This window comes from Papaver somniferum, chromosome 1, assembly GCF_003573695.1.
Source record: "Papaver somniferum cultivar HN1 chromosome 1, ASM357369v1, whole genome shotgun sequence".
Classification (NCBI taxonomy): Eukaryota; Viridiplantae; Streptophyta; class Magnoliopsida; order Ranunculales; family Papaveraceae; genus Papaver; species Papaver somniferum.
Genome location: NC_039358.1, coordinates 2,056,164 through 2,128,252, shown reverse-complemented (window position 1 = coordinate 2,128,252; position 72,089 = coordinate 2,056,164). Strand labels below are relative to the sequence as shown.

Genomic DNA, 72,089 nt, shown 5'->3' with positions numbered 1-72,089 from the left:
GCACTGATTAATAATATGGGGGCTGCTAATCAGGTACCCCTAATCTTTGATTTTATTTCCCCTAAAAATTCAAACCCTAATTTTTATTTTCCCTTGAATTATTGTTATCCTCAAACCCTATTTAGGAATCTAAATTATTACTTAGACCAGTTAAGAATTACTTTTAATTGTTATCTCTTGTATTTCTATAATCTCACATCTGAGTTTAAGTTGTTAAACAAGTGATGTGCGTGATTATCTCTTTCACTGATTTATTTGTTGAAATTCTGGTCAGAACCACTTATTTGGGTAGTTGTGCTTTGAGTGATCCTAACCTTTTTAGTTGTTCTGCTGAATTGCATTTGTTTAATTTGTCTTTTGATTGCTCTGTTCATAAAAATTTGTTCTCTGGTTTGTTGTTACCTAAAAATTTGAGTTGTCCTGTTCAGACTCAACTAAGTGACTTGCTTGCTGGTGTGTGATGTGTTGTTTGTTTAGTTATCTACTATGCTATAAATATCATTGTTTACTGGTCTTGTGGGTGATTAGTTAAACTAAGTGACGTTCAGTCCAATTTTCTTTTTAACTTCAGAGTCTGTATCAATTTTTACATCTTCAGTTTTGGTCTTTTAAATACTCCCACCATGAGAATTTTGTCGTGGAATTGTCAGGGATTCGGCAACCCTACCACTAGAAACTCTCTATGGAACTTGATCAGAGGTCAAAACCCTGATATGATATTCCTATGTGAGACTAAAAATGAATCTTCTAAGATGAATCAATATCTTCGGAGGTTCAATTACCCTAACTCATGGGTTTTTCCCTCTATTGGTCGTGCTGGGGGTATTTCTCCTATTTGGAAAACTGGTTTTCAATGTCAAATAGTCCATAACACCGATGAAATTATCAATGTCATGATTTCTGATAATCCAAGTAAGCCTGAATTTCTAGCCACTTTTCTCTATGGTTCTGTATACCATGAATAGAAAATGGAACAATGGAAATACATTAGGGAAATTGGTGCTAGAGCCAATCTTCCATGGGTAATCATAGGTGATCTCATTATTACTATGCATGCCCATGAAAGATCTACTTTCTCTACTCCCACAACTTTAGAGTACCCTGAAATCCAATCTATTATAGATAATGTTGATCTTTCAGATTTAGGGTACATTGGGAATAAATTTACTTGGAACAATAGACAGGCCGGCAATGATTGTATTTATGCTAGACTTGATATGGCTCTTGGTAATGGTCACTGGTTATCTCATTATGGTTCCTCTGTGGTTCACCATATTGAAACTATAGGCAGTGGTCACATACCAATTATCTTGGAGACTAATCCCATGTCTAACCAAGGTAGTAATCCTTATCGTTATTTCAATTGTTGGAGCAGTGATCCATCTGTTAGGGAAGTAATCAATAATGCTTACTCTAAAGATGTTAGAGGTTATTCTCCATACAAGTTAGATAATAGACTTAGGTTTGTTAAACATGATCTTAAATTGTGGAATATCCAACATTTCGGAAATATTGATCATAAGGTTAGGACTCTAAATAATCAACTCAATGATCTGACTAATCTTCCTCATTCTTCTGAGAATGTGGAATTGATTAAACAAGTAGAGTTTGATCTAGAACACTGGCAAAAAGTTCAATAAGACTTTTATGCCCAGAAATCTAGACAAGAGTACTTTAAATCTTTTGATAGAAATACTGGATTCTACCATAGTTATTCCAATAGAAGAAAGCACTTCAACCATATTGGTGCTCTCAAAAATGGTAATGGGCAGTGGGTTAATGACAGAGTTGATCTTGAAACCCTCTTGGTGAATCATTTCAGTTCTATAGGGACTACTTCTAACCCCTATAGAAATACTGAAATTCTTAATTGCATAGACCCTTGTATCTCTGATATTGATAATTTGACACTGCTTAGACCTGTTACTAAGCAGGAAATTATTGATACCATAAATCAAATTACCCCCTGGACTTCCCCAGGGCCTGATGGTTTTCCACCTGGGTTCTACAAGGAAAATATATACCTCTAAATAGATGATGTTTGGCAGACAGTCAATAGTTTCTTTGATTCTAAACATATATTAAAGGAGATGAACCATACTTTCTTGTCCTTGATTCCAAAAATTGATAATCCTTCTAGTCCCTCTGATTTTAGACCCATTTCATTGTGTAATTCTAGTTAAAAATCATTTCTAAGATTATTATAAATAGAATGAAACCTTTACTGAGCAAAATGATAAGCCCTTACCAGGCTGCTTATGTCCCTAATAGGAATATTCAAGAAAATGTCATCGTTGCTCATGAACTGGTTCACACAATGAAAAGGAAGAGGAAAAAGGATAAATGGGGTACCATGGGCCTTAAACTTGACATGTCTAAGGCCTTTGACAGAGTCAAATGGTTTTTCCTAAGAGATATTCTTATTGATTTTGGTTTTTCTGAGCATTGGTGTGACTTAATACATCAGTGCAGTAGCACCACTAACATATCCATTATGTTAAATGTATCTCCATGCAAATCCTATAGACCGACTAGGGGTCTGAGACAAGGAGATCCCTTGTCTCCATACCTTTTCATAATTTGCATGGAATCTTTTTCCAGATATCTCATACATGCTGAGGAGAATAACCTTATTCATGCATAAAAGTTAGCAAAAACGCCCCTAGCATGAGCCATCTTCTCTTTGCTGACGATTTTCTTATTTTTGCTAAAGCCTCTCATGCTGAAGCTAATAATCTATTGGGATTATTTAAGGATTTTAGTATGGCTTCTGGTCAAGTGATTAACCTTAAAAAATCTGGATGTTTCTTTAGCAATGACGTTCATCCTGATCATGCTGTCTCTCTTATCAATGATTTAAAAGTCAAGAAAATTGCTTTGAATGAAAAATATCTAGGCCTTCCCCTTTTTATAACTAGGTCTAGAACTGATTCTTTCAATTATCTTAGTGATCATTTTGATAAAAGGGTTGCTAAGTGGAAAGTTAAGTATTTTAACCAGGATGGTAGATCTGTCATGGTCCAGAATGTGCTAAAATCTTCTCCAATATATCACATGAATACCTTCACAATTCCTGACAGTATTATAAATAGTATGGGGATTTATGGTGGGGTAAGTCTAGAACTAGTGGTATTTATTTTAGATCTTTGCCTAGAGTTTGTTCTCATAAATATCAAGGTGGGTTAGGCTTTAGAAATCTTAAGCATGTTAACTTATCACTTTTATCTAAAACTGCTTGGAAGTTGATTCACAATCCTAATACTCTGTGGGTGGTCATTCTTAAATGCAATTACTTTTAAAACTGTCACCCTCTTCACTACTCTAAGAAGGATGATTGTTCCTGGGCTTGGAGGAGTATTAGTCGTGGTATGGATTTCATTTTGAAACATTCTATTTGGGAAGTTAAGGATGGTAAGAGTATTTCTGCCTTTAGAGAAAATTGGATTCCTGATTCTTGTGAGCCTTTGTTTGTTACTAATCCCAATCCAAACCTTGTTATCTCTGATTTTATAGATAATGACACTAAATCTTGGAACCCTGAGCTTGTTATAACTTTTTTCACTCCTAATAATGTTAATAATATCCTTAATACTAGGATACCTCTTTCAGGGTGTGACAGACTTATTCGACCTCATTCTAAAAATGGTTTTTTCACTGTTAAGTCTGCTTATAAAGTCATTTCTGGTCAGATTGGTTACATGAATAATGTCCAAAGAAGTAATCCTTTCTATAAATCCCTATGGAAACTCTCAGTTCTCCCTAAAGTTCATATATTCATATGGAAATGCCATGAAAACATCCTCCTTGCCAACTCCGTGCTTTTTAGGTTTGTTGATAGGCATAACAATTCTTGCAGTATGTGTAACACTGATTCTCTTGAAACTCCTGAGCATATTCTCTTGCACTGTCAATTTTCCAAATTTTTTTGGTCTCTAACCCCATATGCTGACATTATTGAGAAAGATAGTATCTCTTTAATCAACATACAGGATTGGGTTTTCAAATGGATTTCTAACAACAGATTGAAAGATAAGGTTGCCGATGTTTTCACTATTGCTTGGAGTATTTGGAAAGACATATGTTCTTGTGTCTTCCAAGGATAAACTTTAAACCATCATGTTACAGCTAGACTACTTTTGTCTCTGCAAAAAAAAGTCTTGTAACCGTTTTCTCCTAAATCTTCAAACTATTTTCCTGTATCTCAAATCTACCACATTTGGTCTGATTTTTTCAGATCTTCTGGTTGGATTTGAATACATTTACTTGTAATTATATGTAAATTACTTCTAAATAAAACATTTATTAAACGATTTTAGGTTTTTAGTATGTATTTATTTTATCCTATAATGGTTTTTATATGCCATTTAGATTACTTCTTGTATACTTTCCAAGAAGAATTCCATAGCCGTCATGGCGATTCATTCCATTGCATCAATCGTTTCAGATATTTAATCCAGGGAAATCTATTTCAGCATGCCATGATTCTACATCTATGTGAAGAACAAGGTCTACCAAAATTGATTGTGGTAACAATATTTTGCGCAAATTACTCCCGATTGGGACACTTAAATCTTATTGAACAAGAAGACAATTCAAAATGTCAGATTAGTAAATCACAAGCCATTCCTCTGGCATCATCAGATTTATCTTTGAAATCCATGTATTTGATATTTTATCATTTTATTTTTCCATGTTTTTCATGGTTGATTTATTTGAAGATGATGCATGAATTCTTACTATTTTAATGAAATCAAGAAATAATCTTGTTCCTTCAAAAAAAAAGAAAAACGTTACAGCTAGACTAGCAATGAAACTGGTCATAGACACTGAGACCTTTTTGAATGATGTTATCTCACAAGAGTCTGTCCTTGCAGTCTCTACTGAAGAGAAAAATATTTCCTGGTCACTAATTCCTTGCCAGATGATTGTGTGCTTGTTTTCAGTGTGCTTCATATTATAAAAATACTAACTTGTCAGGTATTGGTTTGATCATGTTAAATACTGCAGGTTCCTTCATCGGATGCAAACTAAAAGCCGACTCAGTGAGGAATGCGGAAGAAGATGAAAGTCTAGCATTACTAGAGGCAGTGTCATGGGAAAAAGCTAAAAGACTTGAGAAAGTGTGTGTTATCAGTGATGCTAAAACAATAATAGATGCTTTTAATTCCTCTAGCAATCAAATATTTTGGTATAATAAATCAGTCTTAGAAGACCGTAAAACAATTAGTTATTGTTTTCATTTGGTTAAGTTTGAATTTCTTAAAAGAAACCATATAATTTTAGTTGATCAAGCAGCTAAGTTTAGTAGGAGGACTAGAACCTCAGGAGAATGGATGAGAAATGTCCCTGATTTTCTCAACTCTGAAATGTAATTCTCTTTCTTTTAATAAGATCATTCCTAACAAAAAAAAAAAAAGAAATTCAGCCTATTAACATTAAATAAAACACTTAATGGGTCATGAGATAAAGTCCAAGCCCATGAAGGGTTAGTAACCTAATATGCTAGTTGCTATACGAAAGATGGAGAGATTCATTTTATATTTTAGGAAAAGGGTGAATCAGCTTTCTGGTAAGAAATAATATTTATATTTATTCAAAACTGTAGGTTAGAGATGCCCATAAAAAAGATAAGTTAGTTTGCTAGTAATACCATGCATATATTCAAACCTGATGGTTAGAATTAGCAGACGAATTAGCAAACGACGACGACGTCTTGCTAGTAGGTCAAGTGGTCCCCAAAAAAGACTCTTTTCGGTACCTGGGATCAACCCTGCAGAGTAATGGAGAAATCGACCTCGATGTCCGGCAGCGCATCCAGATAGGATGGACTACATGGCGACAGGCAGCCGGTCTCCTTTGCGACAAAAAAATACCTCCCAAACTTAAAGGAAAGTTTCACAAAACGGTGGTCAGACCCGCCATGCTATATGGTACGGAGTGTTGGGTGATCAGAGAAGAACACTGTAGGAACCTGCACTCTGAGGAAATGCGCATGCTCCGGTGGACATGCGGTGTCACTCGCCACGATAGAATAAGGAACGAGGACATCCGTAATACCTCGGAGTCGCACAAATCACATAGGTGGTGTGCAAACGACGCCTGCGCTGGTTCGGACTTCTAGTACAGAACGGATGGCGTCCAATACACGAAGGTATTAAGAACATAAGAAACATACAACCATGCAGGGCAAAAGTCCGTCGGCCAAAGAAGATTTGGGAAGACTCTGTTCGCGAGGACCTAGGAAAGATACCACTGTCGCCAGACATCGCGTCTGATAGAAAAGCATGGAAAATCGCAATCCATGTGAAGGAACCCTGAGGCGCTCACTAAGGCCCCTTGTACCTCGGTTCCAGATGTTAGTGCACACGTTAACCCAAGTCCGATGCCCCCTTAGACTTCGGATCTCGGTCCTTAGTCAGTCCTTACTAGCCGCGGTAAGCGTCGACGGGGTAAACACTAGGCCCGGAAGGGGCCAAGGAATAAATTATTCTTGGCACCGACAACGCACTGGGTTCGTCTTCAACTTGCGCGTTCGCTAACTGTCCTCTAGGAGGGAATCGACAGACTGAGCCAACGGGCAGCGATCCCATGGAGTGAGCGTAGATAGAAGTCAAGCATTGTGAGACACGTCAGGTGGGATACATTTTGTTCCCCAGACATCAAGATCTCCGCTTCTCCGTACATCTACGACGATACAAGGACCTACATTGGCCAGCCCAACACAATCTTCAACTACAGAACCAAGCAAGTCATATCGGATACCGTTGATGGTCGGGACGGAACAACGTCTCAATGGATTAAGCCTGGGAGGCTGTCCCGAACTGGACATCATCGGTCGGGCGGGATATACTTGGCAGGGGTGTCATCGGGGAAGTGGATTAGTGCGGAGATTTGAAAACGAGAAGGAAAGCCGAACTATCGGCATCGAGAAGGGTCGAGCGAAGAGTGTTCCTCTTGGCAACAAGGACGCTTAGACGGTCTGACCACGCCGGCGGGACATCAAATGTCTGCAGCACTCACGGTCTAAACGGTGCGAGTAGTTCACGCCCAAAACCACCCAATCCAAACAAAGGAAACAAAAGGGTCATTTTCACTGGGTTAGATATCCATACTCTTTTTTTGATTACGAAAGAAAATTTTGCTTCAGCTCATGAAGGCGCTCCCAAAGAAAACATGTGTAAGATGATTTAGAGAGAAAAGCCCAAAATACCCGTGGTACCCGTAAACCTATATCCATCTTATAATGGACCCGTCCTGAATAATCCATCTTGTTCGACTGGTTCTTCATTTATGTCTGAAAGAAATCTTTGACGGGCTGACTCCATCTGATGAGCGTCCGGATATTATGGCTCCGTCTGTCAACCAAAATGACGTCCTAATGAAGGAGTACGAGTCAACTATATTTGACTCCGGTGTTGCTAGAGGTTTAAACGAGGGATGAGGGATGCCTATTATCAAGGGTTTGCGAGGCGTACTCTCACGTTACTGACCAACGCATAAATGCTGATTAAATTTATGATACTAAACAGAATACTTCCTACGTCCTAATTTACTTATTAAAATTGTATTTTATTTAACAAAAATATACAAAAAAATTACTATACTTCCCACTAAAATTATCTAATTATCAAGAAAGAAATAAAAACTAAAATACAAAAACTTATATATTATACGAGTGATTTGAAAGATTGATGGTGTATATGGAAGTAATTTGAATTTGTTTCAAGTTTTTTACAAAATCCTATTTTGACAAGTAAACTAGGACGGAGGGAGTATATATCTTTGGTATACATATTTTATTATCTCTTTCTTTTTTAAAAAGGACTCAAAATAGTTGGTTTCAAAAATAAAATGAAATGCTGGTTTGATATTTTCTTTTCCACTTTTTGATCTGTTTTGAGAAAATAGGAAGAGGTATCAAAAGACGAAAAATAGGAAAATGAAAGAAAAAACTAAAATAAAAAAAAATGATTATCAACGGCCTTCTTATCTGACAATGACAAATCTAGGGATGCACATATCCTACCCTTACCCGTCACCCTATACTACCCGCCAGAATTTTTATCCGTATCCTATCCTACCCGCCATTGACGGGTAGGGTGACGGGTAAACACTATTTTATCCGCCGTCAAATGGGTAGGGTGACGGATAAAACCCGAAATTATCCTATCCTACCCGCTTACCCCCTAACATATGTAAAAGACCAAATAATTCCTATCATTTCTTACCCGCCTAACATATGACTTAAACATAACATATGTGCACCCCTAGCTATGTTCACCGATTGTGAAAAACTATCTTCCTCTAACATCAGCACTTAATTTCACGGACACTCTTCTTAATCCTCCGACAGTTTGCACACACCTCCCAGCTTTCACCTCTCTTTACCCTATGATATGATGCTACTTGCATTCACCCTTAATTTTCTAAGGTGCTACCCCTCTATTTATAGACTGAAAACACAACTAATTATAGAAATTCTCAGGCAATAGTCAATTTCCGGTACCAATATAAATTCGATATATTAGATGTTTCCTAACTGTAGATGTCGTATACAAAATAGCAACTTCAAAAGTGACCTAAATATCGAGAGATATATCAGATCAGGCATGCATATACAGTACACAAACATCAGCTTCAGGAATGAAAGCCAGCAAAGGGATGTTGGCATGCATCTACCATAAAGTGTCAACGCCATGCAGGTCGCAAAACTTGTCTCTCGGCATAGATAAAGGTCCTTGGAACCAAGAAATAAAATAACTAATGCAAAAAACAAGGTGCTGAAGGAAGGTCACTAACATAAAGTAAAGCCTCTAGCTAATCTCCTCTACACCCAAAAAACAAAGCTGGCCAATGACCTTGTGGAAAACTAAAGGCATTCGAAATCCAATTTTCTATTGTAATAACCAGAATAACTGGTGGAATTTGAATTACCGATTACGATTTATGACTTTGCGACTAGTAAAAGTGCTTCTTCCCATCCCGAGAGCAACTTTAGCATAACCAGCGCTTTTTTTTCTATATGGCAAATATAATTTAACGACTGGTATTTTTGATCTTTATATGTCACATTAGAGTTTACGAATCACGAAGCCCTTTCTTCTTCTTCTCAAGCCTAGCCAGATGACCAAAATTTAATTGATAATGGAAATAGAGCCACCTTCTTTAAATCCGTGAGAAAACCGAACAAAGAGAATTTTCCTTTTCCTAGGCAAACTATGAATTCAAACTTGTTGCGGATTGGTATCCAAAGTTTTTTACTTGTGATATTGTGCACTTCAAGCAGATAAATAAGAGATAGAAACGCTAAAAATGAATCTTTCACTTCAAAACCTTAATCTCTTACGAGCTAAAGAAGAAAAAGCACGAAGCAGCAGCTATATATATATATATATATATATATATATATATATATATATATATGTCAGAGCTACTCCAGAAGATATTCACGCAGAGATGTTTCTAAAGTTACCAGTGAATTCCATCTTAACATGTAAGTGTCTATGCAAGCTTTGGCATGATCTATTTTGTAGCTCTGAATTTATTAAGAATCACCTTAACCTCGGTATCCAAACAAACAACCATAGACTCTTGGTTAATTATTACATCTCAGTGTTAAGGATCAAGCAAGAGAGAGGAGAGCATAAACGCGGAAGCTTAAAAGACTACATTGATAATAATCTTGGTGTGTCAACTTTCATGGCTCAACAGCCTATTTATATTGTTCACAAACTTGACGACCACTCAAGGCACTTTCCTAACTAAGATCAAACTCTAAACATAGACACTTTCCTAACATAAACTCTCACAACTTAATGTACATATCTCCTAAATATAGACTCTCATATATTATTTCCTAATACCCTCCCTCAAGATGGACCATGTAGATCACGAATGCCCATCTTGGACCAAAGAAATTTAACTTCGGTTTTTTTTCTTTTCTTTTTTTTTTTTCAACGCTTTTGCGAAAAAAAATAATCTTGAGATCATAGTTTAAGGACGTTTCGGTCCTCTTTGTAGTTTAAGGACATTTCGGTCCCCTTCGTAGTTTAAGGACATTACGGTCCCATCTTCGTAGTTTAAGGGAATTTCGGTCCTCTTCGTAGTTTAAGGACGTTTTGGTCCCCTTCGTAGTTTAAGGACATTACGGTCCCATCTTCGTAGTTTAAGGACATTTCGGTCCTCTTCGTAGTTTAAGGACATTTCGGTCCCAATGCAAATTTAAGGACATTGCGGTCCCATCTTCGTAGTTTTAGAACATTTCGGTTCCATCTTCGTAGTTTAAGGACGTTTCGGTCCTCTCTTCGTAGTTTAAGGACATTGCGGTCCCATCTTCGATAGAATACTTTTTGTACTCTCTCGACAACTCATAAGATCTCTACCTATTATTGTTGTTCTTTTTCTCATCACCTCTTGGTGATTGTTTTCTTCTCTTTTTTTTTTTTTTTTTTCTTCACAACATGAATGTTGTTTCTTCTTCTCTTGTTCCAGTCACGCTTCTTTATTTTCAATATGTTCTCACAATCTTTTCTTGTCTCGTTTCTTTTTCCTTCTTCAACACTGTTGTTGTTTCTCCTTCTCTTCACCATAAGCTGCTTTTAGTCACGCTTCTGTTTGCAAACCATTCAGGCATTTAAACAAACGCCTTATGTGCATATCACAAACTACAAGGAATGAGAGAGTTTAGTTTCCACTTTTCCGATCACAGCCTGCCATCTCCGGAAAACAGCGACATATTTGTCATCATCTGTTCTTCTTCTCTGTTCAGGTTTTAAGCATTGAACCATACCAACAACCACAACATTAGTCACCAATTCAATCACTGCCAATCGAGTCCCACAAGGAACCACCACAGATCACGATGATAAGTCCCTTCTTCTCACGTCATCTCCCAGCTCGAGTACCTTCTCAACCATCGCACAACAAAGACTGTCTCATCTTCTCAAGCTATCATCCCAGCAACAGCATCCAGCTATTTTTTTTTTTTCCGGCTTTCTCAAGTCCATCTCACTTCTCTGTTTTTTTTTTTCACATCTCGATACCATTGGCAGCAACTCTTTCTCCTGTTCTCTAAACAAAATCCTTCTCAATACCCTTCATCTTCAATATAATTGTAGCAACCCTGTTAACCTAGTCACACAATTATTGACCCGTTGTCCATACCGCAAAGAATCCTTATTGTCTTTAATTACACACCGAACAAATCTTTTCAACGGTAATCTTCGGAAACAATCAAACTCCATTCGTTCCATCCCCTGATCGTAAAGATTTTGAATGCGCTGCAGGTTTTGCTTCAACGCCATGCAGGTGGTAAAACTTGTAGCTAACCAACTTGTAATCTTCCGCAGCGTGCAAGCAGACTACTTGGCAATGTACCAAAAAAATAGTCAACTTGGCGCTGTGCGATGGATTGAATTAAAAGGAAGAAGAAGAAATCTGCTAATAAAAACGCGCAAAAGTGGAGTAATTTGAGCTCCTTTTCTTTTTTTCTGGGCGCGTAGGCCGCCTACGTGCTCCTAATCAACATAGCTATCAGGTTACATTAACCAAAAACAATCTTCTTGAGATTCCTGAATCCAATGTTTGAGAAATTTAAACGATTAGCCCCAAGAGTAAGTACCAGTCGCCTTATCAAGCGGAACAAATGCAACATAGCCGATAAAACTCTACTGAACGTACTCTGAAAGAATGAATTTGAATTGGATATGAATTTCTCATTGCAGCCACAAATCACTATATATAAAGAGGACTGCTCACCCGAAATTTGAAGAGCAATAACATCCATGAAAGACTATAAACAAAGGAAAGTAATCGATCCAAGTTTAACAAATCTGATGTATTTTCTACTGAGGAAGTCTTATAAAAGATCATACATCTATAACATTTGTAGATTAGTTTATTTAATGTCTTTGTTACACCAAGACCAACTTTTATAACCAAACATAAGTGTATGCCTAAACGGTTCAAGCACAATAAAACATAGATTATGAGTTACTTCGAGTGGCTAATCTTCAATGTGACCAACTGCAACAGGAAAACCTTAATTATCTGGTGACGGTGTGTAAGATAATGAAATCAGTTTATACCTATAACCATCAGCCCCATCACCGTCTTTCACGACAATCCCATTAGGTCTTGTGAAGTCTTCAGATGAAATTTCAGGTCTTGTGAAGTCTTCAGATGAAATTTTCGAGGCAAAATCGTTTTATCATATTCTTATATCATATGTTATGTTTAAAACGATTATACCCGCTGCCCTATCCTACCCGATCCGCCAAATAATGGATCGGGTAGGATCTTACCCGTTTAATGGCGGGTAGGGTGGCGGATAAAAAATTTCTTACCCGCCATTTAGCGGGTAGGGTGGCGAAATAGGCCATATCCTACCCACCCTACCCGTTGTGCAGCCCTAGATAAATCCTTATGGCCCACAGATATGCTGGTCGTCTACAACTGGGAGAAAGGTCACAATATGTGTTCCGATGTCACTAGTAATTCGCCTTTCATTGTTAGTCATACTTTCATACCCAGGTGTGCTACAGCTAACGCCTTTCATTTTGGATGTTCATTACCCTTGGAGAATTTGGTGAAGACAATTTCACCTTTTTGAAGAGATTAAATTTTTTTCATGCTAGTCACGACACCAACAATAGAGTAGGTTGTTTTATTTTCCATTGAAGAGGCATCGGAGCCCAGCCTGTTGTTAAACTATCCACAAACTATCGGTAAACGCTTACTTGTTATTAATAATATTACCATACTTATTATTGGGATAAATAAATAAATAATAAATAAAAATAGGTTTTCACGTTTCGATCACGAATAAAGATAATAATGTAATTCTAACTAGTGAAGATAACTTAGTACTATCGGCCATGTTAGACACCACATATTCCATTCTCTAAGTTAGGGAAAAAATATGATAGGCCTCAAATTCGCTAGATTATAAAACCTAATTCAGGATTGTGGTTAATCACTATCTATGTAATAGTCAAATTTTATCTTCCTATTTCTCTTTTCAGAGCAAGTCCAGTGGGACTTCGCTGAATAACCCATTTTGATGGTTAATATGGATGGGCAAACTCATTCTCCCGTAGTAGGATAAGAGTGTGGTTGACCTTAGTCGATTGTCCCAGATTGATTCGATGGTTGGTTCAATTTGGACCGTTCACCGGTCAAACTAGAGCTGATCATCCATGAGTTGGTCGACAAAGGATAAATTTTTAACAATTGTCCAATGGATATACCCCCTTCTACCTATATAAATCTCCTTTCCTCTACCGATGAAACAACACAAGATTTTCATTTATTTCCATTCCCACAAAAATTCATCCAAATATATTACTTGTTTTCAGTCGTTTTAATATTGCATTGTTTATTGATCTTAATTTGGAATCTTCTCTAACAACAAGTATTTATGCTAAAATTGGAACAAATGGATGAGGATTCAGACGATGAGAGAATGATGACCAACGCCAGAATACAATTTTACATGAAAATAAGATATACATGGAGATTTTGCGATGAAGGACATCGACAAATGACGTGTGATTATTTTAACAACAGATGTTTGCACTCTGACAAAGCTTCCATATGTCGTAATTGTCATTATACTTATTGGAGACCGTAGCCAACTATTTTCGTCCACGTTTTTAAGACAACCAATGTAAGATGATGCTGAAAGACTACTAGTTGAAAATACGAAGAGGGATTTTTCGAAATGCTATGTAGCTTTGATTGCATGCATTGGGTGTGGTAGGGATATCCTTATGCAGGCCAGTATAAGCACCACTACTCAAAACTAACCATTGTTTAATAAGTGGTGACTTCTTATGATTTTTTAGATGTCATGTTTTCTTCAGTTTCCTAGGTTCAAATTAAGTGCGCAGAATCCGGCGTGGTTCTAGAGATGTAAGGAATACGACTGTACATTAATCGGTGTGAGACTTGGTTATGGCTCAACTACATTCCAGTCCGAAGTTAACTTGTAGTAGGCTAGTGTCTGTAGCGGCTTAATACAACGTGGTGTTGAATCTGGATTAGGTGTCGGGGTTTTTTCTGCATTTGGGATTTCCTCGTTAACAAAATTTTCGGTGTCTGTGTTATTTCTTTTCCGCATTATATTTGTTTATATAATTGAAATTTCACAGGTTATGCGTAGTTCAATCAGTTGATAAATCCGACCTTGTTTGTTAGGTATAACTTGTTTGACACTTGGGCATTGGTCTTTGGTACCGTCCAAGTTATTTCTCATATCAATCAGGCTCACATATTCCTATCTGTTCGATTACATATTCTATTGAGAAATAGAGATAAAACTCTTTGATATATCTCTTGATTGATTTCACTTTTAAGTTGGTTCTCTCGGAATTATATTGGAGTTTGTCCATATAGATTGACGAACGAATTATTGGGTGTGGTTGTTATACCCCCGCCTTTTCAAGAATTACCATGTTGGGATCCGCTTTTGTTGGGTTAAGGGTTTGAGTTTGTTTCTGCTAAAGAATAAGGAAACCCCGGTTGTTAAGAAACATATGTAATTTTTTAAGATGATTCCTTTGGTACTTGATATCCATTAAACAGATTATAGTTATACCGGTTCAGCTTTCTGAGATTGTAGAAACATGCTTCGTGCTTCAACTCTTATTCATTGTTCACTGCAATTCCTCTCGAGTTTTTCATTGCTGCAGTTTGAATACTTATAATTTTTCGTCGCTGCAGTTTGAATACTTATAAATTATTTATGACATTTAAAAAATGAATGTTCTACAAATGAATTAAACAGTTTGAAATACAGTAACGACATCGACGTCAGTATCACCGCTCGCTTAGCAACAATTGATTTGCATCATCAAATATACTCAACTGTTCTGTTGATTGTATTAAAATGACCTCATAACCCAACATCATCATGCCTTTTTATATATGTTCCCAGTTTCCTGACAAAATTGTTTAAGAATATTCGCCCAAAACGTCTTATGATGTTGTTGAACACTATTGGTAGAATGTTAATGCTACATAACCTCTGCAAAAAAATCTTAATTTTTTCCAGACTATACTTAGTTTGGACCTCGAACTTTTGCTAATGAAGCATTTTTCGTTAAAGTATTTTGTGTTTGTGATGAACTAGCGATATTTTGGGGATTTTTTCTTATTCTAATTTAGAGATTAAGAGTTTGAAATTATGAGAAAATTTGGGTTTAGAAGATGTGATTTTAGAGTTAAACATAGTTGAATTTATAAGAGATGAAATTACAGCCATTATCGTCTCAATTTAAGATGATGGTCGTCTCAAGCAAAGCTGTAACTCGGCCAACTCTTAGCCGATCAACTAATTCAATGGACTCAACTTAAGACTGGATATACATACACTTAAATTTTGGATTTTCTTTTGGGCATTCTATTTGACAATTTTCCTGCTCCTAGGGGTGAGCATTTGGCCTGTAATCCGCGGACTTAAGCGGGACCAACCGTATTTTTGCGGATGGATGCTCGAATTCTTCATTAATAGGTTGGATGCGGATGAGATTTTTGGAATCCAACGGATTACAGATCCATAACCGTTAGATTAAAGGTATCTATATAGTTTTTAGAAAATATATTGATAGTTTAGGAAGATGAAATATCCGTTCACACTTTTATTCTCACATTATCTCACACGTTGGACGTCAATTTTACAAATAAAAACAAAACCATAATGGATTTGAAGCTGATATTTTTGGAAAATGTTTCTCTTACCATGTTCTACATGCTTACCAAACATGAGAACGTTCCGAATATAAAACTTCACCATCTACCAGTCTTAATTTTAACGGCCAAAAATCTGTTGATTTTCAACGGCTCATTTTCAAAGTAGTAGATGGTGGTGTTAAACGTTTCCGAAGACGCTCATTTTCAGTAGGAACGTAGATTTGTAAGGGTAACGTATCCCCAAAATATTAGATTCAATTCTGTTACAGTTTGGTTTTTATTCGCAAAAATGATGTCCAACGTGTGAGATAGTGTGATAATTAAAGTGTGAAAGGAACCATCCTCGTTTAGGAATTCTCAAAGTGTTTGTTTGGCATGTTGTCCATGACATTTTTATATTTATATACATATATAGATCGTGTAGGTTCTACAAGGAGTCATCTATATTGGCTTTATTTATTCATTAAAAATTCTAACTTAAACAAATTCATTGAATTATCTGTGTCCAATCTGTTCATCCGTACATCCATTGGATGTGAATCCCTTGGATGTTGGATTGGATGCGGATGGCAAATTTGAAATCCGTAATTAATTGGATCGGATGCAGATGGGGTGAAAACTGGCCCATACGGCCATGCTCACCCCTACCCGCTCCACCGTGGGGTGGAAATGGAAAATCTAGTTTTCCATCCAGTGGAGTTGCCGTGGGTCCATTAACTAGAAGAAGAAAAAAACCCTTGGTTTTTTGTTCCGTAGAAGAAATACAAACAAATTACGCTAAATTTTAAAATGAAGAAGAATATACCGGATGACGTTTGGTTTGAAATCTTTCTTCGTCTTTCTCTCATTGAAATCTTCAAACTCAGGTGTATTTCAAAGGTATGGTTTTTAATTCTCTCAAACCCTAATTTTATCCAATAATGGTATAAACTCACCCTTGTTCCCTCCTATGGGGATTAGTTCATTTTGATTGTTCCCAAGTTAATAAAATTTGAAAAGAAGGTTTTCAATTGCATATCCTGATTCACAGTCACAATTTGTATCTAGTAACATTGAGAAATCTCATGTCTACATTGCTTACGGTTTAATCAATTTGATTGATAAAAGAAAAGATAATTTTGGATTTACAGGACTGACTCATATATAGTCATCTCCTCTCGACACTCTCTCACGTGCGAAACACACACACACTTCACATGACTGATATGTCTGGCGCACATACAACCAACACATTAACCAGCACTCATACGTTATTACCCTTCCTCAATCTCAGGTCGGCTGAAATACAACCTGAGATTGTACACATACAGCCAACACATTAACCAACAAGATTAACCAGACTGCAATAAATCTAGGTGAAAGTGTAGGACACACAAGAAAAGTAAACTCGGTTGGGGGTAGCATGATGAGAAGGCAACGTTGCAATATATATTTCAGGACTAGTTGGCGTGGAAGAAAACATATGTGTATTGCGAATTGCAGCAACAGAACTTGATGCAAAAGGAAGCAGTAGTTGCAATTGCAGGTGAGAGATAGTACCATGCATTTCTTAAACAAGCTGACCTCCGTATATATTGTTGAACATGACAACATCATCAGTAGATACGGCAAAATATTAACCAAATAGAACAACTGACAACAATAGAGAAGCACAATCGGAAAAGAGAGTCCAAGTTTTACAGCAGCTGATGTTGGATGAGTAATTGTTGGAACACCCCAACAATGAGTAATCAACACCATGAGTTGTTGCAGGTGTAAAAGAAGTATTTGCAGTTGATATATGATGAGCACGCAAGACAGAAATTCTTTGACAGGCACTTGCGTCTCAAGCTTAGGAACCACACTCCAAAAGAATAGAGAATTCCATATTTCACATATCTCCATACAGAGTTAACACATAAAGCTCCTACCAGATTTGCACATATCTGTTAAAGTTGCTGAAAATATTGTTCTTACCACTAGCTGGACCTTGTCTTATTTAGTTCACACAATAGTTGAAGCAATATATTGAAGAATCTATGTTGTACTCCAACATGACTTGTTTCATACAAACCAAAACAATGTGTCCTACATAGTTGGAGTAGAAAACAAGCAGTGCCAACAACCACATTCTAACAGATTGTTGAAACCATTATATTTCTCAACCTATCCACAGTTCAGACTCCAACAAGACTTGTGTTCAGATTTATTATTAAACTTAGATTACTCTCCATAACGCCATAGAAGTTTGGATTATTCACTCACAATAGGAAACAGAAGTAAAAGAACCATTGAAGCTGAAACTTCAACTGAATTATTCTAAGAGCATGAAAAGTAGAAGAACCACAGGTTGCACATTAAACACATATGCAAGATGAAAACTAGGTTGCATACTGAGTGTATACAAACTCAACAAAAGAACTCCAATCTGTACTTATTGTAACTCAGCAACTCCAATTCGATGTTCAATCGCAGAAACACCATTAAAAAAAACGCAAGATTCTTCAACACATATGTGAGGACTGCCTTGAGGTAAGATATGAGACCAACAACTTCTCAATCTTCTGTTGAATCGAATCGGTGGAACGACTTTAAGTTTTCGCCCTAACTAGACCTTGGTGTAGTGGACTAGAACACGCTCAGTTTATCTCGGCATCAGGAATCAAGAACAACAGATCTTGATGAAGAAATTAGATGCAAAATACAAGCTAATTATGATGTATAAAGCAGTTGAAGATGAAACTGGATGTAGTTGAGCATGTGATGTAGAAATTGAACACATGAGATCAAATCTTAAGTAATTTAAACATGAAATTGGAGATTACCAACAGAGACTCAAATTCTAGTTGATGAGGTAAGAGATTTCAATCCAAACACCAAACAAGAAATTGAAATAACCAAGAGCTCAAACTCTAAAACTGAATTTTAGATCTAAAATACATGCTTAATCCTGTTTGTTGACGTAGAAGAGGTATCAACCAAATCAAAACCCTAATTCCAACAAGAAAACACCATTAATGGAGGTGGATGAAGAAATTTACCATGCAGATATAAACACATAGATGAGTCGAATTTGTTGCTCTGATACCATAGTAACATTGAGAAATCTCATGTCTACATTGCTTACGGTTTAATCAATTTGATTGATAAAAGAAAAGATAATTTTTGATTTATAGGACTGACTCATATATACTCATATCCTCTCGACACTCTCTCAATTCTCTCAGGTGCGACACACACACACTCTTCACATGACTCATGTCTGGCACACATACAACCAACATTAACCAGCACTCGTATGTTATTAGTATCTCATCATCAGCATGGATTCTCCTTTAGTTTTCTGTATCCAGATTTCCTTAATAGAAGTATAGATTTATAACTATTAGGTTCAAGTAAAGGTTTGGTTCTCTACACAACAAGCTTATTAGAGCATCAGTGTTATTATGTTTGTAACCCACTTACCCAAAAATGGGGTTCACTTCCTCCGCCACCAAGAATTTATAAATGGGTTCTGATTGGTTTCATATGTAATGAATGTTTTTCATCATCCCTCGTTTCGACGAGTTATAAAGTTATCCGTATACCCAAGATTGAAGCTGCAGCAAAAGAATTCAAAGTTGAAATATATTCATCTGATTTGGGTATATGGAATTTCTATGATGTTTCATGTCCTCCGGATGTTACCGTGAATTTCTCTTGTGATGACAATGTGGTTACCCATAATGGTGTTTTGTACTGGTTACAAAAGGGATGCAGAATTTTTTTAGCTGTCAGTGTTGATGGGAATACTAGCAACGAAACCTGTGGCAATGAATGTAGATCAATCAATTTTCCCGAGCCTGACCAAGCAATGTATAGTGTTTTCAATCTACGTCGACAATGTCTCGGGATGTCTGAAGGATTGATCTGTTACGCCATAATTAAGGAAATGGAGAGGAGTTTGAGTGTTTGGGTGCTCGAGGAAGATTGGTATTTGTTATACAAGGATAATGAATTTTATGTTATGATAGCGGAAATGAAATCTTTGTTGACTGATGAAATACTTACGTCTGAGTTGATTACACAAATTCAGGTTTTGGGTTTCAATCCAGTTGTAAAAGATGTGGTCGTTCTTGGTTTCGGCAAACACATTTGGGCATATAACACCAGAACCAAATACTATAGATCTTTTTTGTAAAAGATGTGGTCGTTTTTTTTAAATTCTCTTCAAAGGGTACTTCTACATTCCGTGTTCAAATTTCATACTAGAAGGTTGTTTGGTTTGAAACATGTCTATAAGGTATGATGTTCTGCATTAGCTTTGTTTTCTTTGGTTCTCTCTCTCTATTTTTTTCTTTTTTTTTTGGATGGTTCAATGTTAGTTTTCTTTTTTAGCCAGTAAGGCAGTACCCATTTTGTATTAAACTCGGTGTGATTTTGGGTATAAACTAGAGATTAAGGGTTTCCGATCCACTTTAGATTTCTGATGGGAGTTCAGAGAAAAGGTATCTAAACACCCACCATCAGAAGTCAAATTCAGTTCACTGACCACTGTTTTCAGTTTTATCACTCATTTTTTGCGGTATTTTGATCGATGCACTGTGCTGATCTGTTCAGGGAATGAACTGTGGTGTAACTAAAGAATTTGTTACAGTGGTCATTTATTAGTCCTAGACCATGTCTGGGTTGCAAAAAACGAAATTATGTTCTAGAACTTAGCACAATACCAACACTTTCATTATAAATATCTTTTAGTTACAATTTCTCCATTGATATATGACCTTACAAGCAGGTACTATGATGCAGGGGCTTATTCTATGTTTCTGTTTATAAATGTGTTAATAGGGAGGGCGTTTATGTCCTTAGTCTGAGGTTTCTTTTTGTAGGGGTTATTTTTCTAGTATAAATGGCTATTAGGTCTTTGTTGATACAAACTTTTTTATGATATTAGGTACGTTCGTAGAGACAAACTTCTAATAGCTCAAATCCTCATGTTCTATAAGCATGTTAAAAACTCCTAATTGATGTTCTTAGAGTTCAACCTAACGTTCTATGTTCTTAGAGTTTAACCTAGAGTCCTAGACTCGATTGATGATATTCTTTCTACAGTTCATCACTTGTCGCTAGAAAAAAAACACCCAATTGATGTTCCATATGCTGGTGTTTTGTTTCTAGCGCCAATTGATGAATTTTAGAAAGCTAACGATTGTGTAGAACATGAATTCGACAAGGAACTATATTACTTTTTTTTTTTTTTTTTTTTTTTTTTTTTTTTTTTTTTTGTTTTTTCAAGTTTTTGCTTCGAACAAGGAATATAGTCTTCAAAACCCATATTAAACACCTAACTTTCCAGGATAAGAACTGTATATCGTCGACTATTTGGCATGTCCAGTATATTAGAACCAGTAGTTACCCCGTGGTTGCTAAGTCTTTGTGAGGTAAGTTTAACTTATGGTGTGATTCTAGCTGACTGTATTTGATTCTCCAGTATCAATCATCGTGAGGGATATGGGATTATCAATAGATGGTTCAGAAACTGTGTTAAGAAGAGCTACTCTTGTTTTCTAGCTTTAGTTCATATACTAGGTTTTGGATATCATTACCTTGAGGTTTGTGAAGAAGGGAGGATATATACTCGTGGAATCCAGCTATGTTCCTATGTGTTAACCAGTGACCCCGATCTAATATCCCAGACATAGTTATTCTTCAGGTTATTAACGCCCCTGTTTTCTTTGATGTTTGGGTCCAGAGAGGATGCCGTCAGTTTGGGTAGCAGTTGCTCTTCAGTATTTGAAACCACAATGCCACAGGGTTTCTCAGCAGAAACCAAGCAGTTAGTTAGCTGAGCTAGGTTGTTAGTTTTTTTTTAAAGTAAAAAGGTTCAATTTTATTGAATCATTGAAAAGAAAAAGAATATGCAAGAAAAGAAGCGCCTTTCAAAAAGGTGTCGAATTGCTCTTATAATGCAGCTGAAAGGAGTCTTCGCAAGTGATAACAGGAATATTACGAATGGAGTGTTGCGTCTGTAACAATAAAACACTCAAGAAAGATGTTAGAAAGATGTAAGAATAAAAGGATTAATTTCAAGAAAGTAAATAGACACTCAATTGGACTGCAAACAGAGGACAGAGTCACGTGTTCAACACGCTGTTCTTAACACGATATTTGACCGGTACGCCTCAAGAATGAGTGATGCCTATACCCTGTGGTCAAGTTCGTATCCAGGATAAAACTTCCCGTTGCAAGCACTGTTAGCACTACAGTACTTGCCCACTCTTACGACCTCAACAACAATTGCGCACAAAATGAAAAATAAAGGACCACACAGGGAGAAAAGACGAAAAGAAGAGGATAGTAGCTCTTCTGGACACAAGTTGAAATGAAAAATGTGATCGATTTATATAGGGGAAAAGAGAGAGGTCGAATTGATTGTGCAATAAAGGCGAATTAAAGAGAGAATAAATTTTGAATTAAAAACAAAATAAATTCGAATTAAATTTAAGATTTTTTGTAACAGCAATAAAACGGTCATGCACATGATGTCGACATAAAACGGAAATAAACATGATGTCGACATTCGCGGGGTCAGACGCCCCCCCACAATTGAGAGAAAATTAATTTCTCTTAAAATCTTTTAGGTAAGAATTATTTAGAAGTTTTGCCAAAAAGATAAGTCTTGGTTGACCCACACCCACACCCGAACCGGCCCGGCCCGCCCGCACGGACGGACGACGGCGGCGTGCGTGAAATGTGTGATTGCACCAACTAGCCCATTGCCTAAGTCCTCTCCCTCGCACAAAAGTGCTAATGACCCAAGGGCCACTCTAATATCAAAATTTTCAATACTTATGGAGAGGTATCATCTTTAGTTTTCCCTATGTGGGACTAAAGGTTCATTCACAAATAGTGGAAATGAGCTAGTGTCCTTAGTGACCAATAGATCCTAAGTTCCAATCCCACCAAGACCAAAAACCAAACTATTTTATAAAATCATTTTCTCTAACAATCCCCCACATGAATGAAATACCGATAAAAAATCAGAAAACGGAAAGAGAGAAATACCACTTAGGCAAGAGGTATCCATGAGGTCTTGAACCTTTGCTCAGTGAGAAATTGCCGGAACTACTTGATGGACAGTGAACGCGATGTCTTGAACTACCATCGTTTGGTGTAATCCGCGATAATAACCACACGTGATATCTCTCTAGGTTCTGTCGAGTTCGTGCCGTTGTGTCCTTTTTGGCCCTGGACAAATCCCGTTTCTCAGAATGCTCTAGAGAATCAGCTCTTTTCTCATAGGAAACGACCCACTTCCACATTCAGATAGGTGAGTTCTATCAAGAGTGTTTACTGCTACACCCCACTTCAATCTAAAATTGAAACTATAAAACTCATTAAGACTTAATAGAAAGTCATCCTCACATGCAGTCACACTATCACGTCTACACCATAGGGAAGGGGCAGAGAATGAATTCTCTGATAGTGTTTACCTTGACCTGCCACAAATTAGTTTCTCATTCGAAACCTTGATCTTGGGATCTCCAGTCAGCAAGGTTGAGTATCCTTCATGACAAGTTTATTTAATGAGCCTAAGCCCCATCCCCTTAGATGCATTACTAACTATCTCCTTGGACAAACCTTTCGTCAAAGGGTCCGCGATATTCTCCTTGGACTTAACCCAATCAATGGAAATAACGCCTTTTGAAATTAGTTGTTTTAGGGTATCGTGTCTTCTTTTTATATGTATAGACTTCCCGTTATAGTAGATGTTTTTAGCTTTAGGTATGGCAGCTTGATTATCACAATGTATAGATATAGCCGGCACATGCCTATGCCAGAGAGGAATGTCTTCTAAAAAGCATCTTAGCCAAGCGGCTTCCTCTCCTGCTTTATCTAGCGCAATAAACTCAGATTCCATAGTGGATCGAGCTATGCAGGTCTGTTTGGAACTCTTCCAAGAAACAGCCCCACATGTTAGAGTGAAACATATCCACTCGTGGACTTAGACTCCTCTGAGTCTGATATCTAGTTTGCATCACAAAATCCCTCAAGGACGGAAGGATACCTTTCATAATTCAAAAAAAAGGTCAACGTGTATTTCAAATACCTCAACACTCTAAAAAGTGCATCCCAGTGTTCCTTCCCTGGATTACAAGTATACCTACTTAACCTACTCACAGCATAAGCAATGTTTGTCCTAGTACAGTTCATCAAATACATCAGACTTCCTATAACTCGTGAGTATTCAAGTTGTGATACTCCATTACCTCTGTTCTTTTTGAGTTTACAACAAGGATCATACGGAGTATAAGCAGGTTTACAATCAAAATGATTGAATTTTCTAAGCACAGATTCAACATAATGAGATTGACTAAGACTATATCCGTTAGAATTTCTCATAATTTTCATCCCTAAGATTACATCTGCAGGGCCTAAGTCTTTCATGTCAAAGTTCTCATTCAGCGTGTTCTTAGTGGAATTAATTACATCCATGTTTGTACCAAGTATAAGCATATCATCAACATACAAGCATACAATCACACAGGCATCATTTACAAGCTTAGTATATACACACTTGTCAGATTCATTGATTCTAAAACCACTAGAAAACATTACATGATCAAATTTTTCATGCCATTGCTTAGGTGCTTGTTTCAATCCATACAAAGATTTTTTCAGTTTACAAACTTTGTTTTCACAACCTTTCACTACAAAGCCCTCAGGTTGTTCCATGTAAATTTCTTCGTCTAATTCACCATGTAGGAAAGCTGTCTTTACATCCATTTGATGTATTTCTAGGTTATGAACCGCTGCTATAGCAATTAACATCCTAATGGAAATAATTCTCGTAACGGGTGAGTAAGTATCAAAGAAATTTACACCTTACTTTTGTTTGTAGCCTTTGACTACTAACATAGCCTTGGATTTTTGAATAGTTCCATCTATGTTACGTTTCCTACTGAAGATCCATTTACATCCTATGGCCTTACACCCTGGAGGTAAATCTACTATCTCCCATGTATTATTTTCTTTGATGGATTCCATTTCACTAATAGAAGAGTCTTTCCACCACGGAGCTTCAGAAGAAGTCATGGCTTCTCTATAAGTCTGAGGATCAGACTCTGCTAGTATTATGAAGTCAGGTCCAAAGGAGGTTTTGGTTCTATCCCTTTTACTCCTCCTAAGATCAAATTCTACTTCATCTTCCTCTAAAGGTAAAGTCTGACTGGTTGAAGGAATATCTAGGGGATCAACACCTCTCTTACGAGAGTCATTTTTTAAAGGAAAAACATTTTCAAAAAACACAGCATCCCTAGACTCCATAATAGTATTTACACCAATTTCAGAAACATCAGAATTCACAACCATAAATCTATATGCAGGTGTATGCTCAGGATACCCTATGAAGACACAATTAACAGTTTTGGATCCTATCTTGGTTGCTTTAGGTTTAGGGATCTGAACCTTAGCCAAATACCCCCACACTTTAAAGTATGCTAAAGAAGGTTTCTACCTTTCCACAATTCGTATGGAGTTTTATCTGATCCTTTAAAAGGTACTCTGTTCAGGATATAGCAGGCCGAGAGGACAGCTTCCCCCCACAAGTTCGAAGGTAATCCTGAACTAATTAACATGGCATTCATCATCTCCTTAAGGGTGCGGTTCTTACGTTCAGCTACTCCATTCGACTGAGGTGAATAAGGAGGGGTAACCTCGTGTATTATGCCATGTTCTACACAGAAATCTCCTATAGGAGTTATGTACTCACCACCACGGTCAGACCTAATGGTTTTAATGGTAGTATTCAATTGGTTTTCAACTTCTAGTTTATACATATTAAATGCTTCTAAGGCATCATCCTTACCTCTAAGCAGATATATATGACAGTACCTAGTACAGTCGTCTATAAAGGTAACAAACCATTTCTTACCGCCTCTAGTTTGAACTGATTTCATGTCAACTAGGTCTGAGTGAATTAATTCTAAGGGTTTAGAATTTCTATGAACATTTTTGCTAAAAGGTTTTCTAGCATACTTTGATTCTACGCATATTTCACATTTGTGTTCCTTTTACAAACTAAATTTAGGTATGCAGCCCACATTGGCTAGTTTAAGCATTGATTTATAATTTACATGTCCAAGTCTACCATGCCAAATGTTCAAAGACTCACAAACATAAGCAGAAGAATCATTATTGTTCATTACAGCAGAGTTTACATTAAGCTTATACGGACCCCCACTCTTATAACCCTGCCCCACATAATCCTTACCCTTAGTTACAACACATTTCCCAGATTCTTTTATATTTTTAAAACCCTTATCATCTAAAACAGCACAAGAAACAAGATTTTTGCAGATGTCCGGAACATGAAGAACTTCATTCAAAGTGAGAGTCTTGCCAGAAGTGAGCTTGAGCCCAACTTTGCCTTTTCCTACAACCGCAGCTGCAGATGAGTTACCCGTATAGAGTTTCTCTCCTTCCCCTACCTTACTGTAGGAGGTGGACATTTCTTTGTTCCCACAACAATGTTTGGTAGCCCCAGAGTCTACCCACCAGTCTCTCACATTTGTTACCAAATTTACTTCAGACACCGTGCCAGAAAATTCATCTTTGTTGTTTTCAACCAAATTAACATTATTTTTTTTAAGGTCCTTACGGTTTCTACAGTGAACCGCCATATGGCCAGGATTTCCGCAAGCATAGCAATCACCCTTAATTTTATTAATTCTAGATTTGGGTTTCTGAAACATACCTTTCTTGCCTGGAGGTTTCTTGGAGTTGTTTCGGTTCTTATTAGCATTGGAACCTTTGTGTTCAGTCACATGAGCTTTGTAAGACATGTCCCTTGAAGAAGATACATTTTTTTCCTTGGAGCACAACAATTCTTCAACTTGAATTTTCTTACCCAGTTCAACCATAGTAACTTCAGCAGTTTCATGTCTCAGTTTCTTCTTGTACTCGGACCAGGAAGTAGGCAATTTCTCGATAGCAGTAGACACTTGAAAAGTTTCATCAATCATCATACCTTCGGCTAGAATTTCATTCATAATTTGCTGGAGTTCAAGGAATTGATCAACCACAGATTTGTCATTCACCATTTAATACTCATAAAGCCTAGCTACCAAGAATTTCTTACTTCCGGCAGTTTCAGCTTGGTATTTCGCCTCCAAAGCAGCCCATAAATCAAAAGCAGAAAAGTTTTCTTTAGCATTGTAAAAATCATACAAAGCATCCTCCAAGCAATTCAGAATATGATTTTTAGACATGTAATTGTTCCTCTTCCATTCTTCTAAAGAAGACTCACGACCAGCATCATTCAGTGATTCATCAAAAGGTTTCAGAACATATGAATCCAACTCATGGTAACTTAGAAAGAATAACATTTTTGACTGCCACCTCTTAAAGTATTTTCCAGAAAACTTTGCAGGCCTTTCAACATCGTTCTTACCCATTGTTACAGACAGAAAACAGAAATATCGTGTTAAGATTGTTGCGTCTGTAACAATAAAACACTCAAGAAAGATGTTAGAAAGATGTAAGAATAAAAGGATTAATTTCTGGAAAGTAAATAGACACTCAATTGGACTGCAAACAGAGGACAGAGTCACGTGTTCAACACGCTGTCCTTAACACGATATTTGACCGGTACGCCTCAAGAATGAGTGATGCCTATACCCTGTGGTCAAGTTCGTATCCAGGATAAAACTGCCCGTTGCAAGTACTGTTAGCACTACAGTACTTTCCCACTCTTACGACCTCAACAACAATTGCGCACAGAATGAAAAATAAAGGACCACACAGGGGGAGAAGACGAAGAGAAGAGGATAGTAGCTCACACACTTCAAACATAAACGATTTTATTGCCTCCTCCATTTTTCCATTCTTTCACAACCCATCCAACAATGTACAGTATGTGAAAGTAACCGGAGATAGACCAAAAGCTTGCATCTCATCATACAAATTCTCTGCTAACTCTTCCATTTCGGTATAGTCCCCTTAACAGTAAACTGTAAGAACCTATTGTAGGTTTCCATCCATTTCGTTTCATTTCTGGAATAACTGCATAGCTTCATCCAACTTATGATTCTTGCAATACCCATACTTTAATATATTGCAATTGATAACACCCGGTTCAAGGCCCTTATCCACCATCGAGTTAAACAGTTTCACCGCTTCTTGCAGCTGACCAGCCAAGCACAAACCGTCTATCATTGAGTTATAAGTAAACTGATTGGGTTTTATGTTTATCTTGTCCATCAGTTCAAATAAACCCCAAGCCTCTTCTGCCATCCCATCTTTACAATGGGAATCTATTAATATACTAAAGGTTACTACAATAGGTAAAATCCCTCGATCCATCATTTCATCAAAATATCTTCTTGCTTCTTCCCATTGACCATGCAAGCAGTGACCATGAATCATACAAGTATAAGTCGTTACATCAGCAGATATTCCTCTATTAACCATCTCTTCAAGGAGTCTCTTTGCGTCACTTAACATGCCTGAATTGCAAAGTCCATTAATCAGAGAATTGGAAGGAACTACATTCGGGGTAACATTAGAATTGTTAAGCATTTCGGAGAAAAGAATCACAGCTTGATCAACTAAACCCCCTTTATAAATAGTATCTATGATTGCACAATATGAAACACAATCTGGTCTGCATTTCCATTTCGACATCTTGTTTTTAAGCTGAATAGCAAGAGCCACTTTACCAGTTGAACAAATCCCTTGTATAAGAACATTACAAGTGAAGGCATCAGGTTGAATACCTGAGTGAGTCATTTTAGCAAACACATTGAAGGCATGATCAGTCTCACGCTTGATACACAACCCTTTGATCAGTGTAGTGAAAGTGATGACATTAGGCTGACGACCTCTCTTGATAATCTCTCCAAGCAAACAAAATCCGTAATTCACTTGGACTAATTTACATCAATAGTTAATCAAAATGTTGAATATGTGAATATTGCGCTTCACTCCAAGCAAATTCTGTTGAATATAATGATCAAATATTCAATATAGATTAAATATACACAAGGTCATCAGTGAATAGACACGCAAGAGAAATATGCATTGGTTTGTATAACCGATTTTGGTTTGAACCAATAAGGGGGTTCAGTTACAAATGAACTGAAAGGTGACTGTTCAGTTTGGCTGTTCATGGTATAAAGATGTTAAGCATCTGTTCCTGATAAGGGTTAGCAAGAGACGCAATACAAGATGTCTCTTCAGAATTTATAAAAGGATGCAAGTGGACCAGACAGGAATTGAATTGGGATTCTCTTCTATTTTCTCTGATTGTGTTACATAGAACAAGTAGTAATATCGAAGAAGTTCAAGGGTGATTCACCGATTTTGTTGGTCCTTGGTCACACAAGGCTTGTTGTATCCTGAAGAGATTTGCTGTTAGCTTCTGCAACAACTCTAATCGAGTGAGAGCAAATAACGCTTTAAAGAAAGCGTATCTACGCGCCTCAAGCCATAATTGTTTCTATTCCATACCCTAAAGTTTCCAACAAATTCAACTTCTTATACAACATCACGACACCGGAATAACATTTAATCTTGGATAATGACCCCAATACATAATTAAATGTATCATTAGATGGTAATGGCCTTTCCAGAATCAACTGATCAAAATATTTCAAACCATCTTCAACCTTCTTAATCCTACCAGATTTACACTCATCCCGCACTAAACTCTCAACCTATAGTAATGTTCTAAGTTTATTAGATACAGTAGTTTGATATGAACTAGTCCGGTGATTAAGTCAACTTAAGTCAAAATCATTTGGAAGATGACCAGATGAGTTGAGGGTTTAGTTTTTTTTTTTTCTTTTTTTTTTGTCCTCTTGATGGTCACTCTCACAAAAAATGATGTAACCTGATCAAAGTAAATTCTTTAACTTCTATATATATATATATATCAAGTATAGATGGGGTACTGGGGAAGTCTATAATCTTAATGCGCCACATAAATTGGTCAGGCCAAGCAATATAATAGTAGGTGTTTTGGCTTGGCTACCAATCACTACGACCCTTCACTTAGCTAGAATGGGGCGAAAACATTTACCTTAACTATGGGGGAACATGAGGAATACATCTCTGTTCAGCGTTTTAGCTAAGGGATGTCATAGTTTACGCAAATAAAGTGAAAAAATAAATTGTTGCTTTTGCTTCCTCAATTGTGGGGTTTGGACCTAAATTTCTTTTCTAGGGTTTTGGAAGAAGTTATTTTGGATGCGTAAATTTTTGTAATTGTTTTCTTTCACATGTTTACTCCAACATTGCTTTTTTAATTTATCTAAAAGTTTTCCCTTCTTTACATGCTTCACAATGATTGTTTTGGGTTTTTAGCTACCGATCTTTTATAAGCGAAGAAAATTAGGCCTTAAAATAGTGATAAGAGTCATAAAAAGAGCTTGTGACGTTATATCTTCCAAATCATGAGATTGGGTTCGAATTGTTTTGAGTAAATTAGGAGTATTATGTCAAAATAAACAAACATTAGAAGTAGTGGAATCCAAAACCCTAGAATCATCTCTCCTTGGTAACAAAAATCCAAATTTAATTAGTTTGTCTTAGTATTTTCTTTTAAAAATCAAAAACCAAATCTTTAAAAAGAGTCCGAACAACAAATCCTTTCTTACCACAATTAAATCTACATCACATGACACTGATTCGATTTTATATTTGATGGGCTGCTTCTTTTTATTGAATAAACTTGTTAATTTTACTTCAAATAATTTCAAACGATATGCTATCTATTTAGATTCTCGTGATAATGTCCGACTTAATGTATACCATTAAATGATTTTAAATTGTTTATAGCACATGTGCTAGCACGACACAACACGTTTATTCGTGTGCTGTGTTTATGGACTGCGTTTTGCCTAGCTTTTAACTTGTAAAGTACAACACGACACATCACGTCTAAATCGTTGGCACAACACAGCACGTCACATGGCACGTGAAACATGCAATTTCGTGTGTCGGGCTGTGTCGGGCCGGTACGTTTTACAGCTCTAGATGGGGAAGTCTATAATCTTAACCGCAAGAAGTTGGTCAGGCCAAGCAATATAGTAGTAGGTGTTTTGGCTTGGGTACTAATCACTCGACGACCCTTCACTTAGCTAGAATGTGGCGAAAACGCTTACCTTAACTATAGGGTGAACAGGAGGAGAACATCCCTGTTCAGCGTTTTAGCTAAGGGATGTCATAGTTTACGTAAGTAAAGTGAAGAAAGATTGTTCCTTCGGCTTCCTTAATTGTGGACCTAAAAATCCAACGGATGACAATGGGTTTCTATATATATCAGCTAAGAAATAAACGGGACCCACAGTAGAACGTTTATTCTTGGCTTACCATAAGTAAAGTACTAAAATTCAGTTAGTTACCGGGAATTGTTATTAAGTCAAAAAAAAAAAAATGGTTATTGTTTAACTTGTATATCCATATACATGTTAAGGTTCATTAAAACAACAATTTCTTGCATTGGAAACAAGATTTGTTTGTTTTATTACATTGAAAACAGTAATTCTTTGCATTAGGAAACAAAAAATGTTGTTTTTAGTGCAAGAAAAAACCAATTTCTATTAGAATGAGACAAAAAGAAATCAAAATTTCTAAAATAAATAAAGTAATTCTTTATTAAACCTTAACATGTATACAACCCAAAACAATTACTGTATTAAGAAAAAATAAACAAAATTATAACAGTTAATTAATTTCATGAAAAAGAAAGGCCAAAGATTCCCAGCAAATTTTCAAGCTATTTAAAATAGGAAAACTTGGCATTGAACAGATTGAATAATATTGGGCCTGCACCAAAAATCATGAATAACGCCATCAAGAAACAGACAAGCTTTTTTATTAGCTAAAGAGTCCGCACAAAATTTATATTTCAAACTGCGTGATCGATGATGCTGTCATACTTGTGCACCACAGCTAAACCATCTCTGCTTAACCATCCACGGTAAACAAAAGCAACTACCCAACATTACATTCTATAACTCGGTTAGGCATAGGAGTTTTAAGAGTTCGCAGGTAAAGCTTACAGTCAACATGATTCAGTCAACTGAAGTCAACAGAGTTCTGTAAACGAGAAATTCTATTTCTACACGCCATTCAAAACCAGCGTCAGAGGTCCCCTTTAATGGTTTCCTTTTTCGACTATAAGCCATTGAAACTCAGAGGTCCCCTTTAATGGATTCGTTATTAGACTATAATCCATTGTCAGAGGTCCTCTTTGTGGTTTCCTTATTAGAAAAAGCTTCGTGGTTTCCCATTATCGCCATTAACCATAGTAGGTGGTGGTGCAGTAGTTTCTCCGGAAAAGAAGTTTTAATGAAAAAATTATAATATCATACTCCAAAGCAATTACGAATGTGGAACAGAAAGGCATTCGATAGTTAACTCTATGAGCTATGATTCATTATCTGTTAAGTTTGGTAATTCTGTGTGTTTCATTCATTCATCACGTTTCAATTTATACAAGACTCAACTTGGGTTACAAGGCACAAACCCTAAATCTACCGACTTGAGACCGATTACTTGGATCTCAAGTTTGCTACGTACGGAAACAGACCCTCTACATGGACTGTCCAAGTTGGTCCATCTAAATGGACTATCCAAGTTGGTCTCAGAAATCCAGACCGAATACGTAGGTCTCAAGACACAGTCTTGAGTCCAACACTACGTATCTCTTAATACCCCCCTCAAGACGGAGCATGTAGGTCACAAATGCCCATCCTGGACAAAAGACCTTGAAATTGAGCTTTCCCTGAGGATTTGGTGAAGATATCTACCAATTGCACCGCCGTAGGAGTGTAAGAAGGGGATATAATCTTCTGTACTATAGCATCTCGAACAACATGACAGTACGCCTCTATATGTTTGGTTCGTTCATGAAAGAGTGGATTCTGAGCAATGTATAATGCTGATTGACTATCACACAGGAGCTGCATTCCATGTGGATGACGAACCCCCAAATCACCAAGTAATTGTTTCAACCACTTCAACTCACATGTTGCGGCTGCCATGGATCGGTATTCTGCTTCAGCTGAGCTCCGAGAAACAGTTGGTTGCTTCTTTGTTTTCCAAGACACCGGTGAATGCCCAAGACGAACAAACCATCCTGTCAATGAACGTCTAGTCAAAGGAAAACTTTCCCAATCTGAGTCACACCACCCTTGCAAACTTAGGGTACTATCAGAGCGCAACAAAATTCCTTGCCCAGGATTCTTTTTCAAGTATCTAACCACTCGAAGTGCAGCCTCCCAATGTTCGATTCTCGGTTGTTACATAAACTGAGACAGTGTATGCACCGAGTATGTAAGATCAGGTCTAGTCACTGCCAAATAAATCAGTCTTCCAATTAGTCTTCTATATTTTTCAACATTAACAAACAAATCTCCCTGCGTCAAAGCTAGACGATTATTAGTCACCATTGGAAACTCAGCAGGTCTAGCTCCTAATAAACCCGTTTCCATGATAATATCCAATGCATATTTCCTCTGGCATACATAAATACCCTGTTTACTGCGAGCTATCTCCAAGACGAGAAAATATTTCAATTTTCCCAAATCTTTCATCTTGAAACATTGTCCCAAGTATGATTTAAATGTATGAATCTCCACTAGATTATTCCCTGCAATTATCAAATCATCTACATAGACCAAGACATTAAACTGTATGTCTCCCTTGGTCATAGTAAAAAGAGAGTAGTCCGAGTATGCTTGCCTAAAACCATATTTCTTCAAGGTTGTTGATAGTTTGGCAAACCAACAACGAGGAGCCTGTCTTAAACCATATAATGATTTCTTCATTTTACACACCATATTTGTCTGACCTTTGGCAAATCCAGGTGGTATCTTCATATACACCTCTTCCTCCAAGTCTCCATGAAGAAATGCATTATGTACATCCATCTGATGTACTTCTCAATGTTTAACTGCTACGACAGCTAAAAAAATACGTATCGTTGTCATTTTTGCAACTGGTGCAAATGTCTCTTTGTAATCCAATCCTTCAACCTGATGATTCCCAAAGATCACCAAGCGTGCTTTTAATCGTACCAACTTCCCATTTTCATCATACTTCTCCGTGTAAATCCATTTACTCCCTAGTGCTCTCTTGCCCGGCGGTAATTCTTGCAATTCCCAGGTACCTTGTTCTTCAAAAGCTCGGATTTCTACTTCCATGGCTTTCCTCCACCCTGGATGCTTCATGGCTTATTTAAAGTTGCGTGGTGCAGACCCAGCTGTTATAGCTGCAAGATATTGCTTATGCACAGCAGAAAATTTATCACAACTAACATAATATGTCAAAGGATAAGGCGTACCTGAGGATGATGATTGTGTAGAATGAGGATGAGGTAGACTGTTTTCTCGAATGGTGTGCGTCACAAATCCTTTAAGTCTGCTAGAAGGGATATTCCGACGCTTCCCTTTACCCATGTCACCCTCAACTACAAAATCATTGCGAGAAGCAACATTTTCTTCATGCTGTTTATTCTCGGACTCAGCTGAAACACCAGCACCTTCAGTCTCATTAGAAGGACCAGCATCCTCGGTCTCAGCTGAACCATCAGCGCTGCCTGTCTCAGTTGAAACTCCAGCGCTGTCCGTCTCAGTTGAATCTCCACCTTGAGGAGCTAATACAGCTCCTTCTCTGCTTTGATCTTCACTCCAGTACTCATCAGGACTGTACTGAAGCCTCTCAGCCAATACACCTTGCGTATCAGTCGCAGATGAAGCATTAAATCTCGACTGCATCATCTCAGTCGCCATCTAACGCGATACAACCTCAGTCTTAAATGGAAATTGATGTTCAAAAAACTTGACATCTTTTGACACCCTAAATTGTTCCGTGTCTAAATCATATACTTGCCATGCCTTTTTACCAAACGGATACCCAAGGAAGACACACCTTCTTCCTCTACTCGCAAACTTATCCCCTTTACTACTTTGATCATGCACATAGCACAGGCATTCAAATACCTTCAACTGATGATATGGAGGCTGTTTTCCAAACAAAATCTCATACGGAGTTTTATGATCTAAAATAGGTGTAGGCGTATGATTGATTAAATACGCAGCTGTCAATGCGCATTCCCCCCAAAACCTTATTGGAAAATTGGCTTGAAATCTCAAAGCCCTTGCCACATTCATTATATGTTGATGTTTTCTCTCAAGTCTTCCATTCTGTTGTGGTGTACCTACACAGGATGTCTCAAACACTATCCCATTAGTTCGAAAGTATCCACGCAATGCATTGAACTCAGTTCCATTATCACTTCTAACAATTTTGATTTCTTTATTAAACTGACGCTTCACAAGAGAAATGAAGTTAAGAAATGTCTGTTCAACTTCAGTTTTGTTTCGAAGCAAATAAATCCACACACCTCTTGAAAAATCATCTACTATTGTCAAAAAATAATGTGCTCCACATGATGACTGAGTCTTATACGGACCCATAAATCTATATGAACCAACTCAAAAATACAACTGGATTTACTGAAACTACTAGCAAAACTACTCCTATGATGTTTTGCTCGTGGACAGATATCACAAGCATCATTATTCTTCTTTATTAACCTACTCATTCCTTGTAACTTGTGCAACACTTTCTCTGAAGGATGTCCCATACGCCGATGCCATAGCTCATACGTATCTCCATTAACAGCCATAACTTCAACTTGAGGCACACCACAGAAAATATACAGTCCACCTTGTCTCTCAGCCACTCCAATCATCCTCCTCGTCAACCGGTCCTGTATAAGACATAAACTGTTAGTACATTGGATAATACATCTTTTCTCATCAATAAGTTGTGTAACCGAGATTAAGTTACAAGTTATCTGAGGCACATAAAGCACATTCTTAGACAATGCAGACTTCCCATCTGGAAGTCCAATATTGCATGCCTTTATATCTTTTATCTCTATCATGTCATCCTTTTTATATGTGACATGATTTGTTGCCCCCGTGTCTACAATCCACACAGTTTTATTCTTCTTACCTTGGAGCTGAGGCGTGGATTTCTTTGAGTTTAAAAACTAAAGCACCTGTTGAAGCTGTGTTGTCGTGACTCCAGTCAGACCTGACGCTTCTGATGAGGACGCTCCACCTGACTGCCTTGCATCTGATATGTTAAGGTTGTGTGCTTGAACCTGGTTGCCTGCACCTTGTCCTCGACCTCCTCTACCACCGATAAAGTTAGTGCCACCACGCCCTCTGCCATTGGTTCTGCCTCCTCGACCAGACCCTCTTCCACCTCTAGGTCTGTCTCCCCACCATTCTGGGTATCCAATACGTTGAAAACACCCATCCTCTGAATGTCCATCTCTGTTACAGTAACTGCAATGCTTGTTAGGATCATATGTATTGTTAAACTGACGTTGATCAGATTGCACTCTGAATGCCATCACATTGTCATGTACCTCCGTAGACATAGCTACTTCTCCTATACGAAGACTCTCCGAGTTGACCATTGTATGGTATGCTACATCTGTTGATGGCAACGGGTCTCTAGCCAACAGCTGTTCACGTACGGAACTATACACAGAGTATAATCCAATCAAAAAATAGTGCAGAAAGTCTTCTTCTCTCAACGTACTTACTTGTGATGCGATATTACAAGTGCAATTACCACACTTGCACTGAGGTACCTTCATGTATGTCACCATCTCATCCCATATCTTTTTGAGTCTCCCAAAGTACTCAGCTACACCTTCCGATTTCTTTTGTTTGCACTCACTTAACGAAGTTTTCAACTGATAGATCCTTGTTCCACTCACAACACAGTATCTTCTATTCAACTGTGTCCACAACAAGTTTGCATTATCATAGTCTCCCAAGCTCGATCTAATTGATGAATCTAACGTGTTTCTAATCCATGAAACAAGCATCGACTGGACAGCAATCCACTCTTCCAACTGGTCACTATCTTCAGGTTTCGTGATTGTTCCATCAACAAAACCAAACTTCCTTTTAGCTATCAATGATCTTCTTATGGCTCTATCCCATTCATCATAGTTAGTCCCCTTTAGAACAATCGGCGTGATGATGATACCTGGACCATCACTTGATCCTACATGGTAGACTGGATTCTTCTTCTGCATATCACACTCTATATTTTTCCCTTTGGATGAATCTGTTTCACCCTCCATTGTTTTCTGTTAGGGTTCTTAACCGGCTCTTGATGCCATGTTAAGTTTGTAATTCTATTTGTTTCATTTTATACAAGACTCAACTTGGGTTACAAGACACAAACCCTAAACCTACCGACTTGAGATTGATTACTTGGGTCTCAAGTTTGCTACGTACGGAAACAGACCCTCTACATGGACTGTCCAAGTTGGTCCATCTAAATGGACTATCCAAGTTGGTCTCAGAAATTCAGACTGAATACGTAGGTCTCAAGACACAGTCTTGAATCCAACACTACGTATCTCTTAATATTATCGTCATTGAATGGAAGCAAAAGTGAAATGGTTGATATGGTGGGTTACCCATTCTCTTTTACTCATAAGTGGAAATATATATATTAAAGAAAAAGACACGGGTTTATCACTAAGAGTGAGTGCCCATGAGAGAATAAAAACTAGAAGAACAAGAACGAGTCAGTTAAAACTAAGCAATGAAGGAAACAATGTTGGTTGTTGTCAGCAGTGATATTATTAAGTACAATAAGAATTATAATCATTTGATTACCGGTTTTGAAATTGATCACGACACCATTTCAGCCCTATCATTCGAAAAAGGTTTAACCGGGAGAAAGGAAAATTACTACCAATGATATATCTCTTTATTTAATGGATATCGGTAAACTTGCGGTTGCAACCATCTTTACAAGCATAAGGGAAAGGTTAGACTGGGAAAATGAGTTTGCAGATTTCGTATACTTTCTTTTAGAAGATGATAAACAACTTGATCTCTGTGAAATAATCATAAATCGAATGATTAAGATTTATGAAAGCATCTCTTCTGAAATTTCAAAGAGAAATCTTGGTTATCCCTGTTTCGTCACTAAATTGTGTGAATGTGGAAAGGGCGACAATTTTAGACAGCTGAATTGTTAAAAATGCCATTCTTGGAAATGAGTTTCCAAAAGTGTCACCTTAATGTCAAACCTACCAAAAATATCATTATATGATATTTATGCCCCTGATAGTAGAGGACCCTTAGTTGTTTAATATTATTTCCAACTTTCAAAACTTAAAATAAGTGTTTTTTTGTGTGGTTTTTCAGTAAAGAGTATGAAAGGATCAGGACTCTTTACCAAAGCTTAACATTTTAAAAAAAATCTTATTATTTAAATTAAAAATTCAGAAATCATTTTTTTAATGGTATTTAAGTGTTTAAGGTTCTCTAGAGAGGGTCTGGATTCCGAACATGACATTTTTGGACCCACTCTAGTTTTTTAATAGAAATAAAAATATTAAAATAAGATAATTTTTGTTAATATTTTATTGTCAAGGTCCAGCACCCATTAAAGTGTTGTGGGGGAGTGTGTTGAGAGTGAGAGTGTGTGAGAGTGTGAGATGCTAAGGGAACCATAAATCAAACTATTGGAGGGAAAAGCAAGGGACAGTTTATTTGCGAGTCTTCGCAGATCATTGATAATAAAAATGGGGATCTCATGACCTATAATAAGCGTCTTAGTAATCAACTAAACTGTATTAAGAGATAGTTAGCATTTACTCACCGAAAGGATCGATCCAAAACCCCTACAAGGTATCTTGGATATTGACATAAAGTATCGAAAAGGAGAAGGGCACCAAGGAATTTCAAATGTGGTTTAAAAATAAGGAGTAATCTACTTTTTATTTCTTGGGAATAGACTAATGGAAATTGTTGATTTATTTCAACGTTTTGTAAAGTTGTAAAGTCTATTAGTAAAACTATTATCCGACATCGACAGAATTCGTGACACTAATACCTCTTTCACTTCTTCCACATTCTCTTTTTTGGTACATAAAATTGGTTAAAAAGACCAAAATCAACAATTCTTGGATGAAAAGGATATTTAGATTTTGATACTGTTTAAATGGACAAAAATGTAAAAATAGCCAGGATGTGAACAGTTTCATTCTACCCATTTTCAAATACTTTTTTCTTATTTTTAATTTACATCAGGATGCATCCAGTTTCCTCCTTGCTATTTTTTAAGTTAAAGTCAGAATGAATCCAGTTTCATTCTTATTATTTTTTTGATGTCCATTTCACCCATATTAATTTTTACTCGTTCATTTGAACCATGTTTTAAAAATATTTGGACAAATGATCCATTTTCGGATAAGAGCAGGAAATGTATATATTTCAGTCGCCAACCGATCCAACCACTTCTCTCGGAAACCTTTACCACTTCATAATGTCGGGTTTCATAAGATTCCTAGCATTTGACTATAAAACGCACTTGAAATCCGTCTATACCTGGGACCCTATTCTCTTCAAAGTGGAAAATACCTCATCCTCAGTAATATCCCTTTCGAGCCACAATTTCTCATTCAGATCAATACACTGCATATCATCCAAATGCATATTGCACGCATCATCGTACGAGAATCAAAGGGAGACGTACTGATTTGGAAAACTCGTCATACCCCAATACTCTATTTCTAAAGGCCCTTTTAGTGTCCCAGCAGCATTTTTGTGTTCTTATTGATTTTTGTATCAACTTGTTGTTTAGCTATTGCACTCCACTCGAATTTATCTAGCAATGGTCACCGCATTATATCTATAAGTAGGCCACAACTGGGAGAGGATAATATACAGCATGCGGTATATTAATTAAACTTCTTTCCACCACCACCACACCCCTATAAATACATGTATCGCAAAACTTAAGAGAAGCACAAGTTCTTACTAATCAGTAACAATGCCTAAAATCGCTTCTTCTTCCTTCTCCTTTGTGATCGTCCTTTCTGTTATTCTCGTTGCAGCTAATAATGTGCCTATATCTCATGGGCAAGCAACCGTTGCTGATTTATCCGTTACTAGCTTCGTTACCCAAATACAGAAATTGGATATGGGCATTGATTCGGCATTAATCATTACCAGTGCCAGTGATATCGTTGGTCAATCTGTCACACTTGTGCAGATAACTACATCCAGTGTCCCAGCACTCACGAGTAATGTACTAATCCTACGGTCTGGTACCGCTACTCCAATCCTTAAGAGTGATATTACCACATTCAATACGGTAGGGATGATGTATGTAGACGGCTTAACATGTTTCCCGGCCCTATTTTAAGTGCTTTCCCGAAGCGATCTGAGTTGGGTACTGCGGCCGTAGTGGCAGGGTGCTTCCGATTCTAATAATCGGGTGTCTTTCTTAATTGCTAAAGATTAAAGAGCTCATCAAGTCAAGTTTTCTTATGTTATTGTGTTTGTATAACAATCACAAGGTGTGACGACGGGGGATGAGAAACTGCCTTAGCTACCTAGTAATGCGCACGGCTTTCTATTAGGGTTCAGAACCAAAGATGAAGTGAAGAATATGTGCACAAATATAGACAAGAAAATTAACAAAAAAATAATAAACTGTTTTAGGTTTTTGATCAATTTCTGAGTGATTACACAACTTGAGTATTTATAACTCACGTAACTTGATAAACAAACTCTCTATATTAAGAGAATCTAAGAATTCCACTAATTAAAGAAACTAAATACTAAGCTGGGAAAGTCCTAATAAGAGAAATAAGTGAGAAGTAAGGTCGGTGTCCTAACATCCCACCGCGCCTGAAAAATGGCTTGTCCCCAAAGCCTCAAAAATCTGGAAATCAAGCAATAATTGTATCAATATCCTCCCAAGTTGCTTCTTGAATAAGTCTTCATTTGCATCTGCCTCTGCATCTGCTAACCAAGGTGGCTTCCATAATCTTGGAAAGCCTGAACAGTACTCATCACACTTTGAAAGTACTAGCCAAGGTGGCTTCCAAAGTCGTGGTAAACTTGACCGACACAAAGGAATAATTATCCTGAATACACACAAGTGGCGCGTCAGGTCTCCGAATCCACATGTAACTTCCATTACAGCACCATGAGAATCCCCTTGAGTATCCCTTATCTTGTGCGCAAAATGCGTCCAAGGTAATTTATCGTTTTCTAGAGCATCCGCAGCTTTCCATACCTCCCCCAATTCAGTTCCTAGAAGTGGCTTCCATGTAAATCGTTGTAACCCACAATTGTTTTATACACTAAAAAGAAAACCATACTTTCTTGCAATTTTTTTGTGAGTGACCCCATTATTCATAGTTACTGGCAACAGTAATACAATTGCAAAATGAGCACTAGCAGTTGTGAGAAGAATTCGCACACCGGATAAACCAGTTGAGAACAATTTCCATTTTAGGAAAACCATCACTATCAACAGCTTTGGAATGTGAGCCATAGTTAATATAGACCGAGTACCCACTATTCCTGGAAGGAGTCTGCCAGAAAGGAATTTTTTTTTGATACACTTGTGAGTATTATCTTCAAACAGGTTTTGATTTTGAATAGGTTTCTCAACTTGAGAAAACCAAACGTGAAAATCTGTTTATATATATTTCCAGTTACATGACTTTCTGTACAGGAAATATAGTTGCCTTAGTTTGGCATACAAGACATAACAAAATAAGCTAAAACTATAAACAGAAAGACATGTATATCAACTGGAAATAAAGATAAATTTCCTATCATCTAACACCCTCCCTCGATCTAAGCGGTGATCAGAAACAGTAAGCTTAGAGCGTAGAAAAGAGAATCTATCTCGCGAAAGACGTTTAGTAAACACATCAGCAACTTGGTCTTTAGAACAAACAAAACGCACTTGTAACTGGCCACGTTGAACTCTTTCGCGAACAAAATGATAATCGATTTCAATATGTTTAGTACGACCATGGAAAATAGGATTCATAGTAAGATAGGTAGCACCTAGATTATCACACCACAAGACAGGAGGAGTGCAGACTGGAACCTTAAGTTCTTTGAGTAGAGATTCAATCCACATTAGCTCAGCAGTAGCAATGGAAAGACCACGATATTCAGCCTCCGTACTTGACTTAGAAACAGTTTTATGCTTTCTAGCACTACAAGAAATAAGATTCGAACCCAAGTAAACACAATACCCACTAGTAGACCGTCTATCGGTTTGATCACCAGCCCAATCAGCATCCATGTAGGCTTGAAAACTCATTTTAAATTAGAAGAAGGTCGAAGAGTAAGACCATAAGAGGAAGTACCTTGTAAATAACGAAGAATTCTCTTGACAAGAAGAAGATGCTTGTCAGTAGGATGTTGCATAAACTGACACACTTTATTGACTGAGAAAGCAAGCTCAGGCCGAGTGATTAACAAGTATTGAAGACCACCAACGAGACTCCAATATTCAGTAGGATTTTTCAAAGGAACGCCATCATGTGGATTTAGCTCAGTAGAAGTAGTAAAAGGAGTACTCACAGGCTTTGCTCCTTGCATATTAACACGCTGCAGTAAATCCTCTATGTAACGATGCTGGGAAAGAAACAAACCATCAGTTGTTCTTTTAACTTCAACACCAAGAAAAATAGACAACTCTCCAAGATCTTTTAAAGCAAATTCCTTGTGGAGAGTGTCAATAAGATGTTGCAAATAAGAAGAAGAGGAGCTTGTTAAGATAATATCATCGACATAGACAAGGAGATAAGTAACATCAGTAGTCGAACGACGAACAAATAATGAAGAATCTGCTAGAGAAACGGTAAAACCAAGCTGTTGTAATCATTGTCGTGGAAACTTTTAATTGTCGCAGGCGATAATTTTGACGACACCAAATTTAATGTCGCTATATATAGCTTTTAATGACTACCGTAAATTGTCTTCAAAGTTCAAAATTAACGTCGAAAAATTAGGCCATCAAAAATAATTATGGTGATAAAAGATTTTTCTCACTAAATACTTTCGTAATAATTTTGTTTTGTCTCCGTAATAAATTCCAGCAACAAAATACTTTGTCTTTAAATCATATTTTATCACAATGTTTTTGTCTCCAAAGAGATTTTGGATGAGCGTAATAAGCGTTTTTACAAAAATGTTTCTGAAACAAATATTTCCCGTGAAAGTGGTTTTTTATACCAAAGAAATTTGGTCTCCAAATATGTTTTATTGACTATGTATTTAGTATGCAAAGATTCACTTGCGACAAAATTGGTCTCGGAAAAAAACATTATGACATAATAATATGTGGCAATTGGTTTTCGGTCTGATATATTTGCGTTGTAAAAAATTTAAAACAATTCTTGCTTGTCTCGTAAAGTTTTCGATAATGAAATATATCGTGTTTAAAATTTCTTTGTGAGACGAATATATTTTTCGTTGAAAAGTTATTTCATCAACCACAATTTTGTCTCTAAATTAGTCATTTTAGAGACAACAATTTTATCCATGAAAACAAACTAAACAAACAAAATGCTTTGGCTGCGAATAAATTTGGTGACTAATTTACGTGCCTTGACGAAAAAGAAAGGAAACGATTTTTATTTATCTCCGAATAATTCTTTTGGTGAGGAAAAAATTTTGGTTTTAATTTTATTTGGATATAAGTAGATTCGCCGCGAAAACCTTTTCTTTTCGCAATCAACTATATTTGTTTCTAAAATATTCAGGAAAATGGTCTTTATAATTCATTAAATATGAAGATAATATGGAAATGAAAACCATTTACATTGATTAATATTCCATAATTAAGCAGTAATTGCACTCATGGCTTGAACTATTCTGAAGAACACTTCTAAAATACCGAAGAAAACTAATACTCATTTAACTTTAACTAAAAAAAAGGAGTAACATCAAAACTAAGCACTAAGCAGCTTTTGGATCTTAAATGGTTGGGGAATCAGCTGGATCAAGAACCAATATTTAACCGAGTGCGTTGTGCCTAAAACCTGTGTTGGCTTCATTAATTTTTCCATCTTCTGTATGTGTAGATTGATTTTTTCGTCCTGTGAAACTGGCAACGGATGCCCTTGAAGACTTTGTCGTCCCTTCAACCTGAAAATGTATGGCCTTACAGCCTCAAAATTCTAATGACAATCAGGACACTTCTGAAATTTAAGAAAAGTATTGAAGTTAGATCCTACAAGAGTATTAAATATATACATCACATCTTCCAAAGTACAGTAACCATTTAGTTCACCTTAATTCCCCAAAACAAGAGGTCACACAAACTAGACCAATTGCTGTGAGATGTTTCCAAAAGGATTACCCCGCGCTTCTTCAATACTTGCATACTTTCTAAAATGCATCATCATTTCACACTTAAAGTTGGTATAACCTTTTGACATACGATAATTCAGAAATCTCCTAACAGATGGACTTGTGGTGTTTAGTATGAAATTATCCTACAACATAATGACAAATAAGAGTTTTAAATCAAATATTTACTTCAAAAGTCAATAAAAAAAGACCATAGAGATAATTTTTCCTTCAAAAAATGTGAATACCTTTAGCTGTTCAATTAATGTGTCCCTATCTTGTGCAGGGATTGTTTCCCATGACTTGCATCCCAAAGGAGCGAAAGCATAAATAATCGTATGACATTCACCGGCCAAATCAGATCGATGTTCTCCTAGAAGTACACCAGATTGTTCATCAATGATAATAGGTAACCTTCCATTATGAGCCACTCTTTCCTCCAGTCATATTCTACGTAGTTGTCCCCGAACAATGGGATCTCTTAGTCTTTCTGTAAAATCAACAAAAAAAATGAATATCCGGTCGTGACAGTGATTTTTCTCAGAAAATTGACCACAAGTCTATAGAAATTAGAAATAATTTGCAATACCGTTGTTTGAAGCAGCCAAGTGATCCATATGGGTAGTAGGATATTCCTAACCAAGATATTAAGAAAATATCCAATATAAGAACCAAATAAAATAAATAAAATTAAGATGAGATTATTACAACCACACACATCACAATCAATATAGGAAAAAGCCTAAAAAACTAATGTTGAATCATATCCCACTTGAAGTAGACGCTTCTGTAACTGTATATGCCCATTCCCATTTTAATTTCATGTGAAGCAATAGTTATCAATATAACAGATCAAAAGATACCCAAGGCCGACTAATAATCCTTAAAAATTAAAAACATGAATGAAGCAGCACAACAACGTGTAGAATGTGTTCGAACAGGACGCCTATATCCTCCGACATTAACTTAACCATACTATAATAACTAACTAGGAATTCGAAACCTATAATTACAGCATTAATAACCACTATTTAAAGGTATAAAGTTTACACAACAAGTACCAATCTTCAAATAGGGACTCAGATTATGCAGCACATTCTTTAACCAAACTGCAAAGTAATACAGTTAATATAAAAAGTCTAATTGCTAATGTCAACAATCTGTGTAAGCCTACGGCGAAATTAAAGTAGTCTGATAATAAAGAGTCATCTCAGACCAGCCCAACAATAAGCCCAGATACATGACCAGTAGTTGTTTACTTAAAATAATCTACCATCTAACTTATTTATAACTTGAGAAATCAAGGACCTGCATAGATATCTTTTCAGAAAATAAATTGTGTTCTATGGAAGGAAAATGATGGCAAATCAATCATTCGCCAAGAGTAGAAGAGCTGACCTGATCAAGGTTAATGATTATGAAACCCAATAATTAAAAAGATAAAATTAACATCCGCACATCATAATAACATCCAATAATTTGACAAAATTAAATCTACACATAACAAATTGAAAACAATTGAAACTGATAAGAGCCTTAATTAGGTTTCTGTCTGAAATCTTTTGCTCATACATATCTTTTAGCATATAGACTAAGCAGCGCCAAAACTATAATGAAATCAGAGGTTTTTTGAAACGGAGAAGGTGATCGGAAGAAATCAATTAGACTTCAAGATTGTAGTTGATCCAACAACAAACGAAAAAAGAAACCAAGTTAGGGTTTTGAATCAATTGAGTTAATGAAAAATCTATGAAATCAATGACGCGATACCTTTGATTTGATATAAAATTTTGCAAGCACAATTGGATGATAATACGGTTCCCTCCCAGGACTGAGAAGTTACTCTAAACCAAAATTAGATAATAGATCCATTAAAATCACCCCCTCTCAAATGGTTATAACTGAATAGTTCGTCCGCATAAGGAAAAAAAAATAACTGGAATTCTCCTTTTGTGAATGCTCAAAAGTAAACGACACATGATGAGTTGCAACTTCCAAGACACATTAACTCCTTCCCGTTAAGTCGAGCACGCGTTGTGCCAAAAGCCTATGTAAAGTCATTATAATATGACGTGTCAAACATGGGCTTTCCACTTAAAAAATATGCGTAACTAATTACTTAAAAGCTTCCCATATGCATGCACTATGCCATGGCAACGACGTGTATTCCTTTAGCAAATGTTGATTAAGTCAACCGTGAGTTTACGCCTCGTGGGGGTGGGGGTCGGTTACGCCAAGTATGAAAAACTAAGAACGGCACGGACACGAAGAAAACACCAAGTTTGTGGTTCAAGCTAATTTGAACGTTCAGAAATCAGCCAAGAAATTGAGATGCTCCAGTTGAAACAGAGTGATAAACGGAGAAACTAAGTGGAGCATTAGAATTTATCACGTTTTTACTTCTTTTAGAAAAAAAAGGATTTCATTGCATACATATACACTGATGAGTGCCAAATATTGTATTTATTTATCCCTTTTTGTTGGCAATTTAACTCATCTTTTACGCATTAATTCTACATTTTATCCCATATTCTGTATTTTCAGCGTTTTCAAGAATAAATATTTTTCTTACTTAATTTTATATTTTTAGGTAATAAATAAAGTTCGGATGAGTAGCGGAGCGAAAAGAGCAGAAAAGTAGTGAAAAGCCGGGAGAAATTACGCAAGGAAGCCGCGAAGAATGGTGCGCACAACCTCATTTTCTACACACAAAAGCGCCTCCGTTCTCAGCCATCAGATCATTTCTCAGAAGCATCCGACGGTCGCTCCTTGCTGAGCATCAAAATCTGATGTCTCTGCCAAGCACCACAGCGCTGAAATTCCAAGCCTTCAGATTAGATGGTAGTTGAATCCAACGGTCGCTCCCTTGCTGCGCATCGAAGTTTGATATACCCGCCTAACACTACAGTACCTAACTCCATCAAGTACCACTCATTTTGTTGTATCATACAATCTAACGGTCGCTCCAAGCTTCACTCCACATCACCGTCCGATCTACCTACCAGCTTCGCATCCAATGACTCAGCATCACAGAACATCAAAACTAGATACACCCGCCTCATACCCTAGTGACCGAACCCATACCACCTACCCAAACAACCCCCTTCTCCCAAACAATCGAACCATCACCTACACCACCCCCTCTGCAGAGCCACCTCCTGCAAACTGCCGCACCACAATCATCACCACCACTCCCTGACGCCACCAAACACCACCAGCTCTCCACAACAACCCTAACCCCCATCATTATTTCCACTCTCATCAATTCTACGTCCTCCTAATCACTCAATTTCACGCCTCTCCCATGTCAGGAACCCTAGAGGTGAAATTGACAAATTAGGTGGAATAGAGTTGAAATTGAAGGCATGGAGGGCATGAGAAGAATCAGAGGAAGAATGGGTTGTCACACATGGGAGGAATTATGCCATAAAATTAGGTAATTGGCAAAACCTAATTTCACTGACTTTGAAAAATTTGGGGAAAAAGCTAATTTTGGGTAAGAAGTATAAATTGATGTTTTGGAGAGCATGAGAGGGATACTATTTACCTCTCTGGACTAGCCAGTAGAGATTTGAACAAAAATTTCATGAACTGAAAACTTTAGGACTTGTATGTTTACTGATGCAATTTTCTCATATGCTGTAGTCATTTGTATGATGCTATCTATGTTTAATTTATATCATTCAGTGTATGCTTGTTGTCACAACATGGTTAGCATGAGCTAATCATCTTCAGGCCAAGGCTCAGTGAAACCTTGTGCACTGTCAAGTGTGTTGGAGTTAGTTGGCTACTTCCTGTTGCTGTTTTGTGAATGTGCATTTGAGAGACACCAATGCTTATAGAGCCTGTGATTGGCTGTACTGTCAAAAGACAGCCAATGCTAGGGGTAGCCTAGCAAGCAAGTTGGTATTCTCTCATTTCTAGTTGTATGCTTAGGAAAGAACTCAACCTAGACCATGTTACTTGATTAGGATACAAGGTGGATCATATGCTTTGGCTTGCCCACCACTTATCTTTCAATCAATCTCATTTTCAATCTTGTATGCTTATTTCACATGTTACTTTCCCTGCTTTTCATGTTCTTGCATTTTATAACTATTTTGCACTGAGGTCAGTGCACTAAACACAATCCTTCCCCTTGCCCTTGGCTGCCAAGCCTTGGTTGTTTATTGCTTTTTCTTGAACTGCTCCTTTGTTGCCTTACCCTGCATTTTTGGTTCTTGCTTACCTTTCCTTGCTTTGGTCCTTAACCTGCTTCTCTTTTGCCCTAATTTATGTTCTTGTTTATCTGCCTGCAACCTTGCCTGCCCTTAGCTTATTACACATCTTAGTTAGGAAAACTTCTCATAAGCTCCTCTCCCTGTGGACAAACCCCTACTCATCACTATATTATAAATTTTGACCTTGTATACTTGCAAGCATATTGTGTGCATCTTAGAAATCACACCAAGTTTTTGGCGCCGCTGCCGGGGAGCTGGCTGCCTTATCTGTGAAGTTTTCAAGGTCTGCTGCTGGTGCTGTTGCAGTGCTGCTGGTGCTGGTGCTGGTGTGCAATTGCTGCTGCTGCTGGTGCTGTTGCAGTGCTGCTGCCAAGTCTGCTGCTGCCAACTTTCTGCTGCTGCTGGTGCTGCCAACTTGCAACTGCTGCTGCTGATCTGCTGGTGCTGTTGCACTTGCCAAGCTTGCTGCCAACTGCTTGCCAAGCCTGCTGCCAACTTCTGCTGCTGGGCTTGTGCAGTTTCTTCTGAACTGGGCTTGTGCCATCTGAGCTGGGCTCGGTAACTTCAACTTCTGCTGGGCTTGTGCAACTTCTGCTCTTGGGCTTGCAATTTCAGCTGGGCTGTGTTGTTGCTGCGGCTGGGCTCTGCTACACTTGTTGCTGCTGGGCTTGAACTAAGCTGCTAGGACGATCCTAAAGCCCAACTGGGCCTTGCAACTAAAAAGGGGATTAAAAGCCTATTTTTAGGCTTCCCTCCAAAAACAAGTAAGCCTAACCCATGAGTTAACCCACTTGGGTCTCATTTAAATTCAAATTTGGGCTTGTAATAATTTGTTTAATTATTCATTTGGGATTGTAATAATTTTTTATTTTCTTTTTCTTTTTCTTTTTTTTTATTATTTGGGATTGTAATAATTTTTTTATTTTCTTTTTGTTTTTCTTTATTTTTCTTTTATTTTCCTTTTTCTTTTATGGGTGTGTTTAAATTATTATTATTGTGTTTATGAGTTGTGATAATTTATGATAGGTTTAGTTCAAAAAAAATTTTCAAAAACCCAAAATTTTTAAACCAAAAACAAAACCCCTTCTTTAAACCAAAACCCATACAAAACCAAATCTTCATAACCCTTGGGCCGAATTGTTTCCGATTTCTCTGTCTGACCAACATGTTAGTTAAGGTACCTACTAGGACATGATTGTGACCTACAGAGACCAGACAAACAGACTTGTTAGAATTAACCCAGACGAACCTATCGAAATTCTAAGTTCTGAGGGAGACAGTCCAGATCAACCAGAAACAATGGGAGAACCACGTACCCTCAAGGATTACATGTACCCAACTAGAGCCAGTCAACCGTCCTGTATTTTGCTGCCCGAGGCTAATGGCCATTATGAGCTGAAATCTAGCACAATACAGATGCTTCCTATTTTTAGAGGTGTTGAGAATGAAAACCCTTACCACCACGTGAGAGAATTCGAGGAAATTTGTGGAACTCTGCGTTTCACTCAAATGACCGACGAAACCCTGAAGTTAAGGCTTTTTCCTTTTTCCCTGAAAGATAAGGCAAAGGCCTGGCTCTATGCTTTACAGCCTCAATCCATCATGACATGGGATGATCTCACAAAGGAGTTTTTCAAAAAGTTTTTCCCGAACCACAAGACTGCGACAATTCGTCAAAGTCTGAATAGCTTTGTGCAATTAGAAGGTGAGACCTTAGCTAGATACCTGGAGAGATTCAATGAATTATTGCTCCAATGTCCCCATCATGGTTTTGAAAAATGGAGACTTGTGCAAATTTTGTATGAAGGTCTAGATGTGTCCACCCGAACAACGGTTGAGTCGATGTGTAATGGTCTATTCGTAGATAAAACTGCTGACGCGTCTTGGGACTTCTTGATTGAAGTAGCTGAAAAGACGCAACAGTGGGAATCCATCCGTGAAACCAGAAAGACTACATCCGAAGCAAAGGCTTTTAGGATTGAAGCGGATTTTGAGGGTAGAGCAAACATGGCATCAATAGTTAGGAGATTAGAAGAGTTAGAACTACATAAAAATTCAAAACCTTCCACCACTACTCTCCGAGAACATGTCGCTTCCTATTTGTGCTGCTTGTAACGACCCCAACCATCAATTCCAAAATTGTCCAGATTTGCTTGCAGTCCAGGAGTCTAGGCTTGAACAGGCACATGCCATGTTTCAAAAACCAGAGCATAACCCTTATTCACAGACCTACAATCCAGGATGGAGAAACCACCCTAACTTTTCATGGTCAAAAGGACCCACTCAAGGAGGACCATCTCAACCCAATCAGAGCTATCAAAACAATCAGGGATATCAGAACAATCAAGGTTATCAACACCCGAGAAACCCTCAACAACAATCAAACTCTCAACAACAATCATATCCTCAACACAATACGACAAGAGATTATCCACCTAGAGGAAATGTTCCAGAGTTTGATGCAAAGTCAGAAAAATCTAGATCAAAGATGGATCAAATATGTGAGAGAGAAAAGGGTAAACTTCCGAGCCAACCCCAACAAAATCCAAAGAGGATATTTCAAACAGGCACAACATCCTGCACTGAAACCTCACCTGATCAAATCCATGCCATTACCACCCTCCGAAGTGGTAAAGTCATCGAGAACAACGGGCGAACCTAATGAGTCTGATACAAATTCCACGTTGTCTCCACAACCCCAGAAAACCAAAGAATCTGAGCAAGTTGGAAAATCTGACAATTCTACTGCTGTGAATGTCCCTTTGCCAACTCATCTTCCTGTTGCTCCATTTCCTCAAGATTGATCTATCAACAGAAAAGTACCCATTACAATGAGATGTTAGATCTGTTCAAGAGAGTCAACATCAACATTCCTTTTCTTGAAGCAATCAAGCAAATCCCTGCTTATGCCAAATTCCTCAAAGACTTGTGCACTCAAAAGCGCAAGCTCAATGTGCAAAAACGTGCTTTCTTAGCTGAGCAGGTGAGTTCCATCATTCTGAACAAACTCCACCCAAGTTTAGGGATCCAGGATGTCCAACAATTTCTTGCACTATAGGAGAACACACGGTCAATAAAGCGTTATTAGACCTAGGTGCAAGTGTTAACCTACTGCCATATTCTGTTTATGAGCAGTTAGGTCTTGGGGAGTTGAAACCAACATCTATCACTCTACAACTGGCAGACCGATCTGTCAAGATTCCTCGTGGAGTGGTCGAAGATGTTTTGATCAAGGTTGACAAATTCTATTTTCCCGTAGACTTCATTGTCTTAGACACTCAACCTGTACAAAACCCAGACTGTCACATTCCTGTCATCTTAGGACGTCCTTTCTTGGCTACGTCCAACGCGATCATCAACTGTCGGAATGGAGTGTTAAAACTGTCTTTTGGTAACATGACGGTAGAATTGAATGTGTTCGATATTAGTCAACAACCTGTGAATCTTGATGATGATGATGTGCATGAAGTTAATATGATTGAAGGATTAATGCAAGATTCGTTGACTAACATTCTATCCGTGACCCCTTTCAAGCATGTATGGAGAACTTTAACCCTGATTTCTATGATGATGCATACTGTAGTGACGTCCTATCTCTGCTCGAATCTGTACCTCAAATGGACGTCACTGAAAGGAAATATGAAGTGGAACAACCCCTATTCTCTGATTCCAAGCTATTCCATCCATTGTTGAGCCACCCAAGCTTGAATTGAAAACATTGCCTAGTACGTTGAAGTACGCATTCCTAGGTTCTTCTGATACTTTACCTGTCATTATTTCATCATGTTTAGACACGGAACAGGAAAGTAAGCTTTTAGAAGTACTTAAGGAACACAAAGAGGCCTTAGGATGGACCATCTCAGATCTCAAAGGAATTAGTCCCACCATTTGCATGCACCACATTAACCTTGAAGAGAATGCCAAACCATCGAGGGAAATGCAAAGGAGACTTAATCCTAACATGAGAGATGTAGTCAAAGGAGAGATCCTGAAACTACTTGATGCGGGTATCATATACCCAATTCCCGATAGCAAATGGGTTAGTCCCATTCAAGTTGTGCCTAAGAAGTCAGGCATTACTGTTGTTCAGAACGACAAGAATGAATTAGTCCCTACTCGTACAACCACAGGATGGCGAGTATGCATCGACTACAGGAAGTTGAACACAGTAACAAGGAAGGATCACTTCCCGCTCCCTTTCATTGACCAAATGCTAGAACGTGTGTCTGGACACAGTCACTACTGTTTTCTAGATGGCTTTTCCGGTTATAACCAAATTCACATTGCTCCGGAAGATCAGGAAAAAACTACATTCACGTGTCCATTTGGGACGTTTGCTTATAGACGTATGCCCTTCGGGTTGTGTAATGCACCTGCTACTTTTCAGCGTTGCATGATGAGCATTTTTTCTGACATGATAGATAGTTTTCTCGAGATCTTTATGGATGATTTCTCTGTTTTTGGTTCCTCGTTTGACGAATGTTTGAAGCATCTTGCCCTCGTGATATCCAGATGTAAAGAAAAGAACCTTGTTCTAAATTGGGAAAAATGCCATTTTATGGTGAATTCAGGAATAGTTCTAGGACACATCATCTCAGAAAGGAATTGAAGTGGATAAAGCTAAAGTTGACCTCATTCAACATCTACCACAACCTTGCTCTGTGAAGGAGATCAGATCATTTCTAGGTCATGCTGGTTTTTACCGGCGATTCATCAAAGATTTCAGCAAAATCTCCAGACCTCTGTGCAGTCTTCTCTCCAAAGATGTTGCCTTCAATTTCGATGCTGCTGTGTGAAGGCATGGGAGGAATTAAAAACCCTTCTCACCACCGCTCCTATAGTCCGACCACCCGATTGGAAGCTTCCGTTCGAATTATGTGAGTGCCTCTGATTATGCTGTTGGTGCTGTTTTAGGACAGCGAGTTGATAGACTACCATATGTGATATACTATGCTAGCAAAACCCTTAATGATGCCCAACTCAATTATTCAACTACCGAGAAGGAATTGCTTGCCGTCGTTTTCGCATTAGACAAGTTTAGATCTTATCTGATAGGGTCTAAGATCATCATATACACAGACCATGCGGCTTTGAAGTATCTTCTTTCCAAGAAGGATGCTAAAGCTCGCCTTATTCGATGGATACTCTTATTACAGGAATTCGATCTCGAAATCCGTGATAAGAAAGGTTGTGAGAATGTGGTTGCTGATCATTTGTCTAGATTAACTTTAGAGTCTATTGATGATTGTGAGCTGATTAGAGAATCATTCCCAGATGAACAGCTGATGTCTATCTCAGACCTTCCTTGGTTTGCTGATATTGTTAACTACCTCGCTACAGGTAGGATGCCCTCACGTTGGTCGAGACAAGACCGCTCTAAATTCCTGGCTGAAGTCAAACATTTCCTTTGGGATGACCCATATTTGTTTAAGTACTGTCCAGACCAAATCATTAGGAGATGTGTCCCCAACACTGAACAGAAAGATGTGATATCTTTCTGTCATGACCAAGCATGTGGAGGCCATTTCAGTGCCAAGAAAACTGCTGCAAAGATCTTGCAGTGTGGATTCTATTGGCCATCATTGTTCAAGGATTGCCATGATTATTGTGTTGCTTGTGAACGCTGTCAAAAGCTAGGAAGCATTTCGAGGAGAAACATGATGCCATTGAACCCCATTTTGATTGTGGAGATTTTTGATGTTTGGGGGATAGACTTCATGGGTCCATTTCCCATGTCTGACAGCAAGTTGTACATCCTAGTCGCAGTTGATTACGTTTCTAAGTGGGTAGAAGCCATAGCAACCAGAACAAATGACCACAAGGTGGTACTTTCATTTCTAAAGGAAAACATATTTGCACGTTTTGGTACCCCTAGAGCTATCATCAGTGACGGCGGTTCACATTTTCGTAACAAGTACTTTGAGTCTTTAGTACGCAAGTATGGCATAACTCACAAGGTTGCTACTCCGTACCACCCTCAGACTAGTGGACAAGTGGAAGTGTCTAATAGGGAAATCAAGCACATTCTGGAGAAGACGGTCAACCCGTCTAGGAAAGATTGGTCATTAAGGTTGAATGACGCTTTGTGGGCCTATAGAACAGCTTATAAGACACCAATTGGCATGTCCCCCTATCGTCTAGTGTATGGAAAGCCGTGCCATCTACCTGTGGAATTAGAACATCGTGCCTACTGGGCAATCAAAGAGCTGAACTTTTCTCTTGATGAAGCTGGAATTCAAAGGAAACTTCAACTCAACGAGTTGGAAGAATTGAGAAATGAGGCTTATGACAGTGCCAAGCTGTACAAGCAGAAGATGAAGATGTTTCATGATAAGCGTATTCTGCGCAAATCCTTCACTCCTGGTCAGAAAGTCTTGCTGTATGACTCCCGATTACATCTTTTTCCAGGAAAACTGCGTTCCAGATGGAAGGATCCGTACCTAGTACGCACAGTTTTTCCTCATGGAGCTGTAGAGTTGGAGGATGTCTCCAACAAGAACGTTTTCAAAGTCAACGGGCAGAGATTAAAGCCATTCCTTGAGCCATTCCCACCCGACATTGAAACAACCGACCTGGAGGACCCAGTCTATGTGGACTAAGCTGGTCCACTCTTTCCCTAAATAACCAAACAGTTTTTCAAATGTTTCCCTAAAAACCAAAAAAAAAAAAAAAAAAAATTTTCATGTCTCCCGACAAAACCAAAATTTTCCAAAAAGTCCAATCCCATTAACAACCAAATTTTCTTGTAGATAATGTGTTAGTTAAATTTCCTTTTGTATATATTTTGTGCTCATCCATTGTGACTCCTATTATGATGGATTTTTGCCTTGAATAACGGAGTTTTGATCGAGCTTCCGCCGTATAATCGGGTATTCTCTCTCCTTTTACTCTACTTAGCATGTTCCTCTTCATATATTGTTTTATAATTCTTTCCATGTTTTGAAACATTGAGGACAATATTTAGTTTAGGTTTGGGGGTATAGAGTAGATACCATGATAAATTGCCATAATAGAAAACGAACTCCATCTTTTTGAAAAAATTGAAAAATTCCAAAAAAAAAAAGATTTAATAAAAAAAAAAAAAATTAAATCTTTTTGAAAAAAATTGAAAAATTCCAAAAAAAAAAAAAAAAAAAATCAAAAATCATAAAAAATGGAGCTCATGTACCTTGAAATGTTGACTCTTGTGCAAATATGTATTTTTATTAGGAGTCTTAGTCTAGATATTTAGGCACCCTGATTCTAGCACAATTCACATAGTGATAAGAAATTTGCACGCGCACGATCTACCAATACATGTATGGCCTCGATCTTCAAGGTGTTGGATAGGAAGTCACGATTTCCAATCACTTTAGAATACTGAACGAAACTGGACTAGCTTGTTCTTTGGTTGGTTGGGATAGAAGATGGAGGTTACATTAAGAAAAACAACCATCGAATTTAACTGGGTGCATCAAAAAGGGCTACCTCTTGCGAAGTGTCATGTAATTTGTATTTCTTGTGGTTCATGTATCAAAAGTGTTTCATTCTGCAAAAAAAAAAAAAAAAAAAAAAAAAAAAAAAAAAAAAACGATGTATATATCAGAAAAAAAATACAAAAAAAAAAAAATCAAGTATTTATCAATTCCATCATCTCTTGTTCTAAAAATAAAAAGAGATTTGTCAATGTAAATAAGAGTCATGTAAATAGTCATCTTTTGTTGTTTCGTTGTAATAAGCAAGGAAGGGTGTATGCCATTGATGTACAACGCGAGAAATTGTGAAATACCTCCAACTCATTCACAATTCTCGTAAAGTCCGGACAGCTAGCTAGATTTCGACCTCAGTTCTTAGCCTGAGAAACTATCTCTTGGTGATTAGTAGTCATGACTTCAGATCTTTCTTTACACATGTGTAGATACACTTTACACTCTTATCACATGTCCTTATTTGTTATCAGTGCTAGGATTGTGCCTTGATAGCTAGATTGACATCTCCATTTTGCTGTGAGCTTAAACTGTTTTGCACATGTCACGTTTGATGGAATCTGAGCTTATATTTTGACCTAGAACTTTGTAGGTACGTTCTAAGCAAACCTTCACGAGACTTCAACTCGTCCACTAGGGACACTTAGTGGTTTAAAAGGCTTAGTGCATGCGCTAAATGCATTCGAGAGACCAGCGACAATGGTATAGTTAGGATTTCCTTAGTTTTGTTTTACTTGAGGACAAGTAAAATTCAGGTTTGGGGGTATTTGATGAGTGCCAAATATTGTATTTATTTATCCCTTTTTGTTGGCAATTTAACTCATCTTTTACGCATTAATTCTACATTTTATCCCATATTCTGTATTTTCAGCGTTTTCAAGAATAAATATTTTTCTTACTTAATTTTATATTTTTAGGTAATAAATAAAGTTCGGATGAGTAGCGGAGCGAAAAGAGCAGAAAAGTAGTGAAAAGCCGGGAGAAATTACGCAAGGAAGCCGCGAAGAATGGTGCGCACAACCTCATTTTCTACACACAAAAGCGCCTCCGTTCTCAGCCATCAGATCATTTCTCAGAAGCATCCGACGGTCGCTCCTTGCTGAGCATCAAAATCTGATGTCTCTGCCAAGCACCACAGCGCTGAAATTCCAAGCCTTCAGATTAGATGGTAGTTGAATCCAACGGTCGCTCCCTTGCTGCGCATCGAAGTTTGATATACCCGCCTAACACTACAGTACCTAACTCCATCAAGTACCACTCATTTTGTTGTATCATACAATCTAACGGTCGCTCCAAGCTTCACTCCACATCACCGTCCGATCTACCTACCAGCTTCGCATCCAATGACTCAGCATCACAGAACATCAAAACTAGATACACCCGCCTCATACCCTAGTGACCGAACCCATACCACCTACCCAAACAACCCCCTTCTCCCAAACAATCGAACCATCACCTACACACCCCTCTGCAAAGCCACCTCCTGCAAACTGCCGCACCACAATACATCACCACCACTCCTGACGCCACCAAACACCACCAGCTCTCCACAACAACCCTAACCCCCATCATTATTTCCACTCTCATCAATTCTACGTCCTCCTAATCATCAATTTCACGCCTCTCCCATGTCAGGAACCCTAGAGGTGAAATTGACAATTAGGTGGAATAGAGTTGAATTGAAGGCATGGAGGGCATGAAGAATCAGAGGAAGAATGGGTTGTCACACATGGGAGGAATATGCCATAAAATTAGGTAATTGCAAACCTAATTTCACTGACTTTGAAAATTTGGGGAAAAAGCTAATTTTGGGTAGAAGTAGTAAATGATGTTTTGGAGAGCATGAGAGGATACTATTTTACCTCTCTGGACTAGCCAGTAGATTTGAACAAAAATTCATGAACTGAACTTTAGGATTGTATGTTTACTGATGCAATTTGCTCATATGCTGTAGTCATTGTATGATGCTCTATGTTTAATTTATATCATTCAGTGTATGCTTGTTGTCACAACATGGTTAGCATGAGCTAATCATCTTCAGGCCAGGCTCAGTGAAACCTTGTGCACTGTCAAGTGTGTTGGAGTTAGTTGGCTACTTCCTGTTGCTGTTTTGTGAATGTGCATTTGAGAGACACCAATGCTTATAGAGCCTGTGATTGGCTGTACTGTCAAAAGACAGCCAATGCTAGGGGTAGCCTAGCAAGCAAGTTGGTATTCTCTCATTTCTAGTTGTATGCTTAGGAAAGAACTCAACCTAGACCATGTTACTTGATTAGGATACAAGGTGGATCATATGCTTTGGCTTGCCCACCACTTATCTTTCAATCAATCTCATTTTCAATCTTGTATGCTTATTTCACATGTTACTTTCCCTGCTTTTCATGTTCTTGCATTTTATAACTATTTTGCACTGAGGTCAGTGCACTAAACACAATCCTTCCCCTTTCCCTTGGCTGCCAAGCCTTGGTTGTTTATTGCTTTTTCTTGAACTGCTCCTTTGTTTCCTTACCCTGCATTTTTGGTTCTTGCTTACCTTTCCTTGCTTTGGTCCTTAACCTGCTTCTCTTTTGCCCTAATTTATGTTCTTGTTTATCTGCCTGCAACCTTGCCTGCCCTTAGCTTATTACACATCTTAGTTAGGAAAACTTCTCATAAGCTCCTCTCCCTGTGGACAAACCCCTACTCATCACTATATTATAAATTTTGACCTTGTATACTTGCAAGCATATTGTGTGCATCTTAGAAATCACACCATACACACACAGTTCAACTTTTTTTGGTTTCCTTTTTGTTGTTCCTATCATAAAGTTGTAATCAGCCGGTAATGGTTAAAGCCGTATATAGTTAGTCAGATTATTAAATTAGGGAGCCTACAATAAGCTTACAATTCCAACGGTGGCTCATTAAGAATGTCCAATGTTTTGTTGGTCAGGTCAAATTAGTCAAAGCTTATAATCCTCGTCGTGACCTCTCAAGCAGGCCCTAGTATTTTGTTAGTTGTGTCAAATTAGACGGGGCTTAGATTATGAAGAGCTCAGTGTGTATTCAATTGAAAACAATTTTAACATGCATGCAGCTGTATGCTTAGGACCATACACTTTCCAACATATCCAAATTCGTTTTGATGGAGGACTCTGCAATTTATTAGGGAATCATGGCCCAACTAAGATAAAGAAATTTTCATATCGGCGGTGAAGTTTAAAGAGATTTTTTTTTCTTTTGAAGTATCGAAGTTGGAAGAATAGAGTTTGTTTAAGGTTTTGGGGATGTTCCGAAGAAATATTACCTGTAAATGGATGGATGCATCATTCTTACCAAGTTTCTGGCTTATAATGATCCACTCAGGGCCAGGTTTCGACCTAGGAGCCAGGTTATGCGTAACAATATGACAATATGGTTTGTTTAAATTTTCGAAGAATATTCCGAAGTAATCTTACATGTAAATGGATGGATTCATCGTTCTTACCAAGTTTTCAACTTATGGTATCCCACTCCTGGCCAGGTTTCGACCTCGGATCTAGGGTATGCATACAATATGCCAGAATTGAGTTAGTTTAAGGTTTCGGGAAATATTCCGAAGGAATCTTACATGTAAATAGATGGATTCATCGCTAATAACAAGTTTCCGTCTTAGAATGGTCCACTCTGGGCCAGGTTTCAATATCGAATCCAGGTTATGCGTACAATATGCCAAATAGGATTTGTTAAATTTTGGGGAATATTCTGAAGGAATCTTACATGTAAAATGGATGGATTCATCGTTCTTACCAAGTTTTTTGCTTATAATGGTCCACTCATCAAGGTCAGGTTTCGACCTCGGAGTCAGGGTATGCATACAATATGCCAGAATAAAGTTTGTTTAAGGTTTCAGGGAATATTCTGAATAAATCTTACATGTATATGGACTGATTCATCGTTATTACCAAGTTTCCGGCTTATAACTGTCCACTCATGGCCATGTTTCAATTTTGGAGCCAGGTTATGCATACAATATGACAAAATAGGGTTTGTTTAATTTTTTGGGGATTCTTACATGTAAAATGGATGGATTCATCGTTTTGACCAAGTTTCTGACTTATAGTAGTCCAATCCGGTTAGGTTTCGACCTCGGAGCCAGTGTATGTATACAATATGCCAGAATATAGTTAGTTTAAAGTTTCTGTGAATATTCCGAAGGAATCTTACCTGTAAATGGATGATTCATCGTTATTACCAAGTTTTCGTCTTATAATGTTCTACCCAGGGCCAGGTTTCAATCTCGGAGCCAGTTATGTATACAATATGCCAAAATAGGGTTTATTTAAATTTTGAGGAATATTCTGAAGGAATCTTACATGACGGATGGATACATTGTTCTTACCAAGTTTCCCAATTATAATAATCCACTCCCGGACGGGTTTCTACCTTGGAGCCAGGGTATTCATACAATATGCCAGAATAGGGTTTCTTTAAATTCTTAGAAAATATTCAGAAGGAATCTTATTTGTAAATGGATGTATTCATCGTTCTTACAAAGTTTTCGACTTATAGTTGTCCACTCCCGGCCAGGTTTCAATTTCAGAGCCAAGTTATGCATACAATATGCAAAAATATGGTTTGTTTAAGGTTTCGGAGAATATTCCGAAGGAATCTTACCTGTAAATGGAAGAATTCATCGTTTTTACCAAGTTTCGACTTATATTGGTCCACTCATGGCCAGGTTTCGACCTCGGAGCCAGGGTATGCATACAATATGCTAGTTTGTTTGTCGTTATACCGAGTTTAAAGTTTGAATCGATATTGAGATTCATATTTATCAATTTGTATGATGTATCATGCAAATTTTGAAGTCAGAACCCTCACGGAGCTTCCTGATTCATAGTTTGTATGCCATTATGCCACATTTGAAGTTCGAATCGACAATAGCTCATATTTATCGATTCTGTGATGTATCATGCCAAGTTTGAAGTCAGAACCCTCCCGGAGCATCATGATTCATAGTTTGTTTGTCGTTATACCAAATTTGAAGTTCGAATCGAGTCTTAGCTTCATATTTATCGATATCGGTGATGTATCATGCTAAGTTTGAAGTCAGACCCTCCCAAAGCTTCTTGGTTTATAGTTTCTATGTCGTTGTATCATATTTGAAGTTCTAATCGACTCTATCTATTTCGATGATGTAGCAGGACAAGTTTTAAGTCAGAACCCTACCGAAGTTTCATGATTCATAATTTGTTTGTCGTTATACCGAATTTGAAGTTCGAATCGATATTGAGCTTCATATTTATAGATTTCAATGATGTATCATGCAAAGTTTGAAGTCAGAACCCTCCCGGAGCTTCATGATTTATAGTTGTTTAGTCGTTACAAAGAAAATACACTTTCCTTGATCCGCATGACAGTCTTAAATCAAATATCTACCGTCCAAAGATGTCCCTAATCGTTAATCTCAAGCTTCTCGATATAATAGTCACTCGAAGTAGCTATAATTCGTACGTAAGTTCGGTTTCATGCAAATACTAATTCTATAGAAACATGAATGCTTATTTTATAGACAAATTAGGAAATCCAAATAGACAAGCTTTTGCTTATTTATTTTTCTCCAGGATACTCTTGCATCCAGATATTTCGTATGCTCTAGTGCTGCAAAGTCGGCAACTTGGTACGAGCCTTTATAGCTCAATTCGAATCGGGGAAAACACACCTATCCTAATCTTATACACATTCTAATACTACATTTAATTTCTCCGTCGACCACTAAATTTCAACAGACGCACCTCAATTTCATGGCTGATTTCTTGCCACCCAAATTAACTTTGAACCACCTGTTAAGATTCACAGTTGCATGTGAGAAAATTCCACACATGCAATATCAATTTTGTTTTAAATGCAAAAGATAAAGCATTTATCTTGGGAGATATATGCATCAATTAGTCTGCCTATAAAATCCAACTAAATAGTTGTACCAAAAGTCAATGGAGATGAGCTAGCTATGACCGAAGATTATTGTAGAAGACATTGATTTCAGTTATATATGTAAAAATTAGTATAGAATTTTTGTGTTTTAGGGAACTAGATTATTTAGTTTTTATTTCTTGACTCATCTTAAATATGTAAACATCATTGTATAAATACAAGTTCCATTTTTCTCTCATTCTACAACGGAAGATACAAATCCCTTTGCCATGAGTCTTCCTCAGGTCTGTGTTATTCTTAGTTTCTCATACTCATAAAACACCTAGCAGAACCACTAGCTTGTGCTGGAATATATTCATTAACCATGAGCTAATGGATACATCCCATAGGTTGCTTCTTCTACCCCACCATGACGTGTAAAGAAAAAAAAAAAAAAACCTCAGGAAGATATGGATGAAGGAAAAATTTCTGATGCGGTTGTAACCATCAAAGAGACACTTATTTTAGTGGGTTGTTTCGTATTAATAATTTATAGGCCTGGGGAGCATCTCAACAGACACGGGGCGACTCCTTTCATACCATTGGAGCAGGGCCAAAGACCTGGGGAGCAGCCTGGAGACCTCAGAAGCTACTCGGACTTGCGGAGCCGCTTTACATATCGAGGGACCAACTCAACAGACCTCAAAATGATTGTAAGTATCTCTTCTTTGATAATAAAGGTGCTTGTTGGTGTTCCATTAGACATGATGGTTCTCTACATTTGTTGATAAGATTTTTTCTTGGTGGTCTTTGTTTTGGTTTGTTTAGCAGGTACGCTGGAACAGGAACAGATGTCTGGGATTGGATACCTAGGCCACCTGGGAGTTGATTTAACATGGACTAAGCCAAGTTTGATTTATTATGTTTCTTTAGTTTTGATTGTGTAATTTTTTTGTTTCCTTGTGGTTAAGTGGGATTCTCTATGCCTTGTGACAACTACTTTTTTTGATGGAATTAAAATTCTTTATTTGGATTCATGTTTTGTCATTGTTTTTTTACCGTACATAATCTAAAACATAATATTACTATGGCCATTAAATTAGTAAATGAGTTTTAGCTACATACAAACTGTGGTGTTAGGGTTGTTTTGCCGCACTTATAGCCACTGGTGTGGTAAAATATTTTTATGTGGCAAAAAATTATATCCACGCTAAATATGGGTTGTTGCCACATCTGTGACATATTGCAATACACCTATTTTCTTGTAGTGAGCTTTCATATTATTTCTAGAAAATATCACGTCATGGTGTGGGTGGAGCAAGAAACCTACGGGACGTATCCATTAGCTCATGGTTAGTGCCCATGTTATAAGGAATGACTATATATTTCCAACAACATATCTTTCGAACAAAAAAAATTTAATATTAGATCATGTGTTCTATATATAAACGTAATATTTGTATAGTACAGCAGAGATATTTCTGTACCAACACGTGCCAATCTTGGGCACTCAACTTTCATGCACCGCACCACCTGTATGACCCTTTGGGGGAACATATTATAAACTACTTTCTTTTCTTTTACCAAGAAGAATCGAGTTTCTCTTTCTCATACTCGAATCCTATTACACAGAGTGTTTCATCTTTGAATTATGTGGATGTACTTGCTGATACTACCAGCAAGATCAACTAAACGTTTGAGCTCTTTAAGCCCGTCAACATAACCGTTCAATATAGATTTTATTCCCAAATTAGCTGGAGTCTTCCTATTTGGAAATGGTAGACATTCTTCTTCTTGTGTTAGTTTCTCTTCCACCCAAATTAACTTTAACCATAAACTTCGAGTCTTCCTCAGGTCCATCGTTTTTACTTCTTAGTTTCTCATACTTGGCCTTAACACTCAAAAGAAAAACACCTAGCAGAACCACTAACTTGTGTTGAAATAAAGTCATTAACCATATAACATGGACATTAACCATGAGCTAATGGATACATACCATCAGTTGCTTCTTCTACGTACAACCCCCACCCCCACCACCCGTAACGTGTATTAAAAAAAAAAGAAAAACCTCTGGAAGATATAGATGAACAAAAAAAAACCGATTGTAACCATCAAATAGATACTGATTTTAGTGGGTTGTTTAGTTTTAGGATAACTTCTCAAATTTTGGCGGGATGCATATCAAAAAGTAAAATTCCTTTCAGCGGGATCCTTCCCGCTCAGTAGTCCATTTTTCCCATCTATAAATAAAGCCTTAAAATCATTGACTTCGACTCACAAAGTTCATATACATCACCTCTGAAAGACGGTATTGTTTTTTCCAGATTTTTGTTTATATTTTTAATTTTCTCAATCCATTAGTAGATTCTAAAGCTTGATGGTTTATCTCAATGAGAAGATTTTTTTCTTCTAATGAATGCATAAACTTATTTCTCTTTTTTATGTTGTTTGATGAATGGAGTCATGCTTTAAATCATGTTGGATGGCCTTACATCTAGAAAAACTGGTGAAATTGGTTTTCTTTCCATATGCCATTTCTTGTACTTACTTTCACTGATTGGAGTCATTTCGGAAATATTTGGTGTGTGTGACAAAGGATCGTGTTAGGTGTAATTCTTACAGCTTAATGGAAGACTGCATGATTGAGTAACTTGTAAATCAACATTGTCTTTGCGTTTAATTCTCATCTTTGGATGTGTCCTTATGATCTTGTTTTTCTCCTTAATAATTAGGTTTACAAACTACTAAGACATAATGGAACGTATGGAACGTTTGGGTGCTCCAACTAACGCTGGTATAGTTTTACTTATTCGAAAACCCATTGCCCTTTTTATTTGTCGGCATTTATGTCTCAAGTCGGTGTTTATCGTTTCGCAAACGATTAGAGTTGATATTAAGATGCTTTTTCTTTTTTGAGATGTCAGCAACCATTTCAAAAAATACTCATTGTTATTTTTGTAATCATAGGATCTGCATTGGGGAAACGGAATGTCCGTGGACGCTCACGCGGCATAGATCTGGATGATTGGATTGCCCATCATGGAAAATTGCCTATCAAATTCTCAGATGTAGCGAGGTAACCAATCTCCACAAATAGGTGCAAATTATCTACTGAATGCGGCATAATTGTTCGTGACTTTGCTCCGATGCAATATACTTCTTGGAAGAAAATTCCTGAGCATGAAAGAGTTGTTCTAATTGAATGTGTCAATGTACGTAGGCAGAAATCTTCCAAAGATGTATTTTAAAATTTTTTTGTTGTTTTTTTTGATTATTTTGAGATAATTTTGATCCACCTGTCAAACTTTATCATGTTATTGTAGGACAAGTTCGAACTGGACATTACGCGTCCTTCTATTAAGAAATATCTAAATGACTGTATGGCCAGACGATACAGCAACTACAGGACTCAAATGTCAGCGCACTTCAAAAAGTTTGAAACTATTGAAGAAGCCCGCTTGAAGCCATTCGAGAACGTCTCACCAGAGAATTGGTTATGGTTGTGTGACCATTTTTTTTCAGAGAAATTTAAGGTAAAGTAATTGGTTCTTAATTGGTATTCATATTTATAAATTATAAGTTATATATGCATACTTATTTTAGTTCTTATTTTAAATTTCAGAAGCGGTCCGCAGCAGGGTTGAACAATCGGAAGCAAGTCGAGTACAACCACTGTGGGGGTTCTCGTGCGTTTCAAGTGCGCCTAGAGAAGGTATTTTCTGATTAAAAATTAGTACTGTGTAAAAAGTATTTATGATGTTCTTTGTTGATATTTTCTCTTCTTCTTCCAGAAAAAAGTTTTGGGAGTGCAAGCTTCCAAAATACAAACGTTTCACGATACTCACACGCATATCAAAGAGGGTCAGCGTGTTTGGATATCTGAAACAGCTCACGTTCAGTATGTAAGTTGAATCAGCTGAGGATTACATTTCTGATTACAGATTCTTTTTGTACTTTCTTTATACCTTTGCAATGGTTTATAATGTTTTATTAACTGTGATATTGTTGTTTAGTCTAGGTTTTGAAAAAAATGATTGTTTTGTATTGACAAAATCGACTTACATGTTCAGGACAAAATGGTCGAGATGTATGAGCAAGGCATTGTGGGAGGGGGCACTCCTGATGAAAATGAAATATATGACGAAGTTCTGAAGAGGAAATCAAAAAGACACCGTAACCGTAGACTTTCTGATGAGGAGACAGAAGAACTCTTTGCACTCCTTGCAACGAAGGATGATAAAATCAAGCAGTGTGAAGACCAAGTTCAACAGATGAAAGAGGATGCTGCAAGTTTTCGACAAAATGTCCTTAATCAAGTACTGGATCGTAATCCAAATGTTGATGCAAACTTGGATACTATTCAGGAAGATGCTTAGTTCTTCATTTTCCTAGAATCAGTTAGAAATTTATTAAGAGTTTGTCTTAGGTGGATGTTTAGAAGTGTCCCTTTTCAGTTTGTTAGATCTAGTGAGTGTTTCCGTAACGTGGGTGTCAGTATTTCCGTAAGTGTCCATTTTCAGTTTACTTATTTGTTTAAGTATTAAGTGTCAGTATCGTGTCTTTTAAACATTTCAGTAATGTTAATGAATGTCTAGTTATTTTGTTTTAGTAAGTGTTGTGTTTTATTTCGTCGATAGCTTATTTATTATCTAGTCACTTCATCTTTCTTAATGGCATATTATATCTCAAGGAAGAATGAGGAATTATGCAAAATGGATTAGGAGAAGTGTCTTTTCTCCAATTCGAATTCGAATACCAAAGTTGAGCTATAAAATCCCTCACCTGTTCGGAAAGAAGATTAAACTCAAACATGACTTCCCGGTAAGTAGAACTTGATTTATTCTTCTCACGTATTACATTAGTTCCTTAATTGTAGCAATTTGTTTATTTATGTTAGAAAGTCAAACCACTAAATTGTATTTGTGGGAGTAAGTTAGGTTGTTTTAATCGTGTTTTAGTGATTTCTTAATGATGTTAGTGGGTAGTAAACATGTATAATGGTTGTCTGTAACATAACCTACGTGAATACAAAGCCTTCACGCAAAGAGGATATTAGAACCTAAGAAATATATGTGGATTAACAACAGTTGCGTTGTTTGAATTTGTACATTTTCTAGAATACGTAATGTGCAGTAGTAACAGACAACACCTAAGCTGAGTATGCTATTGGCTGAAATTACATATGATATATATGGTCGAAGTACAAATTACTGGAGTGCCCGTTTTTGTTCGGACCAGTTTGGCTTCTTTAATCAGGGCTGCTTTCTCCTTTATAAATTTATTAAACAGAAAGCTCGGTCACCTTTTCTGCCCAATTTCAGGGGTGACCAGTTCAATTCAATCCCTAATTCCTTGCCGCTGCACCACCAACTAGATGATGTGTTTTCGAAAAAGGAAAACACGATCACACGAAGTTTGTGGTTAAGTTACGAGAAGTCAGAGGTGCTTCTGTTGAAATTGAGTGATGAACGGAGAAATTGATAGGAGCATTAGAATTTGTATAGGATTGAGATAAGTGGGTTTTCTCCAATTTGAATTATTGGCCAAGAAATTGAAGTGCTGCTATTAAAATTGAGTGGTACGACAGAGAAATTAAAAGGAGTACTTGAATTTGTAGATAGGATTGGGAGAAGTGGGTTTTCACTAATTCGAATACCGAAATTGAGCTATAAAGCCCTCAGTTGTTCGCACATTCACCACCAATCCATACAAATCCTACCGGAACCTCACGAACAGCACCAGTTCTTCTTATGCGTTCACCAGCAGGTTAGTTTGATTCAGTGGTTTGAATTCGAGTTTTTTTAATTAACTGTTAAAGCTTGTTTTTCATTGAATTTTTTAGATGTGTGTATGAACAATTCTGATGATAATCTTTTTGACTGTGTCTCTTTAGGTATCACTGCAACTCGACGAATTTCCGAACTGATTAGGCTTTATCTTTACTGCAAAGCAAAGTTGCCATGGTAAGGCCACATACACTTTATACATATATACATCTTAATTTAAAAAAAAACTTCATAATTTAAAGTCCGCCTTATTGCTGTTATTCTAAGCATCCTTTTTTGTTTATTTTTGTTACCAAAGATTGATAAAAGTTGGGTGGAAGAGCGTGACAGACTGTGTGATAAGTATATCAAAGGTGTTGCGTCTTTTATTCAGATGACAAAAAATTATCTCTTAAGTAAGAATGAGGAATTATGCACTTGCCCCTGTAAAAAGTGTGTTAACCGAAACCCACCTACTTCATTAGCTGAAATTGAACATCACTTGTTCACTACTGGCATGGCAGGTAGTTATAAGATATGGGTACTTCATGGGGAAGAAGATAATCCTACTCAAAACCAATCAGCGTCTAGCCATGACTATGTCTTTAATGATGGTACAACCCATTCTGGAAATAATATAGGTGTACTTGATATGTTACATGATGCTGATAATGCTGGGCCTTTTGATAGTCATGCAGATATAGGTAGGCACGGAGAAACTAATGATGATTCGGGTGAAGATGATAGTACAAATAATTTGGGTGAAGCTAGTACAAAGTTTGAGGAGCTATTAGGCAAAGCTAAGCAAGAACTATACCCTTGTTGTACAGATTACTCGTCATTAACTTTCCTTGTAGAGTTAATGCATCTCAAAGTGCTCAACTGTTGGAGCAACAAAAGTTTTGAGATGCAGCTTGAGTTGCTTAAGAAATCTTTTCCAAAAGATAATACAATTCCGAGTTCATACTATGAAGCTAAAAAGATATTGCGTGATCTTGGATTGGGATATGAATCGATTGATGCATGTAAAAATGACTGTGCTTTATATTGGAAGGAACATAAGGATAGGGATGATTGTCCAGTATGCCACGAGCCTAGGTACAAATTCAATGACGGAAAGGGTAAGAAGATCCCACACAAGGTACTGCGCTATTTTCCTTTAAAACCAAGACTACAGAGATTATTTGCTTCAAGGCATACAGCTGATGATATGAGATGGCACAAAGAACATGTTGCTCCTGAAGGGGTTTTAAGGCATCCTGCTGATGCTGAAGCATGGAAGCATTTTGATTTGCGATATCCACAATTTGCAGAAGATCCTCGAAATGTAAGGTTAGGTCTTGCTACTGATGGGTTTAATCCCTTTGGAAATATGAATAATGTGTACAGCATGTGGCCAATTATAGTGATGCCCTACAATTTACCCCCTTGGAAGTGTATGAAACAACCTTTTTTCATGATGGCGTTACTTATTCCTGGCAAGAAAGCACCTGGTAACGATATCGATGTGTATCTACGACCCTTAATAGATGAGCTAAAAGAGTTGTGGGAAAAAGGAGTGGAAACATATGATGCCTCCACAGAAAAACTTTTCGTATGCACGCAGCTGTATTGTGGACCATAAATGACTTCCCAGCATATGCTAATTTATCAGGATGGAGTACAAAAGGTTACTTAGCGTGTCCAGTATGTAATGATGACCCACCGTCTCGTGCATTGAGGAGTAAGATAGGTTATCTGCGTCATCGTAGGTTCTTGCCTCCCCGACATCCATGGCGGAGAAACAAACTTCATGATGGACATGATGAGCTTCACAGTCCACCGAAAGAGTTGACAGGCATTCAACTTTTACAGCAAATGGAAAAACTGGGAGTTAAAAGTTGTTTCGGAAAGCATCCAGATAAGGGAAGCAAGAAAAGAAGCCGTACCAAGAAAGAGCTGAGTTGGACAAAAAAGAGTATTTTCTATGAGCTTCCATACTGGTCACATCTTAAAATCAGGCATAAAATTGATGTTATGCATGTTGAGAAAAATATATGCGATAATATCGTGGGAACCTTGTTAAATCAGGAATTGAAGACCAAAGATACGTTTAAAGCTCGCTTGGATTTGGAAGACATGAATATTAGACCAGAATTGCACCTAAAGCGTAAAGGAGAAAAATTTATAAAGCCTCCAGCTTCCTATGCTTTAACAACGGAGCAAAGGAAAGAGTTTTGTAGGTTTCTGAAATCAGTGAAGTTCCCAGATGGATACGCGGCTAACATAGCGAGGAGTGTTAATGTGGATGATGGGAAGATATCAGGTTTGAAAAGTCATGACTGTCACGTGTTGTTACAAAAAATTCTCCCGGTTGGAATTCGTTCGTTTCTGCCCACAGATGTATGCACTGCCTTAATTGAGTTGAGTAATTTCTTTCATGATTTATGTGCGAAGAAACTGAATGTGAGTCACTTGGAAGAAATGGAAAAAGGTATAGTTTTGATTCTTTGTAAGTTGGAAAGAATATTTCCACCGGCATTTTTTGATGTCATGGTTCATTTGGCTATTCACTTACCCCGAGAAGCTAAACTTGTTGGTCCAGTTGGTTATAGTTGGATGTATCCTATCGAAAGGTGCTCTTAACTCTCATTACGTGTTTATTTCATATGCTTGTGTTTTTCTTCTAGTGCAAGTACCTTTTTGTTGTTCATAGAAAAATCACATAGTTTTAAGAGTTTTTGTTTATATAGGTACCTTGGAACACTTAAGCGTTACGTGAAGAATAAAGCACGACCAGAGGGTTCAATAGCGGAAGCATACATTATTAATGAAGCTTTGACATTTTTCTCATTGTATTTACGTGGGATTGAAACTAAATTTAATCGCCCAGAACGAAATAATGATAATTCAGATGATAGTCAACGACGCAAGGGAAAGCTGTCTGTTTTCGCTCAGGATGTCCGTCCCTTCGGTACAAAATCTATAAAATCACTGACTCTAGAAGAACGAGAACATATGCATTGGTATATACTCAATAATTGTGACGAGGTGAAACCATATATGTAGTAAGTGCCTCATCCGATCTTGTAATAATTATTGTTATTCTGTTGTACACCAAATATTTTCATTAGAATCAAAAAGTTTTCTTATTTATCTTTGCCAATACAGTGAACATTTGAATGTGCTGAAAGCAGAATCAAATGACAACTTGTTACCGAGGCATCAAAAACTATTTCCTGTGTGGTTTCGAAAGAGGGTAAGTAATTGATTTTTACAATTAATGATCCTATATAATTATTGTGCTCTGCAATGCACCAAATTCGTCTTAACTATATACTAGCGAAGTTTTTTTGGTGTTCGCAGCTTATTAATTCTTAAAAATCATTTTGAATAAGATATATATTTATTCATTTCTGATTGAAACGTCCCTGCATGGGATGATCTCATTTTCTAGTTTAGTTACATTTCAAGTGGCTCTTATGTTTTAAATTGCAAAATCTCGTAAGAAAAAGAAAACATATTGTTTTTAGATGCATCACTCAATAAGGAGCAACAGTGTATATTCATTTTGTTTATTGTTTTTTTTTCTGAAAATGTGCAGATCGGAAAATCGTATCATGAAAAGTTTTCAGGGGTTAGTGATGAATTGCATTCGTTAGCACAGGGTGTTGAATCTCGCGCAAAATCATTTTCTGCTTGTATCTATAATGGAGTTCGATTCCATACCAAACAACGCGAACTTCGTCGAACGACCCAGAATAGCGGATTGGTAGTAGATGGGGAACACAATAGTAAGCCAATTGAATTCTTCGGTATCTTGCAAGATGTTATTGAGTTAGACTTTTTGTATGGATACCGAGTTGTATTATTTAAATGTGATTGGTTTGACATAACTCCTGAAAAGACAAGAATTCGAAAGGATTATAGTTTGACATGTATAAATACTAATAGAATATGGTACAAGGGTGATCCTTTCGTTCTTGCATCACAATCGCAACAAGTGTTATACCTAGATGACTATAAGCATGGAGCAAATTGGAAAGTGGCTCAGAAAATGCATCATAGACACATATGGGATGTTCCTGAAATGGATATCAATGAAGTACAACCAGAAACAAAAACAACTATCGACGAGGCATATCACCATAACAAGGAGGCTCCATTGCTATTATCCGCTGTTCAGGAAGATGATAATGAGGCAACTGTACTTTATAGAGATGCTGATGTTGAACTCGAAATCATAGATGCAGATCTTGTTCTAGCTGAGGATGTCATAGATGATGATGAGGATGAGGAGGAAGAAGACGAAACATTGTTTAACTACAACAATGATGTGGCAGAGCCTGATGATATTGTGCCAGAAGAAGATGACTCGGATCTAGAATATTAGTTCGTTACTGTCATTTTACTTAAAACTTAATATTCGTTGCTAGTTTACTTTGAAACTCACTAGATATTCATTTTATGACTAATTTTTGCTCGAACCGGTTAAGTAATTTATGGCTTTGCCTTATTATTAGTTTGATTAAATTATTCTACAAATTTTTTTTGTGTTTTTAAAATATATTTTCATTGAACTGTGATTCGATTTTATTTTACAGATTATAATATTCGTACATTAAGTCTGAAGTGATCGGTGAATGGAAAAGTATACAAAGAATTAATCTTTGATGGATTATATAAAGATGTCATTGTCGATTGGGCGGAGAAGTTATATGACCTGTCTATTAATGTTGTAATAGAATGAGTCAATAATATCTTATCAGTGATAGGCAACTCGCATTAATAAGAACTGCTAAAATATTAATGAAGGGTAGGTCAGTCCCTAAACTGAAACCTACCATGTTCGCCAAAACTAAACTCAAATGTTGTTGGCAACCATTTGAAACAATCATTAGGGAAGCACTC

At 37.3% G+C, this 72,089-nt stretch overlaps 3 protein-coding genes and 1 long non-coding RNA gene across 4 annotated transcripts in view; 3 read left to right on the top strand and 1 right to left on the bottom strand.

Moving 5' to 3' along the window:
- The window catches only part of LOC113324957, a 5,514-nt gene extending 223 nt beyond the window's left edge, over window positions 1–5,291 (top strand). The window contains exons 1-2 of the long non-coding RNA XR_003347957.1: window positions 1–33; window positions 5,008–5,291. The exon at window positions 1–33 is cut by the window's left edge and continues 223 nt beyond it. This is a non-coding gene — a long non-coding RNA (uncharacterized LOC113324957). The remainder of the gene's footprint in view (window positions 34–5,007) is intronic.
- Window positions 5,292–27,696: 22,405 nt separating this feature from the next.
- LOC113340634 (pentatricopeptide repeat-containing protein At1g12300, mitochondrial-like) lies at window positions 27,697–34,445 on the bottom strand. The gene is made up of 4 exons (XM_026585760.1): window positions 33,998–34,445; window positions 33,632–33,871; window positions 32,681–32,791; window positions 27,697–28,577 (listed from the first exon to the last, which is right to left on the bottom strand). The coding sequence occupies exons 1-4, from the start codon at window positions 34,443–34,445 to the stop codon at window positions 27,697–27,699; spliced, it is 1,680 nt and encodes a 559-aa protein (XP_026441545.1).
- Window positions 34,446–63,720: 29,275 nt separating this feature from the next.
- On the top strand, window positions 63,721–66,036 carry LOC113277211. The gene is made up of 7 exons (XM_026526366.1): window positions 63,721–63,742; window positions 64,167–64,228; window positions 64,402–64,646; window positions 64,758–64,967; window positions 65,057–65,146; window positions 65,226–65,336; window positions 65,505–66,036. Exons 3-7 carry the CDS (start codon window positions 64,581–64,583, stop codon window positions 65,808–65,810), a joined length of 783 nt encoding a protein of 260 aa, XP_026382151.1. The 5' UTR covers window positions 63,721–63,742; window positions 64,167–64,228; window positions 64,402–64,580; the 3' UTR covers window positions 65,811–66,036.
- A 1,557-nt stretch (window positions 66,037–67,593) lies between these two features.
- LOC113340610 lies at window positions 67,594–71,571 on the top strand. Its single transcript, XM_026585736.1, has 5 exons — window positions 67,594–68,692; window positions 68,806–69,814; window positions 69,932–70,204; window positions 70,350–70,437; window positions 70,783–71,571. Exons 1-5 carry the CDS (start codon window positions 67,594–67,596, stop codon window positions 71,569–71,571), a joined length of 3,258 nt encoding a protein of 1,085 aa, XP_026441521.1.
- Window positions 71,572–72,089: the final 518 nt, after the last annotated feature.

Bases quoted from the DNA above. Each gene is read 5' to 3' on its own strand.
- LOC113340634 (XM_026585760.1), bottom strand. From the start codon at position 34,445: ATGGCGACTGAGATGATGCAGTCGAGATTTAATGCTTCATCTGCGACT. The intron at 32,792-33,631 runs GTATTTTTTTAG...GTTCATTGACAG, and splicing joins TGCAAAAATGACAACGATAC to GATGGTTTGTTCGTCTTGGG. The intron at 28,578-32,680 runs GTGAGTTGAAGT...GATGTAAATTAG, and splicing joins ATCCATGGCAGCCGCAACAT to TCCAAGTGAATTACGGATTT.
- LOC113277211 (XM_026526366.1), top strand. From the start codon at position 64,581: ATGCAATATACTTCTTGGAAGAAAATTCCTGAGCATGAAAGAGTTGTT. The intron at 64,647-64,757 runs GTACGTAGGCAG...ATGTTATTGTAG, and splicing joins TTCTAATTGAATGTGTCAAT to GACAAGTTCGAACTGGACAT. The intron at 65,337-65,504 runs GTAAGTTGAATC...TTACATGTTCAG, and splicing joins AAACAGCTCACGTTCAGTAT to GACAAAATGGTCGAGATGTA.
- LOC113340610 (XM_026585736.1), top strand. From the start codon at position 67,594: ATGACAAAAAATTATCTCTTAAGTAAGAATGAGGAATTATGCACTTGC. The intron at 68,693-68,805 runs GTAACGATATCG...GTATGCACGCAG, and splicing joins TCCTGGCAAGAAAGCACCTG to CTGTATTGTGGACCATAAAT. The intron at 70,438-70,782 runs GTAAGTAATTGA...GAAAATGTGCAG, and splicing joins CTGTGTGGTTTCGAAAGAGG to ATCGGAAAATCGTATCATGA.